Source organism: Staurois parvus, unplaced genomic scaffold (assembly GCF_062004578.1).
Source record: "Staurois parvus isolate SC_StPar_1 unplaced genomic scaffold, SC_StPar_1.0 ptg001076l, whole genome shotgun sequence".
NCBI classification, from domain to species: Eukaryota; Metazoa; Chordata; class Amphibia; order Anura; family Ranidae; genus Staurois; species Staurois parvus.
In genome coordinates this window covers 396,766-457,713 of record NW_028318872.1, presented here as the reverse complement: position 1 = coordinate 457,713, position 60,948 = coordinate 396,766, and the positions used below count along the sequence as shown (strand labels likewise).

At 47.0% G+C, this 60,948-nt stretch overlaps 1 protein-coding gene across 1 annotated transcript; it reads right to left on the bottom strand.

Moving 5' to 3' along the window:
* Nucleotides 1-12,635: 12,635 nt before the first annotated feature.
* Nucleotides 12,636-32,420, bottom strand: LOC149440537 (chymotrypsinogen 2-like). The gene is made up of 8 exons (XM_089658484.1): nucleotides 32,284-32,420; nucleotides 29,580-29,691; nucleotides 29,386-29,489; nucleotides 25,154-25,233; nucleotides 20,627-20,705; nucleotides 19,140-19,317; nucleotides 16,964-17,097; nucleotides 12,636-12,846 (listed from the first exon to the last, which is right to left on the bottom strand). The coding sequence occupies exons 2-8, from the start codon at nucleotides 29,629-29,631 to the stop codon at nucleotides 12,685-12,687; spliced, it is 789 nt and encodes a 262-aa protein (XP_089514610.1). The 5' UTR covers nucleotides 29,632-29,691; nucleotides 32,284-32,420; the 3' UTR covers nucleotides 12,636-12,684.
* Nucleotides 32,421-60,948: the final 28,528 nt, after the last annotated feature.

Genomic DNA, 60,948 nt, shown 5'->3' with positions numbered 1-60,948 from the left:
TGGAAGTTTTGCATCCCTGTGACTGTGCGTGCAGCCTTGTGCTGCCATCTGTTGGCGGGTTACAGAACTAGTCTCAGAACATTTGGATACCGCCTCGTATGTATTGTGATCATTGATTTTATTACTACACTGGATTTGTAAGCGTTTATTTGTGACTTTAGTAGCTGTGTGGGGTGGACTGGTGGTGGACATGCGAAATGGCGGGGGCGTTTGTCTATGTTGTGTTTATAGGCAGCATTGTTTGACCCCTTCCCCTGGGAACTAAGGCTGGCCATACACTCAGGGGCGTCCCTAGGAAGGTGCGGGGGGTGCACGCTGCACCGGGGACACCTATTGCACGGGGTGACACCGGACCTGCTCCATGAAAAGGTAAGTTTTAAAGCAAGCCAATGATTCCCGCAGGATGGATCGGATCTGCTGATTGAGGAGTATACTGGATCGGAGTCCAATCCATTATGCTCACTCTGCAGATCCGATCCATCCTGCGGGGATCGTTGGCTTGCTTTAAAACGTACCTTTTCGTGGAGAGATCAGTTAACCCCGTATAGGTTGCAAGCCTACGATCCCCGCAGGATGGATCGGATCTGCGGATTGAGGAGTATAATGGATTAGAGTCCAATCTATTATGCTCAATCTGCAGATCTGGTCCATCCTGCGGGAATCGTAGGCTTGCTTTAAAACTTACCTTTTCGTGGAGAGATCAGTTAACCCCGTATAGGTTGCAAGCCGATGATCCCCACAGGATGGATCAGATCTGCGGATTGGGGAGCATAATGGATCACACTCCGATCCATTATTCTCAATCTGCAGATCCGATCCATCCTGCGGGGATCATCGGCTTGCTTTACAACTTACCTTTTAGTGGAGAGATCAGTTAACCCCGTATAGGTTGCAAGCCGATGATCCCCGCAGGATGGATTGGATCTGCGGATTGGGGAGGATAATGGATCGGACTCTGATCCATTATTCTCAATCTGCAGATCTGGTCCATCCTGCGGGGATCATCGGCTTGCAACCTATACGGGGTTAACTGATCTCTCCACGAGCTCCACGAAAAGGTAAGTTGTAAAGCAAGCCAATGATCCCCACAGGATGGATTGGATCTGCGCATTGGGGAGCATAATGAATCGGACTCTGATCCATTATGCTCAAATCGCAGATCCGATCCATCCTGCGGGGATCGGAGTCGGTGTCACCAAGTGACACCAACCCTAGGGACGCCCCTGAATACACTATACCATTTTCTCTCCAATTTCTGCCCAATTTCCTTTGGATTTACCTTCACCTATGTAGTGCAAGGGCCTGTCTGATTGGATACAATGGAAAGTGTTTGGGTTTGACCTCGTATTATATGGTTTTTGGTAAATCAAAAATCTCAAGAAAATTGTGTATGGCCAGCCTTAGGCTGTGGATGTTCAACTGGGAGGATCCATTTGGGTGGATGTATTATCCGCCATGGTTCTGCCCAAGGAGGTGGAGGCGAGTCGGTGGCACCATTTGCTGCCTATTGGGGCTTTCCAAATACAGCTCTTTGGATTTTGCACTGCAGACTTGGATACTAGGTGAGAGGAAGATATCCTGGAATGGGCTGAGCGGCGTTTATTTTGGTGGTTGGTTAATTATGGCGTAAAACTTTGATTTTTTTTTTTGCTCTTAAGGGGGGCTGATGGTCAAATTTTGGGTTGGGGCTGTTGATGTAAAATATCGCCATAAAACGACTTTCCTGGAGGCGAATACTGTAACATACTCTTCCCGGGAGAATGGCGGACCCTTTATCAGGTATTGTGATATATATTACAGTTCACCTGTTGGACTATTATTGTTACAGGAGTAGCTTGTATCCAGCAGTAATCCCTCCTTTCTATGCCTATAGTAGACGAATTGTGAGGACCGATCCTGCATAGAATATCCCCTTCCAGTCCGGACACCTTCCCCCCCTTCCAGTCCGGACACTTTCCCCCATTCCAGTCCGGACACTTCCCCCCCCTTCCAGTCCGGACACTTTCCCCTCTTCCAGTCCGGACACTTCCCCCCCCTTCCAGTGTGGACACTTTCACCCCCCTTCCAGTCCGGACACTTTCACCCCCCTTCCAGTCCGGACACTTTCCCCCCTTCCAGTCCAGACACTCCCCCCCCCTTCCAGTCCGGACATTTCCCCCCCTTCCAGTCCGGACAATTTCACCCCCTTCCAGTCCGGACACTTTCTCCCCCTTCCAGTCCGGACACTTTCACCCCCCTCCTATCCGGACACTTTCCCCCCTTCCAGTCCGAACACTTTCACCCCCTTCCTATCCGGACACTTTCCCCTCTTCCAGTCCGGACGCTTTCACCCCCTTCCAGTCCGGACACTCCCCCCCCCTTGCAGTCCGGACACTTCCCCCCATTCCAGTCCGGACACTTTCCCCCCCCTTCCAGTCCGGACACTTCCCCCCCCTTCCAGTCCGGACACTTCCCCCCCCTTCCAGTCCGGACACTTTCACCCCCTTCCAGTCCGGACATTTTCACCCCCTTCCAGTCCGGAAACTTTCACCCCCTTCCAGTCCGGACACTTTCACCCCCTTCCAGTCTGGACACTCCCCCCCCCCTTCCAGTCCGGACACTTTCACCCCCTTCCAGTCCGGACACTTCCCCCCCCCTTCCAGTCCGGACACTTTCACCCCCTTCCAGTCCGGACACTTCCCCCCCCCTTCCAGTCCGGACACTTTCACCCCCTTCCGGTCCAGACACTTTCACCCTCTTCCGGTTCGGACACTTTCCCCCCCTTGCGGTCCGGACACTTTCCCCCCTTCCAGTCAGGACACTTTCCCCCCCTTCCAGTCCGGACATTTTCCCCCCCTTCCAGCCCGGACACTTCCCCCCCCTTCCAGTCCAGCCATAGAGGCTGTAAAAGCAATCATTTCTCCTCTCTGGCTGCATTCCTGCAGCCATTGAGAAATACTGTGAGAGCTGTGATTGGTCACAGCTTGTCACATGGTACAAGGCTGTTGTGAATGGCCCTGTACCATGTGATCTCTGTGATAATTCACAGATTTCACACGTAGTAAGCAATGATGTCAGAAGTGACATCTTGCTTACACCTATTCATGTGATCACTGATTGGCCAATCAGTGATCACATGATCGGGACCTCGCAGAGAGGTCCCGTACAGTGATCAGTGTCCCTCTGTGTTCGGACGCCATGACACCACCACCCTCAGCCTGAACCATTGATACAAGGCAGGATGGATCCACCACACCATGACACCACCACCACCACCACCAGCCTGAACCGTTGATACAAGGCAGGATGGATCCATGCTTTCATGTTGGTTGCCCAAAATTCTGACCCTACCATCTGAATGTCGCAGTTGAAATCCAGACTCATCAGACGAGGCAACATTTTTTTCAATCTTCTATTGTCCAATTTCGGTGATCCTGTGCAAATTGTAGGCTCCGTTTCCTGTTCTTAGCTGACAGGAGTGGCACCTGGTGTGGTCTTCTGCTGCTGTAGACCATCTGCTTCAAGGTTGGACGTGTTGTGTGTTCAGAGATGGTATTCTGCATACCTTGGTTGTAACAAGTGGGTATTTGAGTTACTGTTGCCTTTCTATCACCTGGAACCAGTCTGCCCATTCTCCTCTGACATCAACAAGGCATTTTCCTCCATACAACTGCCACTCACTGGATATTTTCTTTTTTTGGACCATTCTGTGTAAACCCTAGAGATGGTTGTGTGTGAAAATCCCAGGAGATCTGCAGTTTTAGAAATACTCAGACCAGCCTGTCTGGCACCAACAAACATGCCACGTTCAAAGTCACTTAAATCCCCTTTCTTCTCTAGTTTGAACTTCAGCAAGTCATCTTCACCACCTCTAGATGCCTAAATGCATTGAGTTGCTGCCATGTAATTGGCTGATTAACAATTTGTGTTACCAAGCCATTGAACAGGTGGACCTAATAAAGAGGCTGGTGAGTGTATATTTAATTGATGAATCTACAACAAAATAAAGGGTTCGAAGATACTTTATGGAGTATTAAAAATGGATTGAATTGTCTTTAGTTTGTGATAACCGCCTGGATGATGGAGAATCTGAAGGCATTGATGCGGGTGTAGACAATGGGGTGAGATGTAGAGTAGGAAGGGCTGCCCCAGGACATGATACTGGCCAGGGTCCAGGCTCCTTTCTTCTGGCACACGAGGGGTCCACCTGAAAAGAAGAGAACAGGAAAGTTCCCACGCAAGGAATGTTTCACTTTTGTTGCTCTGAGCCGTGTGCCCCTTATATGTCCATTCATGAAATGTTTTATTTTTCGTACATCTTTGGTTGAGTATCACACGGACGCAGAGTTAATGATTAAACCAGTCGGTGAGGGATACATATTGTATCGTGAAAACCAAACTAAAGGTCTTTCAAATGTCTACAGAAGCAGAAAAAAGTGTGACGCGTCCCTTTGGAGATTTCAGAAGTTCCTCAGAGAATGTCCTGGGCTTTGTTACATCGAATGCTATCTAGAACTCTTGGATTCAGAGCTATAATAATAGTCCCTCCATATAAGTCATACTCCCATATTACCTCCATCACCCTTCTGCTTCTCCTAACATCTGGAGACATTTCCCCAAATCCTAGACCGCATTATTTTTCCTTTGACCAACACACCCGGCACCCAGGGGCATATTTACCACAAGTGGAAGGCTCTCTTGGGTGGGGGGCAGGGGTGTTGTTGGTCAATGTTCCAGGCTTTCTCCTCCATGGGGGTGGGGGGTGAACTTGATCAGTGTCAGGCTCTCCCCATAGGGGGGTGTGGGGGGGTTGCTGATTTTTGTGTTGCCTTTGGCAGCACAAAAGCTACATACACCACTGCCAGCACCCCCTACCCTCTAACAGCAGCCGCAATCCACACAATCTGGTTACTGTTCCTCTTCTTCCTAGAACCAGACTCCCCTTATCCTGTGCCCTCTGGAATGCCCGCTCTGTAACAAACTCACCTCTGTCCATGACCTTTTTATCACAAACTCCTTTAACTTGCTTGCAATTACTGAAACCTGGCTTCATGAATCTGACTCTCCCTCTCCTGCTGCCCTCTCCCATGGTGGTCTCCTCTGGACTCACTCTCCAAGGCCTAGTGGACAGAGAAGAGGTGGAGTTGGTATCCTTCTATTCCCTAAAGTCCTTTTCAGGTCCTTCATTCACCTCCCTCTCTGCCCCTCTCCTCAGTTGAAGTTCACTCTCTTTGTCTGTTCTCTCCAGTTTCTTTAAGAATTGCTGTGATCTATCGTCCTCCTGGACTGGTTTTAAGCTTCCTTGATGACTTCTCTGCCTGGCTGCCTTACTTTTTCTCTTCTGAAATTCTCACAATCATTCTCGGTGACTTCAACATCTCTGTTAATCTTAACACTCCTGCTACCTCTAAATTTCTGAGTCTAACCACTTCTTTTGACTTAAAACAATGGACGCATGCTTCTACTCACTCAAATGGTAACTGCCTCAACCTTGTGTTCTCCTACCTATGCACTCCTTGCAACCTCACCAACTTTCCTTTTCCTCTCTCTGATCACTCCCTTATTAGCTTCACTCTCTCCTTGGCTTCCTCCTCCTTGTCTTCCAGCTTCCAAACAGTTACCCGTAGAAACCTTCACTATTTGAACCCTTCTCTTCTTTTATCGGCAACAGATTGTCTCTATGACAAAATCTCAGCCCTGTCCTGCCCCAACCTGGCCACTTCTGTCTACAACAGTTCACTGTCATCCACTCTGGACACATTGGCCCCTCACTACACACAGAATTAGGCCCCAACTGCTACAGCCCTGGCAAACAGACATACCAGATGCCTCAAAAAACGTAGCTGATCTCTTGAGCATTTATGGCGTAAGACTAAAACCCAACAAGACCTCGACCAATATAAATCTGCCCTTCAAAAATACAATTCTTGTCTCCATACTGCCAAACAGATCTATTTTATTACTCTCATTAACACCCTCTCACACAATCCCCGTCAACTCTTTTCTACCTTTAACTCTCTACTTCGTCCTTCTCTACCACCACCCACTAACACACTCACTGCCCAGGAGATCGCTAATCACTTCAAAAAAAGGATTGATACAATTTGTGACGAGATCTCCCCTGTACAGATATCTCCCTCGCCCTACACTCCTTGCCCACCTGCACAATCTATACTTCCCTTGTGTAACCCAGCTACTATAGAGGAGGTTGGTAAACTGTTTTCTAAAGCCCACCTAACCACCTGTCCTCTGGATCTTGTTCCCTCGCAAATAAAACGGCCACCCTCTGGCTCTATCCTTCATTCTTTAACTCATATCTTCAATCTCTCCCTTTCTACTGGCATCTTCCCCAACTCTCTAAAACATGCACTAGGCACCCCCATACATAGAAATGCCTCATTGGACCCCGCCAATCTTAACAACGTAAGACATCAAGACCTATCTCCTTACTCCCTTTTGCCTCCAAACTCCTTGAACATCTAGTCTACAACCGGATGAGCTGCCACCTTATTGAGAATAACCTTCTTGATCCCCTTCAGTCTAGATTTCTCCCACAACACTCCACAGAAACTGCTCTCGTAAAACTCACAAACGACTTACTAACCGCTAAAACCAATGATCACTATTCCGTACTCTTACTCTTGGACCTCTCCACTGCCTTTGACACAGTTGACCACCCCTCCTCAAAAAAAAAACACTATTTACTTGGCTTCCATGACTGTACTCTCCGTTGGTTGGAGTCTTACCTTTTGCAGAGCAATTGCAGCTGATGCGCTAAGCTTTATCCTTTTGTGTTGATGTTCTATAGAATGCAATTCTCCAATGCAACGCATTCATACCTGGGCACGATCAGTGCCACAACCAAAATATGGCGGGCATTATCTCAATGGATGGAAGGTATTCCCACATGGCTGCTCTCCCTCCTACCGCTTACCTCAATGTAACTTATAATTCCTGGCATCTTCCTCACTTCCTGGGTCTCTTCAGGCTTAACATCTATCAGAAATATGTTCAGCAACTCACAACTGTCCTTGTTTCATCATCTACAGACCCCCCCAAAAAAAACCTAAAGTGGATCTAAAGGCCCAAGGTTTTTTACCTTCAAGCATCCTGTGCAGCAGTTTCCCCTAATGCTTACCTGAGTCCAACCACAATCCAACAATGTGCACAAGTGTTTCGGCTTGCTGGAGACTCTCTCTCCTCATTGGCTGAGATAGCAGTGGGAGCCATTGGCTCCTGCTGCTGTCAATCACAGCCAGTGAGCCAATGATGCAAGAGAGGGGGGGGGGCCGAGCTGTGGCTCTGTGTGAATGGATACGCAGAGCGGGGGTTCAGGAGCACTCCTGCTTGGGTGACCCCATAGCAAGCTGCTTGCAAAGGGGGCACTTGGCAGGAGGGAGGGGCTAGGAGTGGTAGTAGGGGACCCAAGAAGAGGAGGATTGGGGCTGCTCTGTGCAAAACCATTACAGAGAGCAGTTAAGTATGACATGTCTGGTATTTTATTTAATCCTACCAAGCCTGCCCACAAACCCTCCTGACAAGAGTGTCTATTATCAAATATATAGTGCCCATTGTCTATTGGAATTCTGGATCTGAGATGTCCTGGACATCTGGGTCTTGGGGTACAAAATAGAACTTCTGTGCCAGCCCACCCCTCGCTTACTACCAATGTCAGCTCAAAAACAAACAGATTTATTGGCTGCATAATGCTAACTTCAGTCGCAAGAACTGCTTGTACCAGTTCCTTCAGTAGAAAGGTTACGAGGTTTTTATTCAAACATATTCACAGTCCCAAAACAAAACAAGCGTCCTCCCCATATCGGACTTAAAATCTCTAAACACATTTACCAAAATTGCAGACTGAATCAACAAGGCCTGTCATTGCTTTCCTCAGACAAGGGGAGTTTCTGGAATCAGTAGATGTACAAGATACCCATCTACACACCCCATTTTCCCTCACATCAACGCTTCCTGCAAGACTAACACTTCTCATTTGTAGTGCTGATATTTGGGCTCTCTGCTGCACCCCGAGTGTTAACAATAGTGCTGGCCCCACTTCTTGAGCTTCTATACACCCAGGACATTCATGTCACAGATTACCTGGACAATCTTCTGCCAACATAGAAAGGGCGATTCAATTCCTTCAAACCCTCCCCTGGTTAATTAATTTTCCAAAGTCTGCCCTCCGGCCCTTACACCTTCTGGAGTACCTGGGCCTAATCTTGGACACAATCCAACATTTTCCTTTCTTCAGAAAAAAATTGCCTCTAGTCTGACATGTGAACCCTCAAATCCAAGAAGCCCCCCTCTAGAACCTCTGAGGGTTCTAGGCATCATGGTAGCCTCCTTCAAGGCCATTTTCTTTGCTCATTTTCACTCCAGGCCACTACAATCCAACATCCTCGTGTTCTGGAACAGACATTCTCTTGTTGGATCTTCTTAATAATCTATACAGCCAGACAAAAATCTCCCCGGCTTGGTGAGTTATCAAATGCCCTGAAAGCAAGGAAGTCATTCCTTCACATACCTTAGAAGGTGGTGACAATGGATGCCAGTCTTCAAGGCTTGGACACATTTTTTGTAACTGTCCAGGAAACCTGGTTCTAAGAGGAGTCAAAATTCCTCACCAACATTATAGAACTTAGAGCCAACACTGGACTCCCATTCTGCAAGGTCTCCCAGTCAGACAATGCCACAGCAGTGGCCTACATAATTCATCAGGGGAACCAGAGGTTTATCTGCTCTAAGATAAGCAACTCAGAGGAAGTTTAGATTCCAGCTCTCTTCCATCCCTATCCCTGACGTGGAAAATTGGCCGACCATATAAATTGCCAACATCCAGACCTGGGAGATTGGTCTCTGCACCCTAAGATCTCACAAAATCTCTGTCAAAGGTGGGGCAACCCAAATGAGAATATCCTGGCCTCCAGGTTCACCAGCAAACTGAATAGATTTGTAGCTACGACCATGGATACTCTGGCCTTTACAGTAGATGCCCTGGTGATTCCTTCAGCTTCATTTAGGCTGATATGTTCCTTCCCTCTGAAAAAGATTCTCCTTTGACTGCTGTGCAAGTGAGAGGAAGGAAGGGCTCCAGTGATGCTAATTGCACCAAATTGTCCCAGAATGGCATGGCCTCTTCCAAGTAGACTTGTTCTCAGTCAATGACGTGTGTTGATTCTAGGGACCTGATAAAGGACTTTTTTTGCCTGGTCTGAGGACAGGAAGCTGGATCCCCAAGAACACTCTTTGTTCATGTTTTGGCCTTCTTTCTGTCCAGTGTTGACTACCGCTTGGCCTCAAGTAGCCTTAAGGGAAAGCTTTCTGCCTTATACTTTCTTCCCTAGAAACCTTTTGCTTTCGCAATCCTTGATCCAGAATTTTTTTCAAAGAGTTGATCATACAGTATAAATCCATCAGTCCAATCCTGCACCACCTTGGGATTTTTATCTGGTAAGTCAGACCCTCTTACCCTTTGAGCTGATAAGAGATATTGCCTTGTAGGACCTCACATGTAAATCACCTGTTAGCCATGTATCTGAGCTGGCTGCCTTTTCTTTTAGCCTTTTTCTTGTATTGCAAAGGGTCAAAGTAGTCTTAAAACAAGATCTTCTTTTCCACCCAATGTCAGGGACCATCGCAACGCATGGGTCTGCACAAGCGTAGGTGTCTGTCAAGACATGCAGGCATCAGGGCACTAGGACCCAGGCACACCCGCCGCCTGTGACGGTGCTGGGCACCTAGGCTGCGCCTGTCATGTGCAGGGCGGGCTACTTAAACCAGCCCTGCACAGACACAAGTTGCCGTATGGTCTGATCTTATTCCTGTGTTCCTGTATTCTGTTGCTGAAGATTAGTTGCTGACCTGCCTGGACCTGACCTCTGCTGACTTCTCCTGCTCTGACCCCTGGCTAAGTTTGACCTCTCTTTGGATATCCCTACCTGATCTGAACTACTGGTACCGACCCCGGCGAGTGACCTGACTATTCTTCTGCTTGCTGCCTTGTACTACGCTGACCTCGCTGTTACCGACCTGGCCCGTCTGACCATGCTCATCCGTCCATCCATCCATCACGGATCCAGCCATCCCTGCTTCCGCCATCTGCCTCTTCACGTCAGGCTCTCCACCTGCACAGACCCCCGGCGGAGTCCTCTACCACAGACGGGTGTACTCATGGGCCGCGACCTGGTTCCAGTCTGCTCCAAGTCCATCCCCACCATCAGGGGCCCTGGTGAACAAGCAGGCTGGGGCTTAGACTCCGCGCTCTGGGGAATCCTGTCCTGTGGGCTGCTAGAGGTACTGCCAGGCGGTTGCTAACACCTAAGGTGTTCCCTTCTTTCCAGCTCGGTGAGGATATTGACCCCTTTCACACATCAAGGATATTTTCCTACACTGCATGGATGTTGTCTGGGATGTCAGGATCTACATGGCAGTCATGGCTTCTGCCTGCAAGAGTGAATCTCTCTTTGTCTTACTTGGTTCTCACAAGGGACATCCTGCTTTGCCAAGTGGATAGGGCAACTTGTTTCCAGGCCTTTGCCCTCAGGGAAAGTCTTCCTCCTTTCCCTATCAGAGTTCATTTCACTAGGTCTGTTGGTGTCTCTTTCCAGTGTTAGGAGAAGATTGTCACTAGCCCACCGTTGATCTCCAATGTGTGTCCAAAACTTTATTCAGCGATCCCATTGTTACAGCAAGAAAAACATTTTGGACCCCTTCCTCATGCATCAAGCACTTGGTCGCATGCCTGATGAAGGGGTCCTGCAAGGCTCTGAAACATTGCTCTTGCTGTAACAATGTGATCACTGAATAAAGCTCTGGACACTTATTGGAGATCCATGGAGTGCTGGTGACATTCTTCTCTTCTGGCTGTTCTTGGTTCCAGCCTATGGTCGCTGCAGCACCTACTTACATATACAACCATCTCTAACACAGGAACGTTGGAATTGTGCATTGTGTCCTTCCAGTATTAAGTACCTGTATCCCGGACCTGCAAGGCCGCCTCCTTGCTGAAACATTCTCCAGGTTCTACTAGGTGTCTTTTCAAGCCTCAGTTGATATGAACTTTGGACCCAAGGTGCTTTTCTTGTGGGCCTGCCGGTAGTTCTGCTTGCTATGTTGTCTTCCAGGTTATTGATTGGGGACGTCCCATGGTCTAGTACAGGGGTGGGCAAACTTTTTGACTTGAGGGCCGCAATGGGTTCATATATTGGACCCGGGGGCCGGACCAAGAGTAGGTGAATGATGTGTATGTGTCATCCATAGTAAGTATAGTAATATTCCCCCATAGTAAGCATAGTAATTAATCCCCCATATAGTAATTCATCCCCCATATAGTAATTCATCCCCCATAGTAATTCATCCCCCATATAGTAATTCATCCCCCATAGTAATTCATCCCCCATATAGTAATTCATCCCCCATATAGTAATTCATCCCCCATAGTAATTCATCCCCCATATAGTAATTCATCCCCCCTATAGTAATTCATCCCCCCTATAGTAATTCATCCCCCATATAGTAATTCATCCCCTATAGTAATTCATCCCCCATATAGTAATTCATCCCCCATATAGTAATTCATCCCCCATATAGTAATTCATCCCCCCTATAGTAATTCATCCCCCATATAGTAATTCATCCCCCCTATAGTAATTCATCCCCCATATAGTAATACATCACCCATAGTAATTCATCCCCCATATAGTAATTCATCCCCCATATTAATTCATCCCCCATAGTAATTCATCCCCCATATTAATTCATCCCCCATAGTAATTCATCCCCCATAGTAATTCATCCCCCATATAGTAATTCATCCCCCACATAGTAATTCATCCCCCCTATAGTAATTCATCCCCCATATAGTAATTCATCCCCCCTATAGTAATTCATCCCCCATATAGTAATACATCACCCATAGTAATTCATCCCCCCTATAGTAATTCATTCCCCATATAGTAATTCATCCCCATATTAATTCATTCCCCATAGTAATTCATCCCCCATATTAAGTCCCCAAGTCCCCCCTGTGTCAATCCACTTACCTTTGCTCCGTGCGTTCCTCTCGCCGTGTTCCCGCGCCGTCCTGGTGTAGCATGAAAATTTGTCTCCTATGAGGATCTGTCCCCCTCGACGTATCTGCGCATGTGCCAGTTTCAGGCATTAGCAGCCGGTCGGTGATCTCCGGCACATGCGCAGATACGTCGAGGGGGACAGATCCTCATAGGAGACAGATTTTCATGCTACACCGGTCTTCAGGGCGGACTGTGAGAGGAGACTAGCGGGAGCCTAGCTCCGCGGGCCGGATTAAAAGGTCCGCCGGGCCGTAGTTTGCCCATTGCTGGTCTAGTACCATGGACAAGTCCTGTGCTCTGTACAATTATGACAAATATGATTTGCACTGACCTGTAAATGTTTTATTTTGGAGTATGTATAGGACACAGGCCCCTCCCCTCTGGTTTCTGCGGTGTTATATAAGTGTGCATTTTGGGGCAACCCTAACAAGTGTCCAAATAAAGCCCCCATGTAACCCCCGATCTATGTGTTCAGCTCTGTACTCCAAGACAAGCAATTTATAGGTTAATCACAATTTGTTTCGTTTTTTCTACTTTGTGAACCAACAATGTATTTAAATGAATTCATTTACATCAGAATACTCGGGTTCAAAGCTGCTTTATTGGGTATTACAAATTGAATGATTTGTTTTTAGTTTTTGGCAATAATCTGGTCCACCCAGGTCCTGAAACTACTGACACGAGTGTAGACGACAGGGTAGAATAAATTGCAGGATGCGCTGCCCCAGGACACGATACCAGCCAGGTTCCAGGCTCCGTTCCTCAGGCACACGAGGGGTCCACCAGAGTCACCCTGAAAGGAGGAGAACAGACGTCACGGGAGGATTCCCACACAATCAATGTTTCACCTGGAGGCACTTTTGTTGGTCTGAGCCGTGTGCCTCCTAAGGAAATGTTCTATTTTGCTTCCAATACAGCTTTGGTTGATAATCACAGGGACACAAACATGCTAAATTGTGCCCCCCTCCAAAAAAAAAATCCACTCCTGGCATAAATATTTGCCCCCCTACCTCCTTTCAGGCAGCTCAACTCCTCTCTCTCCACACATCTCTAGCACAAATCCCCCCCTAAAAAAAATCCCCCCTCCTAGCACAAATCCTCTACCCCTCCAATTTCCCCTCTGAGCACAACCCCTCCCCACTCCAAATCCCCCCCTCCCAGCACAAATTCCCCTCCCCCAATCTCGCATGCTAGCACAAATCCCCCCCCAAAGAATTTAAATTCACCTCCTCCTAGCACATTTACCCCCCAATCATCTCTACTAGAACAAATCCCCCCCACCAAAAATAAAATTTAAATACATTTCCCCTCTCAGCACAAATCCTCTCCCACCTCTACCATATAACGTTTTCTAGCACAACCTTCCAAAACCCCCCCTCCTAACACAAATCATCTTTACCCCTCCCAAGACAAATCCCCCCAAATCAACATTCCTATCAAACCTCTTCAAATTTCCCCCCTAGAACAATTCTTGCCCCTTGACAATCACCAAATTCCCCCCCCCCCAACACAAATCCCCCTCTCCCAATCCCCCATCCTAGCGAAAATTGCCCCCCCCAAAAAATGTCCCCTCCTCCTAGCACAAATACCTCCAATCATCTTTACTAGCTCAAACCTTCCCCCATAAAAAATGAATGTCCCCTCCTAGCACAAATCCTCTCCCTCCCTTATCATATAACGTTTTCTAGCACAACCTCCCCAAATCCCCCCTCCTAACTAACACAAATCAACTTTCTCCATGCCCCCTCCCAACACAAATTTCCCCAAATCAACACTCCTATCAAACCTCCTCAAATTTACTCCCTAGAACAATTCTTGCCCCGTGCCATTCACCAAATTCCCCATCCTAGCACAAATACCCTCCCCCCCAAAAAAATTCCCCTCCTAGCACAAATATCCCCCAATCATCTCTACTAGATCAAATCCCCCCCAATAAAAAATAAATGTCCCCTTCTAGCACAAATTCTCTCCCCCCTCTACCATATAATGTTTTCTCACACAACCTCCCAAATTCCCCCTCCTAGCTACCACAAATCAACTTTCCCTATCCCCCCATATCTACACTCCTATCCAGGGGCGGACTGACCATTGGGCCCGAGGGCCCGGGGTCAGTAAGGGGCCCCATGAGATGCCCCTGGTACCTTTTTCATAGGCTTTTTTGAGTTTGGGCAAGGACACTGGGGCCCCATGATCCCCTATTGCCCGGGGGCCCCATGAGTTGTCAGTCCGCCCCTGCTCCTATCAAACCTCCTCAAATTTCCCCCCTAGAACAATTCTTGCCCCTTGCTGTTCACCAAATTCCCCCTCCCAACACAAATCTCCTCCCCCAGTACCCCATCCTAGCACAAATTCCCCCCTTCCACAAAAAAAAAACCCTCCTGCTAGCACAAATACCCCCCAATCATCTCTACTAGCTCAAATTTCCCCCCAATAAAAAATTACGTTCGCCTCCTAGCACAAATCCTCTACCCCCCCCCCCCATATAACCTTCTCAAATCCCCCCTCCCAACACAAATCACCTTTACTCATCCCCCCTCACAACACAAATCCCCCCAAAATCAACACTTCTAGCAAACCTCCTCAAGTTTTCCTTCTAGAACAATTCTTGCTCCTTGCCGTTCACCAAATTCCCCCTCTTAACACAAATCCACCCCCCCATCGTCTTGTGGCACCTACCCTTACTTTGTATGATGCCACAGTGCCCAGGGCAGCCGCCCCTCCGGCCCACCCCTTGCCCGGCCCCAAGTGAGCGATAAATGAGTGAAAGCCAGACTACAGGCACTTCAAATGTTTACGGAATCAGAAAAATGTGTGATGCGTCCCTTTTGGAGACTTTCTAACAGGACATTGGAATGGAGCACATGGAACTCTTCAACATCTGAATGGAACTTAAATGCTAAAGAGGTTCTTCAGTCTTTTTTTAAATTATTTCCTTTAACAAACGTCAGCAGCTACAAATACTGTACTGTCTATGGACACTTACCTGTCCCAGGATCCAGCACTGTCCTCACCTGGGCCTGTTCTGTGTCGGTCTTCCAGTCCCCAGCATTACCATGCTAACTGTCAGAGTGACACTTCTCTGCACTGCACCCTGTGAATGGTCCTGCAGCCTTCTGGGACCTGCGACATGTCCCAGGAGGTTTAAGGTAGGGAGGGGCAAAAACTCCTGGTTGGATCGCCTTGGGGATTCCAGTGGAAGTGGGAGTGAGTACCTACTAAAAATAGGTATCGGCTCCTGCTCCTCCCCCCCAAAAAAAAATCACAAAAGTGCTAGAGGAGGGAGGAGGAGCATCAGCGGAACTTCCTTTTTCCACTTTAACATTTGCAGAAATGTATCCAAATTTTTTAGAAATTTAGAAGATGGGAAGATCAATTTTTGCACCCCTGAAACCTGGATGCTGTCCATACAGAGGATACTGGCCTCAGCTCCAATTCTGATCTAAGCCCCACCCACTAGGTCCTCACAATTCAGTAGTCCCGGGCCAGGTCCTTAGATGGAAATAGATTCTCGCTCTGGGCATTGGATGACCTTGTCCCTGTACTGTTTATACTGTATATTGCAGAGAAAACTTCAGTCTCATCGAGGAGCTGCCATGGAGATCTGTGGTCCTATGGACTTTTCAGTATAATCCTACACCCCCCACAGCACCTTCACATAATTATGCTATAGCTTAGCTGTATTTCTACCTGCGCCATTCTCAATAATTCCCTGTGATGTAAAAATGTTATTATTTGTTAAAATGTTATTTTTTAAAGTTATTAAATGTAAAAATAAATTAAAGCAAACTGGAGAAAAGCAAATATTTTTTCCCATTAAATTTTATTATAGATTTCCTTTAGTAATAACGTATATATTGGTTTGTAGAGATAACGCACTCTTTCAAATATGGATTTTGAGGGAAACCCATGGCAAAATTTTAAAAAATGGCGTGGGTCCCACCCAAAATCTATATCAGGCCCTTCAGGTCTGGTGTGGATTTTGAGGGGAACCCCATGGCAAAATAAAGAAAAAATGCAAAATGGCATGGGTCCCACCCAAAATCCATAGCTTTCCCTGGGGCAAACTAAATAAAATATGGCGCGGGACCTCCCCCCCTCCCCAAAATCCATAGCAGGCCCTTCAGGTCTGGTATGGATTTTGAGGGGAACCCCATGGCAAAAGAAATAGGTGTGGGACCTCCTCAAAATCTATATCAGGCCCTTTAGGTCTGGTATGGATTTTGAGGGAAACCCACGGCAAAAAAAAAAAAATGGCGTGGGTCCCACCCAAAATCCATAGCTTTCCCTGGGGCAAACTAAATAAAATATGGCGCGGGACCTCCCCCCCCTCCCCAAAATCCATAGCAGGCCCTTCAGGTCTGGTATGGATTTTGAGGGGAACCCCATGGCAAAAGAAATAGGTGTGGGACCTCCTCAAAATCTATATCAGGCCCTTTAGGTCTGGTATGGATTTTGAGGGAAACCCACGGCAAAAAAAAAAAAATGGCGTGGGTCCCACCCAAAATCCATAACAGAGTCTTCAGGTCGGGTATGGATTTTGAGGGGATCCCCTACAGCAAAATAAAAAAATGTCGTGGGACCCCCCCCCCCCCCCTCAAATCCATACCAGGCCCTTCAGGTCTGTTATGGATTTTGAAGGGAACCCCATGGCAAAATAATTTAAAAAATGGCGTGAGTCCCACTCAAAATCCATACCAGACCCTTATCCAAGCATGCAGCTCAAGCATTTTGTTTACATTCTGCTGTCATTAGGGAACCCCGCTGACACGAGTCAACATATATTGGTTTGTAGAGATACCAACGCACTCTTTCAAATAGCTGAACCAGATGGGCATGGACCCCTTAGCCATGGATTTGGTTCACCGGTAAAATAATTTAGGCTAATGCTAGAAATGCAAAGGTTACTTTACCATGCAGCTGGAGACATTAGAGGCCCCGGCACAGATCATGGAGGCCTGAACTTTGGACCCCCAGGCTCTCTGGCAATCAGCGTTGCTCACGATGGGAAGAGTTGCCTGCTGGAGCTTAGCTGGGAGGGTTTTTGCTGAAAGAGAGAGAAGGAAGAATTTTTAATACATTACAAATTTGAACACCCCCGATGTCTCACCAGAATCCCAACGCCCCGGCCTGACTCACTCATTGCACAGTCAAAGGTTGAAAGCCCAACGACACAAAACTAGATAAACAGCTCAAAAAGTATGTGTTGATTATTTAATGGTTACCCCTGTTCCTGCCACCTTTGGGAAAACTGACCATAGATTAGATTACTTGAGCTCAACAATCATCAGTATTTGTGTCTTCATATACAGTGGGGATGGAAAGTTTGGGCACCCCAGCTAAAAATTTGTATTAATGTGCATAAAGAAGCCAAGGAAAGATGGAAAAATCTCCAAAAGGCATCAAATTACAGATTAGACATTCTTATAATATGTCAACAAAAGTTAGATTTTATTTCCATCATTTACACTTTCAAAATAACAGAAAACAAAAAAATGGCGTCTGCAAAAGTTTGGGCCCCCTGCAGAATTTATAGCATGCACTGCCCCCTTTGCCAAGCTGAGACCTGCCAGTGTCATGGATTGTTCTCAATCATCGTCTGGGAAGACCAGGTGATGTCAATCTCAAAGGTTTTAAATGCCCAGACTCATCTGACCTTGCCCCAACAATCAGCACCATGGGTTCTTCTAAGCAGTTGTCTAGAAAACTGAAACTGAAAATAGTTGACGCTCACAAAGCTGGAGAAGGCTATAAGAAGATAGCAAAGCGTTTTCAGATGTCAATATCCTCTGTTCGGAATGTCATTAAGAAATGGCAGTCATCAGGAACAGTGGAAGTCAAAGCAAGATCTGGAAGACCAAGAAAAATATCAGACAGAACAGCTCGCAGGATTGTGAGAAAAACAATTCAAAACCCACGTTTGACGGCACGATCCCTCCAGAAAGATCTGGCAGACACTGGAGTTGTGGTCACTATTCCACTATAAAGAGATACTTGTACAAATATGGTCTTCATGGAAGAGTCATCAGAAGAAAACCTCTTCTACGTCCTCACCACAAAAATCATCGTTTGAACTTTGCAAATGAACATATAGACAAGCCTGATGCATTTTGGAAACAAGTTCTGTGGACCGATGAGGTTAAAATTGAACTTTTTGGCAGGAATGAGCAAAGGTACGTTTGGAGAAGAAGGGGCACAGAATTGAATGAAAAGAACCTCTGTCCAACTGTGAAGCATGGGGTTGGATCAATCATGCTTTGGGGTTGTGTTGCAGCCAGTGGCACAGGGAACATCTCACCAGTAGAAGGAAAAATGGATTCAATACAATTTCAGCAAATTTTGGATGGTAACTTGATGCCATCTGTGAAAAAGCTGAAGTTAAAGAGAGGATGGCTTCTACAAATGGATAATGATCCTAAACACACCTGGAAATCCACGGGGGATTACATCAAGAGGCGTAAACTGAAGGTTTTGCCATGGCCTTCACAATCTCCTGACCTCAACATCATTGAAAATCTATGGATAGACCTTAAAAGAGCCGTGCGTGACAGACAGCCCAGAAATCTCAAAGAACTGGAAGACTTTTGTAAGGAAGAATGGGCAAAGATACCTCAAACAAGAATTGAAAGACTCTTGGCTGGCTACAAAAAGCGTTTACAAGCTGTGATACTTGCCAAAGGGGGCAGTACAAGATATTAACTCTGCAGGGGGCCCAAACTTTTGCAGACGCCATTTTTTTGTTTTCTGTTATTTTGAAAGTGTAAATGATGGAAATAAAATCTAACTTTTGTTGACATATTATAAGAATGTCTAATCTGGAATTTGATGCCTTTTGGAGATTTTTCCATCTTTCCTTGGCTTCTTTATGCACATTAATACACATTTTTAGCTGGGGTGCCCAAACTTTCGATCCCCACTGTGTATATATATATATATATATATACAGGCGGACCTCACCTTACATATATATATATACACACCATGTTCTCTCTTTAGTTGTTCTAATGAGCTAAAATAGGGATTCTGATGGCTTTATTCTTAGTTGTTTTGTTTGTTTGTTTTGCAGAATGTCTGCAGTAATCCCCTTACTGGCAGCATTGGTGTATCCCCATCCGGAGGTGATGCACAATTCTCCTCCATTGAAGACATCAGAGGAAGCAGCAAGACACACGGGAGACACGCGGATGTTGAAGGTGGCGGGTGTGGCCAGCTTGATCAAGGTGATGTCATTGACGAAGGTCTGGGAGTTGTAACTGGAGCTGAAGACCTGAGAAAAGTTATGCTGGAATTAAATTACTGGAAACGTAGCCGAATCCAACAAGGTGACCCCATCCAGCCTTCATACAAACAGCGTGTTCCGTTATCTGTTTTTGTTTATAATTCTATCCATCATAGTAGATGGGCTCATGGAAGCAGATTACGTGGGATATTTAAGTGATCTGACACATTCTTCCTAAATATCGCATGCAATGCAAAAAATACTATTCCCTTGTACAGTATTTACCTCAAAAAGCAAAAACACTCAATAAATACTGCATAAAATAAATCAATTTACTAGAGCAGGGGTCTCCAAACTTTCTAGGGGGGCCGGACTGCGGCCAGTGGGAGTAGAAAATGCCCCATCATTGGTTTTAAGGGGAGGAATAGTGCCCTATGGTCGATATCAACGTGAAGAACAGTGACCCATTGATGGTGTCAGTAGGGGGAATGGTGCTCCATCATTGGTTTCAGTTATGAGATAGTGCCCCAAGGACCAGATAAAGGCAAGCAAAGGACCACATCCAGCCCTCGGGCCACAGCTTGAAGACCACTGCACTAGAGGAAATAAATAAATTTGGTAAATAAATAGTGGTCCAGCGTGCGGTAGTTAAGGACTGTGTTTGAGCTGGTGGCTGCTGGCATCCTTAACAACCAGTTAATATCATGGTTGCTAAGGAGAGGGTGTCCACTGCATCCTTAACAACCATGACTTATCTTTATCTGAGCATGCAGCGTTTGTTTACATTCTACTGTCAGTAGGGAACCCAGCTGACAGCAGATAAGTCATGGTTGTTAAGGATGCAGCTCCTTAACAACCATGAAATCTACTGGCTGTTAAGGACACCAGCGGCTGCAAGGCTCCTTAACAACCAGTTATCCACTAGTTGTTAAGGACACCAGCGGCCACCGGCTCCTTAACAACCAACTATACACTGGTTGTTAGGGACACCACCGGCTGCCTGCTCCTTAACAACCAGCCATTCACTGGTTGTTAAGGTCACCAGCGGTCGACGGCTCCTTAACAACCAACTATACACTGGTTGTTAGGGACAACATCGGCTGCCTGCTCCTTAACAACCAGCCATTCACTGGTTGTTAAGGTCACCAGCGGTCAACGGCTCCTTAACAACCAGTTATTCACTGGATCCTAAGAACACCAGCGGCCATTGGCTCCTTAACAACCGGCTATTCACTGGTTTTTAAGGACACCAGAGGCTGCCTGCTCCTTAACAACCAGTTATTCACTGCAGTTCGTAAGGCGGTACAGACCGCTTTGTGAATGAAGCCCATTATCTCTTTGTTTAAAAAGTGCTTACCTTGCTGATACTCTTGGTCTGGATTTGCTCAGATGTGGAGGAGCGGTCAAATGCACCCAGGACCACACGGTGGGCAGTCCTTAATGGAAGAGAAAAATGGTCATTAGTTGCCATAAGGCTTGAGTTGATATTTTGGACACAGCTTTGAAACGGAAAACATACAAGAACATTTTTGGTTGCATACATTCACTATGGATATCTTTCCTAATATTGGATACGTAGTTCGTCCAAATGCCAGACTTTTGTGCATGTTCAGCAGGAGCCGAACATCACGTCTCATAGCGGTGCTTCTGCTGTTACTATGGATTACAGCTTGCTTCTTGCCAGTCGTTGTTCAAGAAATGGCAGGTGCCGATGACCAACTACAGCCACATGGCCATATGTGGGTGAGGACATCACTGGGGAGACCCTGATCCTTTCTGTACATTTAGCAGCGGTGCCAGGGAGATGCCATTCAGCACAAGGAAGTAATGAGAGTGGGCAAGTCGGCGGGCTTGGCCCATTGTGATTGATGTGGATCTGCATTGCTGGACATTGTGAAAGATGATGGACTTACCTTGTGGGACTCTAAATAAATGGCTCTATATTTAGGATGTATCCAGTCTATAAACCAGAGGTTCTGGGTGTACAGTTGGATAAATGGCTCTATATTTAGGATGTATCCGGTCTATAAACCAGAGGCTCTGGGTGTACAGTTGGATAAATGGCTCTATATTTAGGATGTATCCGGTCTATAAACCAGAGGCTCTGGATGGACGGTTGGATAAATGGCTCTATATTTAGGACGTATCCGGTCTATAAACCAGAGGCTCTGGATGGACGGTTGGATAAATGGCTCTATATTTAGGACGTATCCGGTCTATAAACCAGAGGCTCTGGATGGACGGTTGGATAAATGGCTCTATATTTAGGACGTATCCGGTCTATAAACCAGAGGCTCTGGGTGTACAGTTGGATAAATGGCTCTATATTTAGGACGTATCCGGTCTATAAACCAGAGGCTCTGGGTGTACAGTTGGATAAATGGCTCTATATTTAGGACGTATCCGGTCTATAAACCAGAGGCTCTGGATGGACAGTTGGATAAATGGCTCTATATTTAGGATGTATCCGGTCTATAAACCAGAGGCTCTGGATGGACAGTTGGATAAATGGTTCTATATTTAGGATGTATCCGGTCTATAAACCAGAGGCTCTGGGTGTACAGTTGGATAAATGGCTCTATATTTAGGATGTATCCGGTCTATAAACCAGAGGCTCTGGGTGTACAGTTGGATAAATGGCTCTATATTTAGGATGTATCCGGTCTATAAACCAGAGGCTCTGGGTGTACGGTTGGATAAATGGCTCTATATTTAGGATGTATCCGGTCTATAAACCAGAGGCTCTGGGTGTACGGTTGGATAAATGGCTCTATATTTAGGATGTATCCGGTCTATAAACCAGAGGCTCTGGATGTACGGTTGGATAAATGGTTCTATATTTAGGATGTATCCGGTCTATAAACCAGAGGCTCTGGGTGTACAGTTGGATAAATGGCTCTATATTTAGGATGTATCCGGTCTATAAACCAGAGGCTCTGGGTGTACAGTTGGATAAATGGCTCTATATTTAGGACGTATCCGGTCTATAAACCAGAGGCTCTGGATGGACAGTTGGATAAATGGCTCTATATTTAGGACGTATCCGGTCTATAAACCAGAGGCTCTGGATGGACAGTTGGATAAATGGCTCTATATTTAGGACGTATCCGGTCTATAAACCAGAGGCTCTGGGTGTACAGTTGGATAAATGGCTCTATATTTAGGATGTATCCGGTCTATAAACCAGAGGCTCTGGATGTACGGTTGGATAAATGGCTCTATATTTAGGATGTATCCGGTCTATAAACCAGAGGCTCTGGATGTACGGTTGGATAAATGGTTCTATATTTAGGATGTATCCGGTCTATAAACCAGAGGCTCTGGGTGTACAGTTGGATAAATGGCTCTATATTTAGGATGTATCCGGTCTATAAACCAGAGGCTCTGGATGTACGGTTGGATAAATGGTTCTATATTTAGGATGTATCCGGTCTATAAACCAGAGGCTCTGGATGTACGGTTGGATAAATGGTTCTATATTTAGGATGTATCCGGTCTATAAACCAGAGGCTCTGGATGGACAGTTGGATAAATGGTTCTATATTTAGGATGTATCCGGTCTATAAACCAGAGGCTCTGGATGGACGGTTGGATAAATGGCTCTATATTTAGGACGTATCCGGTCTATAAACCAGAGGCTCTGGATGGACGGTTGGATAAATGGCTCTATATTTAGGACGTATCCGGTCTATAAACCAGAGGCTCTGGATGGACGGTTGGATAAATGGCTCTATATTTAGGACGTATCCGGTCTATAAACCAGAGGCTCTGGATGGACGGTTGGATAAATGGCTCTATATTTAGGACGTATCCGGTCTATAAACCAGAGGCTCTGGATGGACGGTTGGATAAATGGCTCTATATTTAGGACGTATCCGGTCTATAAACCAGAGGCTCTGGGTGTACAGTTGGATAAATGGCTCTATATTTAGGATGTATCCGGTCTATAAACCAGAGGCTCTGGGTGTACAGTTGGATAAATGGCTCTATATTTAGGACGTATCCGGTCTATAAACCAGAGGCTCTGGATGGACAGTTGGATAAATGGCTCTATATTTAGGACGTATCCGGTCTATAAACCAGAGGCTCTGGGTGTACAGTTGGATAAATGGCTCTATATTTAGGACGTATCCGGTCTATAAACCAGAGGCTCTGGATGGACGGTTGGATAAATGGCTCTATATTTAGGACGTATCCGGTCTATAAACCAGAGGCTCTGGATGGACGGTTGGATAAATGGCTCTATATTTAGGACGTATCCGGTCTATAAACCAGAGGCTCTGGTTGGACGGTTGGATAAATGGCTCTATATTTAGGACGTATCCGGTCTATAAACCAGAGGCTCTGGATGGACAGTTGGATAAATGGTTCTATATTTAGGATGTATCCGGTCTATAAACCAGAGGCTCTGGGTGTACAGTTGGATAAATGGCTCTATATTTAGGATGTATCCGGTCTATAAACCAGAGGCTCTGGATGGACAGTTGGATAAATGGCTCTATATTTAGGATGTATCCGGTCTATAAACCAGAGGCTCTGGGTGTACAGTTGGATAAATGGCTCTATATTTAGGACGTATCCGGTCTATAAACCAGAGGCTCTGGTTGGACAGTTGGATAAATGGCTCTATATTTAGGACGTATCCGGTCTATAAACCAGAGGCTCTGGATGGACAGTTGGATAAATGGCTCTATATTTAGGACGTATCCGGTCTATAAACCAGAGGCTCTGGGTGTACAGTTGGATAAATGGCTCTATATTTAGGATGTATCCGGTCTATAAACCAGAGGCTCTGGGTGTACAGTTGGATAAATGGCTCTATATTTAGGATGTATCCGGTCTATAAACCAGAGGCTCTGGGTGTACGGTTGGATAAATGGCTCTATATTTAGGATGTATCCGGTCTATAAACCAGAGGCTCTGGATGTACGGTTGGATAAATGGTTCTATATTTAGGATGTATCCGGTCTATAAACCAGAGGCTCTGGATGTACGGTTGGATAAATGGTTCTATATTTAGGATGTATCCGGTCTATAAACCAGAGGCTCTGGATGGACAGTTGGATAAATGGCTCTATATTTAGGACGTATCCGGTCTATAAACCAGAGGCTCTGGGTGTACAGTTGGATAAATGGCTCTATATTTAGGACGTATCCGGTCTATAAACCAGAGGCTCTGGGTGTACAGTTGGATAAATGGCTCTATATTTAGGATGTATCCGGTCTATAAAGCAGAGGCTCTGGGTGTACAGTTGGATAAATGGTTCTATATTTAGGACGTATCCGGTCTATAAACCAGAGGCTCTGGGTGTACAGTTGGATAAATGGTTCTATATTTAGGACGTATCCGGTCTATAAACCAGAGGCTCTGGGTGTACAGTTGGATAAATGGCTCTATATTTAGGATGTATCCGGTCTATAAACCAGAGACTCTGGGTGTACAGTTGGATAAATGGCTCTATATTTAGGACGTATCCGGTCTATAAACCAGAGGCTCTGGATGGACAGTTGGATAAATGGTTCTATATTTAGGATGTATCCGGCCTATAAACCAGAGGCTCTGGATGTACGGTTGGATAAATGGTTCTATATTTAGGATGTATCCGGTCTATAAACCAGAGGCTCTGGATGGACAGTTGGATAAATGGCTCTATATTTAGGATGTATCCGGTCTATAAACCAGAGGCTCTGGGTGGACAGTTGGATAAATGGCTCTATATTTAGGATGTATCCGGTCTATAAACCAGAGGCTCTGGGTGGACAGTTGGATAAATGGCTCTATATTTAGGATGTATCCGGTCTATAAACCAGAGGCTCTGGATGGACAGTGAAGCATGGCAGTGAACACTGACTTTGCAGTAGAATATTATCACAGAAGACTCACGTGACTCCGCAGTGGGCAGCGGTGGCAACCCAGTAATTGTTGATCAGGGAGCCGCCACAGAAGTGGAATCCTGAGCTGGTCTGTAGAAGAAGAAGAGTCATCAGATCATTGACTTTTTCTAACGATAGTTTTGCCTTCTCAATAACGGAAGGTTTCAATCAAGGAAAACACTGTGGTTAATGGTACAGGTCAGATTTTTCCGGTTTTTAGCATTTTGGAAGCATTTTATAGGGAACGATGATGGGCACCCACCCAGGACATCTTATCTCAGCACCAAAACCTCACTTTAAAGAAATCCTAAAGCTCTGAATGCACATTTTGCCCCTTGTAGAGCTGCTTAGTCAACAGAAGGGTCATGACAAGAAATGGGGGAAAGGACATTTGTCCTGTGACCAGCAACAGATGTATTCTAAAGTAGACTGTTAAAGTACATTTAAAGTCAATTTATTTTTCTAATGTTAGATAGAGAAGGGGTTAACCATGACTGGTTATTTTTTGCTATCTGTGCCCTTTTCATGGGATTTTCCTTTGTTTCCAGTCTTGAAGAAGCAACAAGAAAGGAGAGGACATCACGGCACAGTAGGCAGAATTCCCATCTTTGAGAGCTGTCATGTGAACAGGTGTTCCCATTGGAGGATTTTTCCTTACCTCTTGCTCTGGTGACAACCCAACATTTTTGGTCAAAAGGACAAATCTCCCCACAAGGGACACACACTGCACTGAAAACTTGATAAAGGTCCTAACTCTTCCCCACTCCATCTAAAACTGAGAATACGGTGTCTTTACACTTGTTGGGTAGGTGCAGTGTGGCTCAGCAGCAGAAAGAGTCCTGGATTACCAAAACTATGTATTGCAGAATTTGTAAAAATTACAAACAAGACTGACGGGAAGGCTCACCCGACCGGGAGACTTACATAGTTACATAGTTAGTTTGGCTGAAAAAAGACAAAAGTTCATCCAGTTCAACCATAGAAAAAAAAGTTATAATCCTCCACCCACAGATGATTCAGAGAAACGCAAAAAATCCAGCAAAGTACGATCCAATTTTCTCCTGCAGGGAAAACATTCCTTCCTGACCCCCCGAGAGGCAATCGGATATTCCCTGGATCAACTTTCCCTATAAATGTTATATCCAGTTATATTCTGTGTATCCAAGAAAGAATCCAGGACTTTCCTACAGCAATCCACTGAGCTGGCCACACCCAACTCTGGAGGGAGTCTATTCCACATTCTCACAGCTCTCACTGTGAAGAAACCTTTCCATGTTTGGAGATGACATTTCTTTTCCTCCAGACGTAAAGAGCGCCCCCTTGTCCTCTGTGATGACCTCAGGGGGAAGGACTACACCGAGTTCACTATAAGAACCACTGATGTATTATACATGGAGATTATATCCCCCCTTATGTATTATACATGGAGATTATATCCCCCTCTTATGTATTATACATGGAGATCATATCCCCCCCCTTATGTATTATACATGGAGATCATATCCCCCCTCTTATGTATTATACATGGAGATCATATCCCCCCCCTTATGTATTATACATGGAGATTATATCCCCCCTTATGTATTATACATGGAGATCATATCCCCCTTATGTATTATACATGGTGATCATATCCCCCCTTATGTATTATACATGGAGATCATATCCCCCCTTATGTATTATACATGGTGATCATATCCCCCCTTATGTATTATACATGGAGATCATATCCCCCCTTATGTATTATACATGGAGATCATATCCCCACTTATGTATTATACATGGAGATCATATCCCCCCCTTATGTATTATACATGGAGATCATATCCCCCTTATGTATTATACATGGAGATCATATCCCCCTTATGTATTATACATGGAGATCATATCCCCCTTATGTATTATACATGGAGATCATATCCCCCCCTTATGTATTATACATGGAGATCATATCCTCCTTATGTATTATACATGGAGATCATATCCCCCCCTTATGTATTATACATGGAGATCATATCCCCCTTATGTATTATACATGGAGATCATATCCCCCCTTATGTATTATACATGGTGATCATATCCCCCCTTATGTATTATACATGGAGATCATATCCCCCCTTATGTATTATACATGGAGATCATATCCCCACTTATGTATTATACATGGAGATCATATCCCCCCTTATGTATTATACATGGAGATCATATCCCCCTTATGTATTATACATGGAGATCATATCCCCCTTTTGTATTATACATGGAGATCATATCCCCCTTATGTATTATACATGGAGATCATATCCCCCTTATGTATTATACATGGAGATCATATCCCCCTTATGTATTATACATGGAGATCATATCCCCCTTATGTATTATACATGGAGTTCATATCCCCCCTTATGTATTATAGATGGAGATCATATCCCCCCTTATGTATTATACATGGAGATCATATCCCCCCTTATGTATTATACATGGAGATCATATCCCCCCTTATGTATTATACATGGAGATCATATCCCCCCTTATGTATTATACATGGAGATCATATCCCCCCTTATGTATTATACATGGAGATCATATCCCCCCTTATGTATTATAGATGGAGATCATATCCCCCTTATGTATTATACATGGAGATCATATCCCCCCTTATGTATTATACATGGAGATCATATCCCCCTTATGTATTATACATGGAGATCATATCCCCCCCTTATGTATTATACATGGAGATCATATCCCCCCTTATGTATTATACATGGAGATCATATCCCCCTTATGTATTATACATGGAGATCATATCCCCCTTATGTATTATACATGGAGATCATAACCCCCCTTATGTATTATAGATGGAGATCATATCCCCCCTTATGTATTATACATGGAGATCATATCCCCCCTTATGTATTATACATGGAGATCATATCCCCCCTTATGTATTATACATGGAGATCATATCCCCCTTATGTATTATACATGGAGATCATATCCCCCCTTATGTATTATACATGGAGATCATATCCCCCTTATGTATTATACATGGAGATCATATCCCCCCCTTATGTATTATACATGGAGATCATGTCCCCCCCCCCCCCTTAATTTCCTCCTCTCAGTAGAGAATACTTTCAGTTCCTCTGATCTTTCCTCATAGCTGATCTCCTCCATGCCTCGTATCAGTTTGGTTGCCCTTCTCTGTACTTCCTCCAGTTCCCCAATGTTCTTTTTGTGAATTGGAGCCCAAAACTGAACTGCATATTCCAGATGAGGTCTTACTAATGATTGGGAATGGGGGGGATGATATCTCTCTTTCTGGAGTCTATACCTCTTCTAATACAAGAAAGGATTTTGCTCGCTTTAGAACCCGCAGCTTGTGATCTACCAGAATCCCCAGATCTTTCTCCACCATTGACCCCCAGATTCTTCTCCACCATTGACCCCCCCAGATTCTTCTCCACCATTGACCCCCCAGATCCTTCTCTACCATTGACCCCCCCAGATCCTTCTCCACCATTGACCCCCCCAGATCATTGTCCACCATTGACCATCCCAGATCCTTCTCCACCATTGACCCCCCTGTTGAACCCCCCCCCCTCAGTATGTATGCTGCACGCATATTCTTAGCCTCCAAATGCAGATCCTTACATTTATCAACATTCCAACAGTTCAGAGCAGAGTCAGCAGAATGTGGATCTGAGCTGCTGACAGCAACTGTCAAGAGAAGCAAAGTGTGGCCTGACCAGTCCAACCCAAAGGGAAGCTTCCTGAAGATGCAGAAACAGGTCCTACTCCTCCCCTACTCCCCCAGAACCTCTCCCTACCACTAGTGCTGTGCCTGATGGACGAAAATCCTGTCACTACACTAGCCACTTGCATTTAGCACACCACAACCGGGGGGCAGAAACGTAAAAATACTCTGCATGACCCAAGATGGCCACCTGGATCCAGCTCATCCAACCATATCACTGCTCGAGGGGACCGAGGAAACCAAAGAGAAATCCAGTTTCTTCCAACTTCCTCCCCCGACTGCATTGCCGCTGTGGATGAGCGCTACCTGCAGAGGAGACTCTACACCGCACTGCCTACACTCTTTGTAAAGTTTTGAATTGTTCATTATCATGCGCTCAAATCTCCATTCTAGAGAGCGCTCAATAGTAAACAGCAAACATTTCTAAAATTCACATCAAACTTGGCTGACAGATAAAGGAATTCAAGAAGCCATTTTGGTCGTACCTGAATAGACACCTGCCATGGCCAAGATCCAGAGATGGCAGTTATACCATTTACAATCCTGGAAATGCCGGGGGTAGTGGGCTTGATGGCGGGAACACCACAGCCTGAGAAAGAAAACAATATTATATATTCGTATGTGGACTATAGACTACAATATAAACTATGCAGTACATACATCCAGTACGTGTACTCACCATAGGCACCACCAAGCAGGGCCAGGCAGGAGAGGAACCACAGCACTGCCATTCCGTTAGATCTGCCCAACTTATATACGCTCGGTCAGCCAATCAGAGGAGAGCCTTAGGCCTGTGATAGAGAAAATTTTAGGTCATTCTATCAAGACACCTAAAGAAAATCTGGATGTTCCACCAGCTTGGCCTGGAGGAAAAGATATGAAGAAACAAGTGTAACGGGAGAACGTCGTGTTGCTGGAATAAAAGGTTGGCCCATGTCTCACAGTACGTCATTTAGACATACACTATATATATATAAATATATTTTGAAATATATCGAGTACGGCCAAAATTGTAGTATTTCAAATATATGTCAATATATTTGGGAAGAATATTTTTAAAATATATTTCAAATATATTTTTCTTCCACATGAGACACCCTTTAATGATAAGACACTGAAGATAACATATCCCTAAATGAAAAAACGAATGAGAATTTAAAGGCGCCATGCTACAAAATGACAGTAAAAAAATGTAACAAGTATATTGAATACGGCCAAAATTGTAGCATTTCAAATATATATCAATATATTTAGGAAGAATATTCTTTAAATATATTTTTCCTCCATGTGGGGTGGCACCAATAAATCCCGTTAGCAAGGGGGGGCCTTATTGTGGGTCTCCGTCTCCCGCATTTCAACATACAGTATATATATATATATATATATATATATATATAATTTATATATGTATATTGAATACGGCCACAATTGCGGTATATCAAATATATGTCAATATATTTGGGAAGAATATTTTTTAAATATATTTAAAATATATTTGTCTTCCATGTGGGGTGGCACTAATAAATCCCATCAGCAAGGGGGGACGACCTTATTGTGGGTTTCTGTCTCCCGCTCTTTCTTTTTTCCATTAATAGAAGTGTGAGATATGAAAAAAAAACATTCTCACCTAGGTGGATGCAGCATCGATACAATGCTGCATCCGCCCCCCCCCCCCCCCCCCCCGTCTCTAAGACCGAGAGTGATTGCTCGGTTCTTGGTCTTCGGTGGGCATAGACTGCACTATGGCACTGCATTGTCTTATAAGTTTTATCAAACATCAAAACAGAAGGTGCTTCACACTAACACCCTTGCTGGCCCTTTGAGAATGGCATCTTTGACGGAACACGCCAGGGAGGAGCTACACACATGGTGTTATCGTACACTGGAGGTGTCCCCAAGGCAAGGCTCGAATTGATGTGTACGTACAGCTCTGAATTTTACCTTTTTCATTTTTGGGTGCTATTTTAGTTTTTAATAAAATAGTAGTGTCCGAGTGACACCACGTGGGTCTCCTTTCATGTTTCCTCTCTCTGTATATGGATGTCTTTTACCAGACATAACCATCACAAGTGTCCCGTGAAACGGCTATTGAGATTCCTTTGGGGCTTTAGATGGGAGAAATTGAATATCTTTGAGTATTCCCGGGCTTTATCTACAGTCAAGTTGTTTTTTTCCTCAAAGCATGTCAGGGATATTATGACCTTTCTATATAATTAGAGGGTCCCGGAGTTCCGGTGAACCTTTGTAAATCTACCCTTGGTGACAGCTTACCTATCACGTTCCTCGAGTGGAATACAGAGACTGATAATGACTTGGGGTTCTAAGTGAACTTTTAAAAAAAAAAACTCTCCCCACAGAATTTGATTTAATTTCTATATTTGACTTTATATATGCACAATGACTCCTTTATTTGACTGAAGTGCAGCACAGTGGCGTCCCTAGAGGGGTGCAGGGGGTGACACCATCACAGGGGGGTACAGGAGTAGGATGCCGGCACAGTGACAGCTGTCCCCGCCCCCGGTGTAGCATGAGTACCCCCTAAAGCAACTGAGCATGTGCCGGTTTCAGGCCAAAAAAGCTGATTGCTGGCTCTGTGCTAAAGTTGGAGATCGGCTTCTTCGGCCTGAAACTTCTTCAGGAGATACATATCTTCAAGGGATACTCATTTTACCGCTACACCGGCACCGCTCCTTCCTCTCTGGTGGGCAGGGGTGTATTTAAGTTTTAAAAATTGCCTGCCCCCATGGACACCAACATAACCCCCCTCCCCCCTCCCAAGGAGACAGCCTGACATTGACCAACATCTCTGCCCCCCACCCAGGAGAGCCTTCCACTACCACGTGGTTCCTATGGTGTGCATTTCCCTTCTTTCATTCCTTCTTCTGGCCCCCTGAAAAATGCCGCCCTAGGCAAGTACATTGTGGTAAATACACCCCTGCTGGTGGGGCGACACCAACCCAAGGGACGCCTCTGGTGCAGCACATTGTTTTTTAGACCACCCTACATTCCCCGCGCTCCCTTCCATCCCCATATCCTTAATTCTACCAAAAATATTTAAAAAGTAGACTTCGGGTATGTTTTGGTAGAAATTGTCCAATGGTGGGACAGTACGAGAGGTCCTGCATAGATTAGAAAAAGAACCCAAAAGGATGGTTTTATCTCTATCACTGTATCAGCTCTGAGCATGGGTAGCTTTACCAATAATCCACTCACACCGAAAATATACATCAGATCGAGAAGTTCCCACTCATTAATGCTCATCGATCTTTGTATCAATATTCCAGCAAATGTTTAGATACTCTTTAGATACTTTGTAGGTCACCTTCTCAGTCTAAATAATCAACACTGAGAATGTATACTGTACCTGGAATACTTCTACTCACCGATCGACAGGCGACTTTGTACCAAGTGTATCAACGATCCTGCAGATGAAGTCTAGTCAGTCGGTGGTCAGTCTGAGATTCTGTCGGGATCTTTCTGCTGTCTTGTGGTCGTGGTTCTAGGTAAATATATACGCAGTCTCACGGATGACAGAATCCATACTATGCTGATGAGCCAGTCGTTGGATGACAAGCGTATCCTTTATGTGCCACCATGACTACCGCAAATTCCTTCTCTGGGTCATTAGCAACTTTCTTGTTTCACAAGGAAGTTTCTAAATATTATTACATTGTATAATTTAAAAAAAAATTGAAATTAATGGTGGAACAAAGCTTGCTTGGAGAGTTCTGTTAAGGAGAATGTCTACAGTGAATGAAATGCGTATTTGCTCCCCGGCTGATGCTGAATGTTCGCCCCTCACACAGAAATGATCGGTCTAACAATGGAATGTTCGCCCCTCACACAGAAATGATCGGTCTAACAATGGAATGTTCGCCCCTCACACAGAAACGATCGGTCTAACAATGGAATGTTCGCCCCTCACACAGAAATGATCGGTCTAACAACGGAATGTTCGGTGTAACACTGAGAGACAGAATACAACAACAAATTCAGCAGAAATGCGTCTAACAAATGATGACGGATCTGCATGTTCATGAGGGAAAGAAGGATTTGATCCCCTTCACAATACATGACTTAGTACTTGGTGGCCAATCCCTTGTTGGCAATCACAGAGGTCAGACGTTTCTTGGAGTTGGCCCCAGGTTTGCACACATCTCAGGAGGGATTTTGGCCCACTCCTCTTGGCAGATCCTCTCCAAGTCATTAAGGTTTGGTGGCTGACGTTTGGCAACTCGAACTTTCAGCTCCCTCCACAGATTGTCCATCGGATGAAGGTGTGGAGACTGGCTAGGCCACTCCAGGACCTTAATGTGCTTCTTCTTGAGCCGCTCCTTTGTTGCCTTGGCCGTGTGTTTTGGGTCATTGTCATGCTGGAACACCCATCCATGACCCATTTTCAATGCCCTAAGGGAAGAAGGTTCTCACCCAAGATTTGACGGTACATTGCCCCATCCATCGTCCCTTTGATGCGTGCAGTTGTCCTGTCCCATTAGCAGAAAAACACCCCCAAAGCAGAATGTTTCCACCACCATGTCTCACAGTTGGGATGGTGTTCTTGGGGCCATAGGCAGCATTCCTCCTCCTCCAAACATGACGAGTTGAGTTGATGTCAAAGAGCTGGATTTTGGTCTCCTCTAACCACAACACTTCCCACCAGTCCTCCTCTGCAGCATTCAGATGTTCAGTGGCAGACTTCAGACGGGCCTGGACATGCTTTCTTGAGCAGAGGGACCGTGCGGCACTGCAGGATTTCAGTCCTTGTCGGCGTAGTGTGTTACCAATTGTTTTCTTGGTGACTGTGGTCCCAGCTGCCTGGAGATCATTGACAAGATCCTCACGTGTAGTTCTGGGATGATTCCTCGCTGTTCTCATGATCATTGACACTCCACGAGGTGAGATCTTGCATGGTGCACCAGACCTAGGGAGACTGACACTTGTTTTGTGTTTCTTCCATTTGTGAATGATTGCACCGACTGTTGTCACCTTCTCACCAAGCTGCTTGGCCATAGTTTGGTAGCCCAGTCCAGCCTTGTGTAGGTCTACCATCTTGTCCCTGACATCCTTGGACAGCTCTTTGGTCTTTCCCATGGTGGAGAGTTTGGAATCTGATGGTTTGATGGCTCCTGTGGACAGGTGTCTTTTATACAGGTAACACAATGAGATTAGCAGCACTCCCTTTAAGAGACTTCTTCTAATCTCAGCTTGTTACCTGTATGAGAGACACCTGGGAACCAGAAATCCTGCTGAATGATAGGGGATCAAATCCTTCTTTCCCTCATGAACATGCAGATCAGTCATCATTTGTTAGACGCATTTCTGCTGAATTTGTTGTTGTATTCTGTCTCTCAGTGTTACACCGAACATATCATTGTTAGACCGATCGTTTCTGTGTGAGGGGGAACATTCCATTGTTAGACCGATCATTTCTGTGTGAGGGGCGAACATTCCATTGTTAGACCGATCATTTCTGTGTGAGGCGAGAACATTCCATTGTTAGACCGATCATTTCTGTGTGAGGGGCGAACATTCCATTGTTAGACCGATCATTTCTGTGTGAGGGGCGAACATTCCATTGTTAGACCGATCATTTCTGTGTGAGGGGCGAACATTCCATTGTTAGACCGATCATTTCTGTGTGAGGGGGGAACATTCCATTGTTAGACCAATCATTTCTTTGTGAGTGGGCAAACATTCAAAATCAGCCGGGGAGCAAATACACATTTCCTTCACTGTACATATTCAGATTTTCCATAATATTCCACAAGTTGGGGAGAACTTAAAATTCCCTTGGGAAGACAATCTATAAAACTGAAGTAAACAGATGGTGAAGATTCTGTGTGACTGATATAATCAACAGATCAATGTAGTGGAGGAAGGGATACAAAAGGTTTCCTTTTGGAACTGGAACCCTTCAAAGATCTGCCTACCTATGCCCTGAGTATGCAGACTTTGGCCTTCAAAGTAGAAATATTTCATAGGGGAAATTTTAGAAGGATTTTGAAAAGGACCTACAGAGTATATAAAACTGGAAGATCCTACAGGGAAGGGTGAAAGTTTCAATCTAGACACTATGTAAAACAAGAAACTCCCACCACTGGCACCACAATAGAGGATGCGGGATCAGATAACTCATTGTACAATGTATGGGGTTGGGGTGATTACGCCAGTCCAAACTTTATGTTAGGTTGTGGCAGTCCACTTTTATTAAAAAAAATGGAAAGTTCACATAGATATCAGTTGCCCATTCAGGGGTTCTTCCATTTCAGGAGTTAACTGAAAGTACCAAGCCACCTGGCTTCCATGTCAGCAGCACCACTACTCTCCTTACCTGCCTTGTCCAGCTCTCCTTGGTCACTTGGCTCACTTAGCCTTTAGTCACAGCGTCCTGCTGTGCGGTCCACTTCAGGCCTCTGGTTAGAGGTTCTCCTGAAACCCCAATAAGAGTCAACCTGACTCCTGGGATGAGACTTCCTGTTTCTTGGCTACTGGCTGGAGAACCTATGACCCCTGGCGGAGACCTCCTGTCTCTTGACTCTTGTCTTGGGCACCTCTGACCCCTGGCTGAGACCTCCTATCTCTTAACTTCTGGCTGGGGTTACCTCTGACCCCTAGTTGAGACCTCATGTCTCTTGACTCCTGCCTTGGGCACCTCTGACCCCTGGTTGAGACCTCCTGTCTCTGGACTCCTGCTTGGGGCACCTATGACCCCTGGTTGAGACCTCCTGTCTCTTGACTCCTGGCTGGGTCACCGCTGACCCCTGGGCGAGACCTCTTGTCTCTTGACTCCTGGCTGGGGCACTGCTGACCCCTGGCTGAGACCTCCTATCTCTTGACTCATGGCTGGGGTTGCCTCTGACCCCTAGTTGAGACCTCCTGTCTCTGGACTCCTGCCTGGGGCACCTCTGTCCCCTGGTTGAGACCTCTTGTCTCTTGACTCCTGCCTTGGGCACCTCTGACCCCTGGTTGAGACCTCCTGTCTCTGGACTCCTGCCTGGGGCACCTATGACCCCTGGTTGAGACCTCCTGTCTCTGGACTCCTGCCTGGGGCACCTCTGACCCCTGGTTGAGACCTCCTGTCTCTGGACTCCTGCCTGGGGCACCTCTGACCCCTGGGTGAGACATTCTACCTCCTGAGTCCTGGCTGGAGCTCCTCTGACCCCTGGCTGAGATCTCCTATCTCTTGACTCTTCACTGGAGCTTTTATAATCCCTGGTTGAAACCTCCTATCACTTGACTCTTGGCGGGAGCTCTTCTGATCCCTGCTTGAGACCTCCTATCTTTCAACTCCTGGCTGGGGAACCTATGGCCCCTGGCTGAGACCTCCTATCTCTTGACTCCTGACAGGGGCACTTCTGACCCCTGGCTGAGACCTTCTATTTCTTGACTCCTGGCTGGGGTTGACTCTGACCCCTGGTTGAGGCCTCCGATTTCTTGACCCTTGGCTGGAGCTCCTCTGACCCCTGGGCAAGACCTCCTGTCCAAACTATAAGGGCTGTCTCCAAACTGGGAGCCCTGAGCTATCCTCAGGCTTGAGTATATAACAACCCTGCATACCTCTGTACTCACACAGGCTGCATGCATCCAAGAAAAGCCAAACACAGGATTGAAGGTTCTGTCTCACAATCTTCAAGTTCCAGGTCTCAATCCAGGTTTACAGAATCCAGAGACAGCCAATAAACACAGGTTTCTCTGCTCAGAATCAAGAGTCTGGAACTTTGCATTAAAGTGGTTGTAAAGTCTTCGGGTTTATTTACCTTAATGCTTTCTATGCATTAAGGTTAAAAACCTTTTGTGCTGCATGTCTACCCCCAGCCTCCCCCTCCATACCTACTTGAGCCTGATCCCGATCCAGCGATGTGCCCGAAAGCAGCAGCCCTCGCAGCTCCGTCTCTCCTCACTTCACAGATTGATAGCAGTGGTAGCCATTGAGGGATGAGGGAGTGGGGTTGGAGCAAAGCCCCTTTCAGTGTCAATAGACCAGGCAGCTAGGGAGCAAGCCTGCATGAGTGTCCCCATAGGGAGCAGCTTCCTGTGGGGCCGTTTGCCAAGGAGGAGAAGCCAGGGGTGCCAGTGGGTAACCCCAGAAGAAGAGAATCAAGGCTGCTCTGTGCAATACCATTACACAGAGCAGGTGAGTAGGATATGTTTGTTATTTTAAAGGCAAAAACATGGACCTTGAAGCCTTAATGTGAATCCCATGTCATTTTCTCGTACGTTTTCACAGTGGCAGGGCCTTGAACTGTCACAACATCCAGAATGGAACTTTCTAGGACAGGGGTCTCCAAACCTCAAACAAAGGTCCAATATACTGTCCTTCAGACTTAAGGAGGGCCGGATTAGGGCCAGTGAGGATAGAATATATTTTTGTCCCAGCATCAGTGAGAAGAAACATGGCCTCAGGGTTGTTTGTCAGTAGGAGGAGGAGTAGTGCCCCACCATTGGTATTAGTGGGAAGAATAGTACACCATCATTGGTTTCATGGGAGGAAGTACTGACCCATTGGTGCCACAAGGGCCAGGTAATGGGTAGCAAAGGGCCGCATCCGGCCCTCGGACCGCAGTTTGGAGACCTCTGTTCTAAGAGAACATGTCTCAGATCTCAAATGGCCCCCATATCTGACAAGAACGCAGACAGGAAAGTCACACAAAAAAGCAAAAAAATGGATTCTTCCTCACAAGTTGACATCTCTTTATAAATTGTTGGTCATCCAACGCCTGAAGCTTTCCAAAGTCTGAAGCTGCTGAAATACAGGGGGCACTTCTTCAAGCAGTTACCAATGAACACTTCAGAATCTCCTTCAAGCACACAACCCTTTTCGGGTTCTGTTTTTTCTTGTTTTACACCTTCTTCTTCTATGTCGCCAATTATTTCCTCGAATCCATCATCAGTTCTTCAATACGGGAGCCAAGCCTACAGCACAAGGAGTTATCACCAACAGGTCCAAGGAGTCTGACTTTGGTTGCATTATTAAGAATAGGATCAGCTGGAACATTTTGGGGGAAGATTATAATTGGATTATCAATTTTTTCTCAGTAAATATGTGTCAAACACAAGGTTCATGGGTTGAATCCGGCCCACCAGGCCATTTCCCGTGGCCCTCACACCTCTCCTGCAGCTGTAGCATCCCCCTCAACTCTGCCCCCACCTTGTCAGCAACAGAGAAAAGGACAGAACTCCTCCTAGAGATCTTGTGATTCTCCGTGCAGCAGCGGAAAGATTCGTCTCTGCCCCCCATCTCAGCCATTAGCAACAGAGAGGAGGACAGAACTCTTACAGATCCTGTGCTTCCTGAGCAGCAGAGGAAAGGATTGTCTCTGCCTCCCTGTCTCAGCTGCCAGCAACAGAGAGGAGGACAGAACTCCTACAGATCCTGTGCTTCCTGAGCAGCAGCGGAAAGATTCGTCTCTGCCCCCCATCTCAGCCATCAGCAACAGAGAGGAGAACAGAACTCTTACAGATCCTGTGCTTCCTGAGCAGCAGAGGAAAGGATTGTCTCTGCCTCCCTGTCTCAGCTGCCAGCAACAGAGAGGAGGAGAGAACTCATCCTACAGACTCTGTGCTACTCCATACAGCAGTGGAAAGGTTTGTCTCTGCCTCCCTGTCTCAGCTGCCAGCAACAGAGAGGAGGACAGAACTCCTACAGATCCTGTGCTTCCTGAGCAGAGGAAAGGATTGTCTTTGCCTCCCTGTCTCAGCTGCCAGCAACAGAGAGGAGGAGAGAACTCATCCTACAGACTCTGTGCTACTCCATACAGCAGTGGAAAGGTTTGTCTCTGCCTCCTTGTCTCAGCTGCCAGCAACAGAGAGGAGGACAGAACTCCTACAGATCCTGTGCTTCCTGAGCAGCGGAAAGGACTGTCTCTGCCTCCTTGTCTCAGCTTCCAGCAACAGAGAGGAGGAGAGAACTCATCCTACAGACTCTGTGCTACTCCATACAGCAGTGGAAAGGTTTGTCTCTGCCCCCCCCCCCCCTTATCTCAGCAGTCAGTGTGTGCTACTCCGTGCAGAAGTGTTTTTACCACAGCCTTCCCAACCACCAGTGTAGTGTCTGGGATCACAACGGTGACCCCATCCCATGTTCCAGGGCCGTGCGGCCTCCTGGAGCATGGGAGCGTGCGGCCTCCTGGAGCATGGGAGCGTGCGGCCTCCTGGAGCATGGGAGCGTGCGGCCTCCTGGAGCATGGGAGCGTGCGGCCTCCTGGAGCATGGGAGCGTGCGGCCTCCTGGAGCATGGGAGCGTGCAGCCTCCTGGAGCATGGGAGCGTGCGGCCTCCCTGTCACATTTTGAGCTTTTTCAATGGACATATTAGTGCCTAATAATTGTTAACCCTTTTATAGGTGCTAATATGTCCAATGAAAAAGCGCAGTGCATGTATTGTTTAATTCACTGACCTTCATTTCCTCTTCCAGCTTCTGCTGGCATCGCTCTCCATCTCCAGGCTGCTAGAAAGGTCCCAGGAGAAGTGCACTTGGTATTGCTTTGCCTGGGAAGAGCCGGGGCTACAGAGGAAACATCGAACTTGTTCGGGTCCTGCTCCCTCCGCGACTGCCTATTTCCTCCACTGCTGGTGCCTGGTCGATCCACTCTGATCCTCTGGGATGGTGGGTCAGCAAGCCTAGGTTGTGATCAACGAGTTGCTGACCCTGGGCATGCTCTTCCCTGGTTTGAGGACAAGGGCCACTCTGATCCTCTGGGATGGAGGGTCAGCAAGCCTCGGTTGTGATGAACGAGTTGCTGACCCCAGGCATGCTCTTCCCTGGTTTGAAGTCAAGGGCCACTCTGATCCTCTGGGATGGAGGGTCAGTAAGCCTCGGTTGTGATCAATGAGTTGTTGACCCTGGGCATGCTCTTCCCTGGTTTGAGGGCAAGGGCCACTCTGATCCTCTGAGATGGAGGGTCAGCAAGCCTCGGTTTGTGATCAATGAGTTGCTAAACCCGGGCATGCTCTTCCCTGGTTTGAGGGCAAGGGCCACTCTGATCCAAAGGTCTCAGAGGGCCACATGTGGCCTGTGGGCCATGGGGTGAGCACCCCTGCATTAGATTATAGTTTCAGACAGTTTTTAGGCACTGTAGGAGCCCGGCCAGTCAGAGGAGATGACCCAGGTATGAGGATGGGGAGAGACTGACAAAGCTTCTATTCCAATGGTACCCCCCGTTGCTCCTTCATCCAGAGTGGGGGCGCTCTAATACAGGAGGTGTGTTACTGGCCAGATTACCAGGTGAAAACAGAGGGAAAAAAAAAGAAGACTAATGCAGACGCCACATCTAATGGATGAACACTATACCTGAGAGCGGAGTATTAAGAAGAAGGAGGTTATCCTGTATGCTATCACGAGTGCCTCTGTATTAGGAATCTACCAATCTGTGAAGTGCTGTCAGTTAGTCCTGGGGAATGGCGGACATGGAGATTGGAGGAGAGGAAGTACATCGATAGTAATCGATCCTTTTTCCCATTGGGAGATACTCTTTGAGCGATTTTAGCCAACCATGAGAATGGGGGGGCATGGCTATTGGGTGAGTGTATACCCAAAAGGGGGGACACTAGTTCTTTTACACATGATTTATTCTGGAGAATCTGAAGATTTATTTGGGGGATTAGGACTTTTTTTGGATTTTATTTTCACTTATGTTGGTTTTTCACTTTTACACTTATTCACATACAAATTGTGCTACTGAATCACTTTGTGGGCTCCTTTTATGTGTTACATTGACTTATTGGAAGTGGCGACAATATTTAGTTTAATTTATAAGGTGACAAATAATAAAGAATAATATTTAAAATAATAATATATAAGTCCAAAAAAAGTCCCAATTTTTTTTATATATTATACATTTTTTTAGCTTATATATTATCATTTGTTTTGGACCTTTATACATTATAATTTTTTTTAACTTATATATTATTATTTTTTTAGACCTTTATATACTATAATTTTTTTTGAACTTATATATTATAATTCTTTTTGGACCTTTATATATTATACTGTAATTTTTTTGGATTTATTTATTATATTTTTTTTTGGACTTATATATTATAATTTTTGGGGACTTATATATTATAATTTTTTTGGACCTTTATATATTATAATTTTTTTGGACCTTTATATATTAAAAAAATTTTTGGACTTATATTTTATAATTTTTTTTGGACCTTTATATATTAAAATTTTTTTGGACTTACATATTATCATTTTTTTGGGACTTATATATTATAATTTGTTTTGGACCTTTATATATTATACATTTTTTTGGACTTGTATATTGTAATTTTTTTGGACCTTTATATATTATAATATTAAATATTATTCTTTATTATCTGCGCTGTGTCATGAATCTTGTTTGATGTTTTGTCATTATTTGAACAGCAGCATTTATTTTGATTGATTGTTATTTCTTTGGCACAAGGTTTCTATTTATTATGATTTAGTTTAATTCTTTATTCATTTATTTCAGCTTTGTATGACTCACATTTTATCACGCATCTAGCGTAGTTTTTTTTTGCTTTTATATACAGTTTTTACTTCCTGCCCGGGTCAGGCGCCCCTATGAACTTCTCTTTCACTTTCCCAGATCTGAAAAAAGTAAGTGTGACCTGGAGGATGGAAGAATGTGAAGTATGCCGTCCCGTCAGACGTTGGATGAAACGTCTATCACTGATCCGTGTACAATGGAGTCCTGTATGGTTCAAGTCTCAAGAGACAACAATGCTGATAGGGGTTTGATAAAAAAAAAACACATGGCTTTCATTCCAACCCGCTCTACAGGTGACGCCACTCAGCACTCCAGCGTCACTTTTCGACAGGCCGGCCTAATTTTCTCAGGGGAAGCTGCGGGCAGACAAAGATTTGCATAGAATGCATTCCCCTTCATGCCGGGACCTGGAAGTCTTTGCCTGGCTTATTAAAGGTAACGGCCTTGTTCCTCATTCTCTAAATTCAATTTTCACTAAGAGAAAAATATTTTCTTCTTCATTGAACATTCACAAAAAAAAGGCTTTACTCATCTTCTCTTTTGTAGCGCTACCCCTGTAGGGGGCCGCTTGATGATACCTGTCCCAAGTGGTTGCCCTGGCTTTGTAAACCTCCAAAACCTCCGACACTCGGGGCTTAGAAATATTTCTGCAATAGAAGATAATAAAGGAAGGCCCGGAGTACGAAGAACGAAGGGACGGCATGACGGGGGTTAAAGGGGGTTGGGATGGGCAGAGTCCCATTAGCGTAAGGGGGAGTTAAAAATAGTTAAGGAAGGATTGGAGGGAGCCTTACAGGGTCTTACAGGGCGTGGCAGGGGTGGTCTTACAGGGCGTGGCTGGGGGTTTTCAGTCTGAAGGGAGTTTTCACAGGGTAAACTTCCCTCCCTCCCGCCCGTTGTTTTATGGTCTGTCTGGGTGGTGGTTATGCCATATTGGTGCTGGGGGACATCCAGCGGGGTGAAAGGTCCTCGTTGGTTAAGGTGGTCACAAGAAAAGGCACTTTGTAGGAACCCATCTGAGGTACGGCTTCCAGTTCTGGAGGGGGTATCTGTGGTGGTGTCTCCAAGTCGGTGATGTTGCTGCTGGAGGCCTAATTAAGCAGGACGCAGGTATTCATTTTCTTGATGCCTATTGGGACCTTGCAGGAACGTACTTTATACTGTGTGTGTTATTTATTGATGTAATAAAAGGCTGGTTTTGGCCCATTAACTCCATTTGTTGTCAGTGTGGTTACTTAGGTTAAGTATGGGGGGTAGGTATTGGTTTAGTGGGACTTACAAGCCATCTTTAGTCCTCTGGTCATGCAAGAGACTCAATTCTTTAGTAACGCTTCTATATTAGTGTTTTCTTCAAAGGGTAAACCAAAGGAATAGCGGGATTAGTATGCCCAACCCCCGGTCAAAGCATGAAAGTAGAAGCACAGGTACAACAGGAACAGACAATCAGCAACTTTCAACAGATTATACAGTTCTGTGAAGTAAGAGTCAACCAATCATCAGAGGAGGCATGCTGGCTTGTCAGCTCCCTCTGGGCCACCCGCGTTACAAAGGCCATGTAGAAATTCCTATATAAATATATATTATATTGCCAAAAGTATTGGGCCCGCCCTCCAAATCATGTGATTCAGGTGTTCCAATCCCCTCCATATCATGTGATTCAGGTGTTCCAATCCCCTCCCAATCATGTAATTCAGGTGTTCCAATCCCCTCCCAATCATGTGATTCAGGTGTTCCAATCCCCTCCATGGACACAGGTGTATACAATCAAGCCCCTAGGCATGCAGACGGCTTCTACAAACATTGGTGACAGAATGGGTCGCTCTCAGGAGCTCAGTGACTCCAAGCGTGGTCCCGTGATAGGTGGCCACCTGGGCAATAAGTCCATCCGTGACATTTCCTGGCTACTAAATATTCCACGCTCAACTGTTAGTGGGATTATAACAAAGTGGAAGCCACTGGGAACAACAGCCACTCAGCCACCAAGTGGTAGGCCACGTCACATGACAGGGCGGGGTCAGCGCATGCTGAAGCGCACAGTGCGCAGAAGTCACCAACTGTCTGTAGAGTCAATAGCTAAAGACCTCCAAACTTGGTGTGGCCATCAGATGAGCCCAACAACAGTGCGTAGAGAGCTCCATGGAATGGGTTTCCATGGCCGAGCAGCTGCATCCAAGCCTTCCATCACCAAGTGCAATGCAAAGCATCGTATGCCGTGGTGTAAAGCACGCCGCCACTGGACTCTAGAGCAGTGGAGACATGTTCTCTGGAGGGACCAATCACGCTTCTCTGTCTGGCCATCCGATGGCCGTGTCTGGGTTTGGCGGTTGCCAGGAGAACGGTACTTACCTGACTGCATTGTGCCAAGTGTAAAGTTTGGTGGAGGGGGGATTATGGTGTGTGGTTGTTTTTCAGGGGTTGGGCTTGGCCCCCTAGTTCCAGTGAAGGGAACTCTTAAGGCGACATTTTGGACAATTTCATGCCCCCAACTTTGTGGGAGGAGTTTGGGGATGACCCCTTCCTGTTCCAACATGACTGCCCACCAGTGCACAAAGCAAGGTCCATAAAGACATGGAGGAGCCAGTTTGGGGTGGAGGAACTTGACTGTCCTGCACAGAGTCCTGACCTCAACCCCATAGAACACCTTTGGGATGAATTAGAGCGGAGACTGTGAGCCAGGCCTCCTCCCCCGACATCAGTGCCTGACCTGACAAATGTGCTTCTGGAAGAATGGTCCAACCTTCCCATAGACACCCTCCTAAACCTTGTGGACGGCCTTCCCAGAAGAGTTGAAGCTGTTATAGCTGCAAAGGGCGGAGCCAACTCAATATTGAACCCTACAGACTAAGACTGGGGGGCCATTAAAGGTCATGTGTGTGGAAAGGGCGGGGCCAACTCAATATTGAACCCTACGGACTAAGACTGGGAGGAAATGAAAGGTCATGTGCGTGGAAAGGAAGGCAGCCCAATACTTTTGGCAATATAGTGTATGTAGGTACCCCTGTTTGAGTAACAATGGCCTTAAAAAGGAATAAGTCTTTTTAACTAGAAACTGCAGCTTGAGTCCTGTGATGACAAACGCTCCTAATATATTGGTATCCATTGTCTTCTGCTAGCAATGGTGGGGCCCATAAATATTACTGAATACTGGTAACTGGATGAAGTTAAACAGGTAAGCTGTGGTTCTGCTCAAAGTAATGGTCTCCTGGTGACTAAGGTGTAGAGATGTATGCATGCAGTGTCTCTAGAGTGATAACAAAAAGAGGTTGGTCATCTGCCTACTTAGCAATTCTTCTGATAACACAGTCTCCTAGGAACTCTCTCATTTACATCCTATTGTTCTCATGTGTATGACCTTAGCTTGGCCCTTGACTTCATCACCACTTTCCTCCAGTTGTTCTCTCCTGGTTCTATCCTGCATCACCTCTTCCTACCGTGGGGTGTCAACATTCTGCCAGCTACTGGGACCGACCTGCTCTTTTACAGCGTCTCTCTGTGGTCCCTTTGAGACTCCCATCTCCTACCATTCTGACCACCTCCAGGAGTAGCCACTAGCTGGACGTTCAGCACATGTGCCACTTTGTGACTTAATCTCCCTGTCACCACCTCCAGGGGTGTTTGGACCAGAGCTGCATGGGAAGCCCTGTCACCACCAGATATGTGACACCTAATCATTCAGAAAAAATGTAAACAATTAAAAAAATGTGATGTTGGTCCACATCAGTCAAGATGCCTGATGCCCACCGATTTGCCAGAAGAAAAAAATGCCATCCTCCGACACATGTGGTCCCACCTCCACCGAATGACAGGATTACAGCCCATTTATACAAATGAACAGGGGCTCCTGGGTGATGCCATTAACCAGATATCATATAGGCATGACCATATGTGGTCAATGATGTCACTGGGATGCCAATGATGTCACTGACCAAATATAGTAAAGATTCCGATAAGCCACTGCCTACAAACCGCCACATTCACTGGGCCAGGGATGTGGTGAGGAGACCCTTGTTCATATCAACATTGGGACAAAGTGCTTCATTAGGGGAAGTCCCCCTGGCAAGGGAGCTCAGACGATTGTAGACTAAGCGTTCTAGGAGTTTAGAGGTAAATGGCAGCAGGGAGTTGTTCAGGTCAAAGGGGTCCAGGGAGGGTTTTTTAAGTATGGGAGTGATGTGCACGTGCTTTACAGGGGAGGAGAAAGGCACCATTAGAGAGGGAGAGATTGAAGATGTGAGGGAGGGAGCATAGGATGGAGGAGGAGGGTGACCGAAGGAGTTGCGAGGGGACAGGGTGCAGGGGCAAGTAGTGAGGTGGGCTTCTGAGAAGACCTTGAGGATCTCTTCGGTGGTAGTGAGGTCAAAGAAGGAGAGTGTTGAGGGAGGTATGGTATGAGCAATGCTAAGTGGGGTTGGTGTCTGTGTAGATGCGATGTCCCTATGAATTGCGTCAATGTTGTTTTGAAAGTGGTTTGCAATCTCGTGGGCAGTGAGTGATGCGCTGGGTGGCGGTGGGGGCGGAGAAAGTAGAGAGTTAAAGGTAGAGAAGAGCCGACGAGGACTTGAAGAGAAGGTATTGATGAGAGTGACAAAGTAGGCTTGTTTGGCAGCGTGAAGGGAGGAAGTGTATGTAAGGAAGGCAGATTTATAGCGGGTGAACGCTTGGTGGGATTTGGTTTTACACCATAATCGCTCCAGCGCTCAACTTTGTCGTTTGAGATTCTGGGTGTGGTCAGTCTGCCAAGGTTGTAAAGGTTGGGGCCGGATGCTCCCTATTGTTAGGGGAGCAAGCGAGTCTAGAGCGGATGAAAGCGAGTTGTTGTAGACAGCAGTGGCCAGGTCGGGGCAGGACAGGGGGTTGATGCTGTCATAAAGTTGGTCAGTTGCAGAGTGGAAGGGAGCCAGGTTTAGGTTGCGGAGGTTTCTGCGGGTAATTGTCTGCTGTTTGGTGGGATAGGTGTTAGAGGACGGGGAGACTGTGAAGGTGATGAAATTGTGATCAGAGAGAGGAAAGGGGGTGTTTGTGAGGTTATAGGGAGTACAGTGGTGAGAGAAGACAAGGTCTAAGGTGTTCCTGTCGGAGTGAGTGGAGGACTGTATACACTGTGTGAGTGCAAAAGAAGAGGTTATGTGGAGGAGTTGGGATGTAGCCGGGTTATTGACATTAATAGGGATGTTGAAGTCTCCAAGGATGATAGTGGGTAGCTCAGAGGAGAGAAAGTAGGGTAGCCAGGCGGCGAAGTTGTCGAGAAAGCAGAACACGGGGCCAGGAGGCCGGTAGATCACTGCAATCCTCAGAAAGATTGGAGAGAATAGCCGGATGCTGTGGGTCTCAAAAGAAGAGAATGATAGAGAGGGTGAGTGTCAGGAATGGACTGGCCAGCAAATAGTGGGACTCACCTGCGTTATGAGCTGCAGTACCAGGGCTGGCCAGCGGGTGCTCCCAGCAATCAGAGACTCAACCTTGCAGCCAGTCAAACACCTGGAACTAATTATACTGGTGTATTTAAGGGACATTCAGACCTGCAGACTCTGCCTTGGTGTGTGTTTCTCCTGGGCCCTGTATCCTGTTCCTGCTCCCTGTTCCTGTCTGATTCTCTGCTGACCCTGCTCTGATCCCTGGCTTGTCTGACCATTCTCCTCTGCCTGACCCTCTGTACCACGCTGCCCGCTACCTGCTGAACCTGGCTTGTGACCCCGACCATTCTCCGCTTGCTCCCCCTGTACCTACCTGCCCGATTGATATTGACCCGGCCTGCCTGACGACGCTTGCATTGTATGTACTGTTATCTGTGGGTGGTTGGTTGGTTTGTTTGCACTGCGTTATGTTTTAGTATTGCACTGCGTTTATGTTTGTATTGTTAGTGTTAATAAATTATATTGTTTATAATATATCTGAAGTCTGCGTTTCCCTGCGTCAGTCACACATCTCTGGTCATACCCGGGAGCCCTGACATTACACCAAGGCCAATCCTGACCAGAAGTGGCTGCACAGGGAAGCCATCTTGGCTTGTTGCTGGGAAGGATGGATCTGGATGAGGTTGAGTATTTATATCTGCTAGTGTTTGATGACAGAGAGTATGCTTATCAGACTCTGAGGGAGTATCCCCGGGATGAACTACTAGAATGTATACGGCTCGCTCATGTTCTAGTAGATCAGGGCACAGAATTCTCTGAGGTGCAGCCATTGATTGAGGTTTGTGCTGAGTTGGTTTCATCTGGTACCTGCATGTTCACCACAGGTACTAAGAGATTGTATAAACGCAGTGCAGTCATTGACCAGACAGGCTTTGTGTAAGCTCAGCTTTGTTCAACCCATACTGCAGACATGGACAGACTTGTTGCACCCAGCCTCAGTCAGCTTACAAAGACCCAGTCCTGCTTCTAATCTATTTCCTCAAAGCTCTATTCCTGCATTCCCAACAGCACCTCCAGTTACAGCCCAGTATACCCTGCTACCTACCGCATGTCAGTCCCCTGTTCCCACTCGCTGCACCTATCCTGCCTTTAACCCTGTAAAAAAGCCCTCTGTAGCGACTGTTCCTTCCCCTGTTCCATCCTCCAGCTCTTCTCTGTCCTCAGCTGCTCCATTCGTTTGCAGACCTGCGTTTACTTGCAGTGCTCCAGTAGTTAAAACCAGAAAAAAGCGAAAATTCTTTCCAACCAATACCATCCTGCCAGTATCCAAACCGGTGAGCCTGCCTTCCGTGGTTCAGCCTGATGCCTCAGCACCCGCACTTCAGCCTGAGGTCTGTACCCAGCCTGATGTCTGTACCCAGCCTGAAGCCTCTACTCAGCCTGATGCCTCTACTCAGCCTGAAGCCTCTACTCAGCCTAATACCTCTACTCAGCCTGAAGCCTCTACCCAGCATGATGAACTGATCCAGCCTGACGATCCTATTAGGCCAGTTGACTCGATGCCCGCTGTTGATCCAGATGATCCGGTACCTGATCCGGTGCTCGCTGTCGTGCCAATTGACTCAGAGCCCGCTGTTGTACCTGGTGACTCGGTGCCCACTGCCTTGCCAGATGACGCGGTGCCCGCTGGCGAGCCAAATGACCTGATGCCTGGTGACCCAGTGCCCGCTGTCATACCTGGTGACCCGATGCCCGCTGTCGAGCCTGACAATCCGGTACCTGATGACCCGGTGCCCGCTGTCATGCCAGTTGACTCAGAGCCCGCTGTTGTGCCTGGTGACTCGGTGCCCACTGCCTTGCCAGATGATGCGGTGCCCACTGGCGAGCTAAATGACCTGATGCCTGGTGACCCAGTGCCCACTGTCATATCTGGTGACCCGATGCCCGCTGTCGAGCCAGACGATCCAATGCCTGGTGACCCGGTGCCCACTGCCTTGCCAGATGACGCGGTGTCCGCTGGCAAGCCAAATGACCTGATGCCTAGTGACCCAGTGCCCGCTGTCATACCTGGTGACCCGATGCCCGCTGTCGAGCCAGACAATCTGGTACCTGATGACCCGGTGCCCGCTGTCGTGCCAATTGAGTCAGAGCCCACTGTCGTGCCTGGTGATTCGGTGCCCTCAGTCTTGCCAGACGACTCGGTGCCCGCTGTTCCGCCAGTTGACTCGATGCCCGCTGTTCCGCCAGGTGACTCGGTGCCCGCAGTCTTGCCAGACGACTCGGTGCCCGCAGTCTTGCCAGACGACTCGGTGCCCGCAGTCTTGCCAGACGACTCGAAGCCCGCTGTTCCGCCAGTTGACTCGATGCCCGCTGTTCCGCCAGTTGACTCGGTGCCCGCAGTCTTGCCAGACGACTCGAAGCCCGCTGTTCCGCCAGTTGGCTCGGTACCCGCAGTCTTGCCAGTTGACTCGGTGCCCGCAGTCTTGCCAGTTGACTCGGAGCCCACTGTCGTGCCTGGTGACTCGGTGCCCGCCGCTCCGCCTGGGGGCCCGAGACCTGTCGCTCCGCCTGGGGGTCCGGCGCCCACTGCTCCGCCTGGGGGCCTGAGACCTGTCGCTCCGCCTGGGGGCCTGAGACCTGTCGCTCCGCCTGGGGGCCTGAGACCTGTCGCTCCGCCTGGGGTCCTGAGACCTGTCGCTCCGCCTGGGGGTCCGGCGCCCGCCGCTCCGCCTGGGGGCCCGAGACCTGTCGCTCCGCCTGGGGGTCCGGCGCCCGCCGCTCCGCCTGGGGGCCTGAGACCTGTCGCTCGGCCTGGGGGTCCGGCGCCCGCCGCTCTGCCTGGGGGCCCGATGCCTGTCGCCCCTCCTGGGGGCCTGATGCCTGTCGCCCCGCCTGGGGGCCCGATGCCTGTCGTCCCTCCTGGGGGCCCGGCGCCCGCCGCTCCGCTTGGGGGCCCGATGCCTGTCGCCCCGCCTGGGGGCCCGGTGCCTGTCACCCCGCCTGGGGGCCCGGTGCCTGTCGCCCCGCCTGGGGGCCCGATACCTGTCGCCCCGCCTGGGGGCCCGGTGCCTGCTGCTCCGCCTGGTGGCCCGCTGCCTGCTGCTCCGCCCGGTGGCCCGGTGCCTGCTGCTCCGCCTGGTGGCCCGGTGCCTGCTGCTTCGCCTGGTAATCCGATGTGCCTCTGCCCGGAGTCCAGCCCGATGTGCCTCTGCCCGGAGTCCAGCCCGATGTGCCTCTGCCCGGAGTCCAGCCCAATGTGCCTCTGCCCGGTGTGCCGCTGCCCAGAGTGCCTCTGCCCAGAGTCCAGCCCGATGTGCCTCTGCCCGGAGTCCAGCCCGATGTGCCTCTGCCCGGAGTCCAGCCCGATGTGCCTCTGCCCGGAGTCCAGCCCGATGTGCCTCTGCCCGGAGTCCAGCCCGATGTGCCGCTGCCCGGAGTCCTGCCTGGTGTGCCGCTGCCCGGAGTCCTGCCCGGTGTGCCAGTCTTTGATATCCCGCCAGTTACCAGACCCGGGCGGTGGAACATTTTGCCCAGCTAGGACTGTTTGGAGCGTCCTGAGGCCGCTCCTTGAGGGGGGGGTACTGTCAGGAATGGACTGGCCAGTAATGGTGGGACTCACCTGCCTTGTGGGCTGCAGTACCAGGGCTGGCCAGCGGGTGCTCCCAGCAATCAGAGACTCAACCTTGCAGCCAGTCAAACACCTGGAACTAATTATACTGGTGTATTTAAGGGACATTCAGACCTGCAGACTCTGCCTTGGTGTGTGTTTCTCCTGGGCCCTGTATCCTGTTCCTGCTCCCTGTTCCTGTCTGATTCTCTGCTGACCCTGCTCCTGATCCCTGGCTTGTCTGACCATTCTCCTCTGCCTGACCCTCTGTACTACGCTGCTTGCTACCTGCTGAACCTGGCTTGTGACCCCGACCATTCTCCGCTTGCTCCCCCTGTACCTACCTGCCCGATTGATATTGACCCGGCCTGCCTGACGACGCTTGCATTGTATGTACTGTTATCTGTGGGTGGTTTGGTTTGGTTCGTTTGCACTGTGTTATGTTTTAGTATTGCACTGCGTTTATGTTTGTATTGTTAGTGTTAATAAATTACATTGTTTATAACATATCTGAAGTCTGCGTTTCCCTGCGTCAGTCACACACCTCTGGTCACACCCCGGAGCCCTGACAGTGAGTTAGGGAGGACTTGGAAGGTGCTTAGTGGTGACAGAAGTAGACCAACCCCACCTCCTTTCCGACCACTGGGCCTGGGTGAGTGGGTCAAGATGAGGCCTCCATAGGAGAGTGCTGCGGGGGAGGCAGAATCTGCTGCTTGGAGCCAGGTTTCGGTGAGTGCAAGAAGGTTAAGATGGGACACGAAGAGGTCGTGTATAGAGGTGAGTTTATTGCAGACAGAGCGGACATTCCAGAGTGCACATGAAAATGGGAGGGTGGTGTTGGGGAGCAAGGGGACAGGTAATAGATTGAGTGGATGTCTTGTGTGTGGGCGAAATAATGGAGGACCAGGGTTCGGGGAGCTATCCCCAGAGGTTAGGAGTAGAAGGAGGGTAAGGAAGGTGGCATGTGAGCGGGTTGTACACGAGCGCACATGCCTTCCAGTCCTGGAGTAGAGGAGCCATTTATAGGTGCAGGGAGTGGGCATCAGATGTGGAGAGATGGTTTCCAGGGGTGTTTGATTGAAGATTGTCTAGCATTCAGTAGCATGGGATTGTGAAATAAATGACATGCCTAGGTCAATATGGAAGAGGTGGACAAACAAAGAGCATGGCGGATTGGACATTCTGGACTGTGTCCCGTGGAACATCAGCCAAAGCAAAAAAAAGTCTAAAAATTAAATGTTTGTGTATCAATTTGAATGATGGGAGTTTGGTTGCTCGGATGCTAGGAAAATTTAGATCTTTTCGACACCTCTGTAGTCATTGGAGCAGCTAATGATTTATTTGGCCTGCTCTAGATTTCACAGGCTGTAGGTTTGATTGCTTCCCCCTGCATTCTGAAGACTGCCAGAACCTAGATTGCTGAGGGAGTTACTCACATTACTGTCAGTGGACACAATATTAACCCTCAGAACTGCTGTCAGTTGGGTCAGTGTATGCAATAATAACCAACAGCACAGATGTCAGAAGACACATTATTAACCCCCATGATTGGTTTCAGGAGGAGGCAGGGGGAGGAGATTCCAGTCCTGCAGCTGGAAGGCGAGAGCAGAATCCTCCCTCCAGCAGCTATCTCAGCCCTGCCCTGTGCTCTGTTCTGAATGACAGGAGTGATGTCAGCATCACTCCTGTCATTCAGGTAGCTGGAGAGTGGAGTACTCATTGACCCTCAGTGTCCCTTCTCGACATAGAACCTTTGCACGTGTCCCTTCTGCCCACCCATTGTCCCAGCCCAGCTGCAGCCAACCTTTGGGGAGGTGTGTTTAGTAGATGGATAGGGAGTAACATAAATAGTCTGGGGTCTGGAACAGCTCTGTCTTGTCCTGATGGAGATGTTCCAGCCTCAGGGTTGCTGCTGCCTCTTTGAGGCAGTTCTGCTGGAGCCTGAAGACGTTCATTGAGGTCCCAACTGTAGAAGAGCTGGAGGGTCTATTTCTAATTGAAGAGTGCCTGGTGGGAACTGAGAGGTGTGCGCCTGCCATGGGAAATTGTGAATACTGATCCCAGCTCAATAATCTAGTGACTGTGCGCTGATCTACTTTGGGGGTGAGCGGAAGGTCTTTCTCTGAGACTACAAGGTCTCAATTCTGTCCTTCCCCTGGGTTTATGGTTTAAAGACTGCTCAAAGAAGTTGTGACTATTGAAGAGTGTTGTAACGGACATGTAAAATTTATTGTAACGGACATGTAAGATTTGAGTGGAAATATGGTATCATAGCCATGACAGGTTGAGTAGATTAGATTAGGCCACGCCCTTTCATTGCAAAGGTGTGTGCAGGAACAGTCTGGAAATTAAGGATGTATATTGAGCCCCTGGGCAGTAGGGAAATGAATAGAAGGTACAGACAATGGTCTGGGATACAGATGTGTATGTATACACAATTACTCCATAGCCCTTACAGACCCAATCATCATTTAGCATCAATTAGCGTTAATTAGCCTAAAGCCCCGCCTCCTGGAGGTGACACCTTTTTGTTAATGAGATTATCACCTGCTGGGAAAACCTGTTTAGGAATTTGTTATAGGAGACTGATGGCTAGGTTTATGTATTCATCAAAGGGGGATGTTTAATCTCTTATAAAAGATGAAATATTAGTTGGAGAGATGGAAATGCTTCCATTGCGCAGGGCCTGCTGTGCGCTACATCTGCATATAAGAATCATATTTGTGGCTTGGGGAGGAAGCCAGGGAAATGCATGGAATGATTAGATGACGCGGGGGTGCGACAGTCGGATGGTGTTTGGTACTGTTGCGATCGGGCTGACACGCTGGTGTCAGAAATCCAATCCCGACTTGGTGTTCAGGCCAGTCTTTGCCCAATTGAACTTGGGCCGGTCCATACACAGTACCTCTTGTGGGCAGGTCAGGACCACCTCCCCCAGAGTCAATTGGCCGAAGACTAATGTCCCGCCCATGTCCAAATCGCAATAAATTGAACGCACGGACATTTGGACATTTGTGATCCGTACGGAGCTGGTTCGATTGACCAATGGATTGCTAAGTTTCTGGCTTGCTCCAGCCGCAGGGTAAAGTGTTATTCTGTCTTTTTATTCCCTTTTTATTTTATAGTAATCAGTCATTTGTGTGTCTTCTTATATCTTTTGTATTTCTGTAACTTTTTATCTTTTGTACATATTTTATGCCTTTGGGAAATTAAATCTTAAAATTAATTAGTGAACTTCTGTGTATTTAAGCACGGGGTCATATCTCCGGAGAGATTAGATTGGAGAGATTAGATTGGGTTATATTGTATTGTATTTTAGTGCCTTTAAAACGCTCTGTTAAGATCATTGCCAATCTGTATGCAATTGCTCTGTGTGTGGGCAGATTGCGTGCAGATTGTAAAAGGTAACAGATCGGCCAGACGGAGATCTGTGTGTGTGGGGTGTCTCAACAGACCATTCTGCAGATAAACTGTTGGGTGGTGGCAGGCTACCTTTGTGGTGCGTCTGGTGGGCGGTGTGTGGACAGTGGAAGGGTTATCAACACCGGGGTTCAAGCTAGGATAGCTGAAGGGACCTTAGAAGGGTGTGTGATTACTAAGCTGGTCCTCAACTCTAATCAGGGCACCAGGTTGTATGTAAGATCGTATTTGCCAGTGTGTGGTAGACCAGCTGGATTAGAGTGGAGTCTCCATCTGGTGGTGGCCAAAGGTAGTGCGGGCTGTGAAAGTGTATCACGGCTGATCTTATATACGGTTTTAGATATTCAAGTGTAAATCCCCTTTATTATCCCCTCTTTACCACCCTGTCGCGGCCGCACGTGCGCACCTCGGTTAGCTAGTCGCTGTGGGCGTGGCGTGTGGTGGACATGTGACAGGGTGATCGTTAACGGATCCTTGACAAGTGTCCTCTGCCAATTGTTCTCAAGCATCATGGAGTATTCCATGCCCCCTTTTTTCTTTTCCTGTTAAAGTTCTGCAAGCAATAAATTGAAAAAGGCATCTCCTAGACTGTGCAATGGAGCAGAAGTGAATGGACTGTTGCCTTGTGTGGCTGGTAGCCTCTGCAGTGTTCCGGCTGGAGATAGCTAAAAACAGCGGCTCCTTCGGGGGTAGCGCTACAGATGTTTAAAGGGCAACTTTAAATACACTAAATTCCTTTAAATAACATTCTTGGGGGATGCCCTGGCCCTGCCTGTGAAGTGGCTCATCTGTGCAATGTATACGGCATACTACGGTACGGCTGGGAACTTCCTCCATGTATAGCAGATCCTTATCCTTGATGAAGGTCTGCTACAGGTGTTAATAGGGGACCCTGAGCAAAAAAGAAAAATATGGTGTGGGATTCCTCCTAAAGATACATCCCAGACACCTATCCTTGATGAGGGCATGGTATGAATGTCAATGGGGACCCCACCCTACCCCTGTCCAAAACCATTCCAGACCTTAATCTGAGCAAGCAGCCTGGCAGGCCAGGAAAAGCAGAGACAAGTGTGCAACCCCCTCCCTGAACCTTACCAGGCCACATGCCCTCAACAGGGGCAAGGCACCTTGTCCCCATAACCAGTAGTGTATTTAGGTTTTGTGCAACCCAAAATTGGCACCCCCCCCCCATGGACATTTACCAACAACATCCTAGCCCCCCACCACCACCTGAAAGAGCCTTCCACTACCACCGGGCAACCCCCCACTCCACCCCGGCAAGTGATAAGATACTCACCTTCACAGGTCCGGACATCCCCCGGAACAAGAGTCAGGCTCTGCAAACACCATCAAGCAACCTGCTGCCTCTCTCAGATCCCACCTGGTTCCCGTACTGCATGTGTCCCTTCTTCATTTCCTTCTTTCAGGGGACAAAGCTGCCCCCCTGAAAAATGCTTCTGCCCCCTAAAAAATGCTGCTGCCCCCCTGAAAAATGCCCCCCTAGGCAAATGCCTTGCTTGTCTTGTGGTAAATACACCCCTGCCCATAACCCTCGCCGTACTGGTTGTGAGTAGGGATGGGCTTCGAGTCGAACATAAGTTGCCAGCCTCAGTCGAACATTAAGTTCGATTCGAACATGGGGCATTCATGAGTGAACACACAAATGGTATGGACTATTCGTTCGCCACACCCCCCAATGCACTGTCAGTGCATTGTGATTGGTCAAAGCAATGTATCTGACCACAAGTCAGGTGCAATGCTTTGACCAATCACAGCGCATGATGACGTCACAAGGGGGCGAGGTGAACCCCCGCTCCCTTGTGACTTCATTACAGTATATTACAGTAAGAACTGTCATTGCGGGTGCAGCTGTCAGACAGAAGACGGGAGTCAGCATCGTGAGCGGAGTGTTTTTTTTTCTTTTTTCGGGTAGCGGCAGCGGGTGTCATGATCTACTTCGGGGGACATTTTTTTAATTTTTATTTTTATTAAAGGACTTGTCAGAGACGTCTCCTGTCTTTTTTACATTACACGTTCTTTTTTTGTGAATGGGTAGCGGTACCATGTACCCCATACTCACCTACATGTGGGGGCCAGGATCTAGGGGCCCCCTTGTTAAAGGGGGCTTCCAGATTCTGATAAGCCCCCCCGCCCACAGACCCCCACAACCACAGGCGATGGTTGTGGTGAAGAGGTCCTTGTCCCCATCAACATGGGGACAAGGTGCTTTGGGGGGAAAGCCCCCACCCAAAAGCACCCCACCCCAAAACACCCCATCATGTTGAGGGCATGGTATGTTTCAGGAGGGGGGGACTTGCTCATCCCCCCCTCTTTCCTGACCTGCTTGGATAAAGGTCTGTTATGGATTTTGGGGGGGACCCCCACGCCATTTTTTAAAACAATTTTGCCGTGGAGGTTTTTTATCGGTGAAGTTGGAAAAAAATCATCCGATTTTGCCGATCGGCTGATTTTTCCAGCAATGATGGGCAAATCGGCCAATCTTTTTACCGATAAAAAATCTGCGCATGAGCCGTGACCTGCAAGAAGAAGAAGAAAAAAAGAAGAAGAAGAAGGAAAGAAAAAGAAGAAGAAGAAAAAGAAGAAGAAAAAGAAGAAGAAGAATTCCAGTCTGCTATTATATTTGACATGAAAAAGTCTTGCGGTTGCAACAATGTATCTATTTGTATCCGAATAAAACCATCTGTATCCGAAATGGATACAAATAGATACATTGTTGCAACCGCAAGACTTTTTCATGTCAAATATAATAGCGGACTCTCTGCAGGGACAGAAGTAATTAAATGCCGGCCGTAGACGGGACGAAAATCGGCCGATTGTTTTTTTACTGTTGGTGGTAACGTCGGCCGATCGAACAACTGATTTTTCTTTTTTTTTTTTTTAAATGGCCGGTTTTCGACCCGTCTATGGCCTCCATTAGAAAAACAACAAACTCTGCCCCTTCATTGGCCTTGATAAGGTAACCGATGCTTCAGATCAATACTTCTGCCAGTGTTGTGACTCCAATAAGCTGCTTGGGGAACTGAGACCAGTTGTGCCTTCCTCTACCTCTTACCATTTATAATGTTCTGTAATACACTGTCTGTTGCATATACTTTGTCATCTACTGTATGCATTTCTGCTCTCGTGCGATGCTTGTACCCGCTGTATGCTCTGAGTTCTTTAACCCCTTGCCTACCAGGCACTTATACCCCCTTCCTTACCAGGCCAATTTTCAGCTTTCAGCGCTGCCGCACTTTGATTGACAATTGCGCGGTCATGCAACATTGTACCCATATGAAATTTTGATCATTTTTTTCTCACAAATAGAGCTTTCTTTTGGTGGTATTTAATCGCCACTGGGCGCTTTACTTTTTGCGCTATAAATTAAAAAAAGTGCAAAAAATTTGAAAAAAAAAAAAAAGTTTATTTGTTTCTTTTATAAAATTTTTCAAACAGGTATTTTTTCTCCTTCACTGATTTGCGTTGATGAGGCAGCACTGATGGGCACTGATAGGCGGCACTGATGGGCACTGATAGGCAGCACTAAAGGGCACTGATAGGCAGTACTAATGAGGTGGCACGGATAGGCGGCACTGATAGACAGCACTAATTAGGGGTCACGGATAGGCGGCACTGATATGCAGCACTGATAGGCGGCACTGATAGGTGACACTGATGATGGGTACTGATAGACGGCACTGACTGGCATCACTTCTGGGCACTGACTGGCGGCACTGACTGGCACAACCCCTGGGCACTGACTGGTGGCACTGACTGGCAGCACTGGTGGGTGGCACTGGTGGGTGGCACTGGTGGACAGCACTGGTAGGTGGGCACAGGTGGGTGGCACTGGTGGGCACAGGTGGGTGGCACTGGTGGGCACAGGTGGGTGGGCACAGGTGGGTGGCACTGCTGGGCACATGTAGGTGGCACTGCTGGGCACAGGTAGGTGGCACTGCAGAGTGGCACAGGTGGGGGCACTGCTGGGCACAGGTGGGGGCACTGCTGGGCACAGGTGGGGGCACTGCTGGGAATGGGTGGGCGGGGCTAGTGGGCGCACAGCTGATCGGAACTTGCGGGGGTCACTGCTGGGCACCGATCATCAGGGCACTGATCATCAGTGCCCTGATGATCGGTGCCGATCCCCGCTCTGACAACTGCCGGTTCTCGGCAGTACTTTCCTCACGATCTGACAGCGTGAGGAAAGTGCAGCCGAGAACCGGCACTTGCATTTTCCTGTGATCAGCGTGTCATTGGACACCGCTGATCAGGTGGTAAAAGGCCGGTGGGATCGGCCTTTCACCACATCTCGTGATCAGCTGTGTCCGTAGGACACAGCGATCACGGAGATCGCCGGGTGCGCGCCCCCTGGGGCGCGCAGGAGAGCGCGTTCTGGGAGGACGTCATATGACGTCCACTCAGAACTGGCCGGCCGCGGTGAAGCCGTCATTCGGCTATGCGCGGTCGGCAAGTGGTTAATAAACATTATGGAAGAAAAAAAAAAAAAGAAAAACAACAAAGTGACAAATAAGTGAATCCCTATTGGGGGATAAATCTCCACTACAGTGATACGTGCTGTGTTATAACATCAAAAACCCTCAAGTATATACATCAAAAATAATTTTTATGAAAAACATCAACACCCCTCAATTTTGAATAATAATATGCAATAAGTCCAAAAAACAAAAATAGAAATGAAAAATAAAAAATAGAAAAAATGTATCAGAAAAATATATAAACGATTAATATACACATATATATATAAAAGTTCACAGGCGCATAAACACCAGGTGATCCAATGACTTTTGAAACGTGCAGGTGATAAGGTGGATGTGTATAACAACCAATGGGAAAACCATCATTTTATTCTCCATGGTCTCTGCTTTTGGAAAATATATCATGTTTGGGGGTTTTGTGGATTAGGATGTATCACCAGCAAAGCCTTAGTCATCATCAGCGCCTTTCTGAAGTCTTGAACCATACCGTCACGTATACATAGTTCAAGGAAATGCTTGTCCTCGGCGGTAACCGCATAGTTTGAATTCTGTGCTCCATGGGATCGTGGATTTATTTACTTACACTTACCGGCATAGGAGACTAACAAGCACCTGGTACATTCAGAGTAATAAAAACCGAGACTCAGACCGACCGCTGACTGACTTATCCTCTAAAGAGTCTGGATTCCGGATCTGCTGGACTGTTGATGTGTTTGCACAAACGTACATGCATGAGTGAGCAGAGACATCCCAACACGCTCTGTGTATGTAGAGTGGTGTGAAGGATCACGTATACATGTCTTACGAAGGATATATTTAGAAGTGTTCCAGTAGGGTTCAACACAAAAATCCAATATGTAAATAAATAGCCCTAAACATATCTATAGACACACATATAATGAGCCCAAATAATCTACGGTGTATATCAAAAAGTTCCAAAAATATATGCAATCCAAAATGAAAAAATGTAAGTCACTTGTATCCAAAAATCGTGTAATTAAAGTCACTCCAAAAAATACAACTTATCGGATCCTTTAGTGCCGAACCCCTCCAACGGCTCCCAAAAGGACAGAATATACCTCAAAAGAAAGATAAGGACCTCTGCTCCCAGTATCCATATGAGGGTTCCATATGAGGCAATGAGGGTGTGACAGGAGGGAGTAGAAAAGAGGGGGGGAGTAAGAAAGACTGAAGAAGGAATAGAAGAAGGAAAGAGAGGACATGTGACTTCTAGGAGGGAATAGAGAATCTTGAGACCATGTCAATGTATAGCTTGACGTATAGAGTAGCTGTAGTATGAGATTAGGAAATGTCAAGGGAGGAGCAATGAATCGTCAAAGTTTGGCTACAGACATCCCCTGGAATGAGAATCAGGCTCTGCATACACCGTCAAGGAGCCCTCAGCCTCTCTTGGATCCCACCCATTCCCCATGCCGCATGTGTCCCTTCTTCTGTCTCTTCTTCCAGGGGGCAGTACTGCCCCCATGAAAAATGCTGCCCTAGGCAAATGCCTTGTTTGCCTTGTGATAAAAATCTGATGCATATGATCCAGCGGTGCCCATAGCGAAAAAGAAAGAAAGAGAAAATAGCGGAGGGGAGATATGACTAGGTGACGAGGGATAGGAAAGATAGGAAATGGTTAAGTAAAAGGTGGGATGTAGGGAAACGTGTAGGTTACCTGATTGGTGATGGGTAGTGCGGGGAGGGGTCTTCGACACCCTGGGGAGTGGTGGGGGTCGGACAATTCCAGTGCAGGAGTGGCAGCGGTGGAGCAAGCTTCTCTCCCACCCTCCCTTGGGGTTTGTTTTGGTTTGCTCAGTTCCTGGTTTGTTCTGGCTCCGGGGGCAGTTTTTGGTTTTTGGAGGTGGCACATACTTTTAAGCTAAAGCTAATGGTTGGGACCCATCGGTGGGATGGTGTGCCGGGTGCATTCCGGTTAACCGAGGCTTAACTGGAAGGTGGAAGTTATGCACTGCGGATGGTGTGTTTTGTCTCCGAGCCCGTGCTTTGGGGTGGAGGCTTAGTATTAATAATATGGGTAAGGTTCCGCAGGGCCATATCGGTGTTTGTTTGGTGCCTTAGAAGACCAACAACTTCTCCTGTATGTTTCTGTCTTAGGGAATGTTTTGGTGTTATTGAAGTTGAATTGTTAATAAAAGGCCGTGATGGCCATTTTACTCCAACGGTGTTTTTGGTCTTCTTTATTGTTATGTATAAGGGGGTATATCGAGGTTTAAGGGTCTAAACCAGCACATCTCTTTTACACTAGTCATGCCTTCCTTTATACCTTGTATCTCTCCATGTTTTTTCTGTGGTTCCATGTAATGCGTTTTTATATGTTTATCCCCCGTTCCCATAGGACAACATGTTTGCCTCATTTCTCATTTGTACCTGTATACGCATATGGATTGTGCTAAACCTGTCTTTCTTTTCCTCTGAAAACAATAAAATGTTTGAACAAGAAATAATAATGAGTGTACTAACCCAAAAGATCCAAGAGCCAAAAAAGGATTTAGAGATGAAAGCATATTAGCTGATTGCCAATAGCTAGAAATGTTTTATCATGGCAGGACACCATGTGAGTAGTTTGGTGAGGCCGCAATTTAAGAGGAAGAGACAAGGCAGGATTTAGTTTGAAACAGATGTACGTTCAAGAGTGTAGGATAGAGCCAGATAGTTTGTAGGAGCATTTTTTG

Bases quoted from the DNA above. Each gene is read 5' to 3' on its own strand.
- LOC149440537 (XM_089658484.1), bottom strand. From the start codon at position 29,631: ATGGCAGTGCTGTGGTTCCTCTCCTGCCTGGCCCTGCTTGGTGGTGCC. The intron at 25,234-29,385 runs GTACGACCAAAA...CTTCTTCTACAG, and splicing joins CATGGCAGGTGTCTATTCAG to ACCAGCTCAGGATTCCACTT. The intron at 12,847-16,963 runs GTAAAGTAACCT...TCCTCCTTTCAG, and splicing joins CTAATGTCTCCAGCTGCATG to GGTGACTCTGGTGGACCCCT.